Genomic DNA, 57,864 nt, shown 5'->3' with positions numbered 1-57,864 from the left:
CCCCCCCTGTGTCTCTGAGACCTCCCCTTTGTCTCTGGGACCGTCCCCCCCTGCGCTCCCCCGGTCCCGCTCGCAGCGCCGCTATCCGGTCCCCGTCGTTCCCGGTGGAGAAACGGGATAAAAACATCTATTACAGCTGCTCACCCCGCTCCCGGCGTGTCCCGGGACCCCTCCGTCTTCCGGCAGCGCGTCCGAGAACAGCACCCCTAGGGACACCGGGACGCCCGGGGACACCGGGACCGGCTGCCGTCCCGAATCCCCCGGGCGGAGGCGGCGGTGGTGCGGGAGGGGACGCGGGGGCCACGGTCCCGGGAGGGGGAAGGGAACGACACGTCCCCTGGCGCTGCCCTCCCCCCCGCCGCCCCCCCGGTTCTCCTACCTCCCGGGGCTCTGGCTCGTTTCGATTTCGTTTCCCGGAAGGATCCTCGCCGCAGCGGCCGCAGCACCGGGACCCGCCCGCACCGGGGCAGCGCGGAGCCCTGCGGGCCGGGGGGCAGCGCCGAGCACCGCTGCGGGGACCCGCCGTCACCGGGGATGCAGGTAAGAACCCCCCCAGCCCGGTCCCGTTTCCCCCCTTTCCCGGTTCTCCCTCCCTTTCTCAATTAACGGCTGGAAGTTGATGCCCCGGGAGGGGGTGACCCCTCCGTCCGCATCACGGCCCGGAGCAGCCGGGGGGCTCTGTCCGTCCTTCCCCCCCGGTTTGGGATGAGCCAAAAGCTGCTCTCGCACCTCTGAGGGTCCCTTTTCACCCCTTTTTTCTCACTTTCCCACTCAAACCCCTTCAAGGACAATATTTCCCCTTGAAGGAAGGGAACGGCGCCTCGGAAACGAGTGAAAGCAGCTTAAACGGGGGGAAAAACAGCAAGAATATAAAATTGGTACAAAGTAATAAAAATTAAGAATGCGCCTGCGCCGTAGGAATCTTCAGGAGCAAGAAAAATAGCAAACATTTGGCCTGTTTTTGGTGTAAATCTCATCATGAAAGAGTCACCCCGATGGGAGAGAACTAAAGCGCCTTTTAGAGGAGTTCTAGACAAAAGCCACCCCATAATTTCTTTCACTTTTATTTTTCCAGTAGCTGGTTTCTTAGAACAAATCCAAAAGGGTTTGTGTTGCTCTCAGGCCTGGCCAGAGTTTATACTGGAGTTTCTCTGGTTTCCCTCACACAATATCCTGCAGCTTCTTGCTCTGCTAAAACCAACACCCCTGAGACACCCAGCGATCGTTACCCCACCCGCAAATTAACACTCATCCTTCTGCTGAAGAAAACCCCTCACCCATCACCAAACCACCACCTTCTCCCCCTGGAACTTCCCCAAATCCCAGGGAAGCATTTTTCTGGGGAGGGATGGAGCGTTTTTGCCCCCTGCTCCCAGTTTTGGGGACACCAGGAATAAGATGTGCCCAACCACCATCTGCTCTGGGGATTTTTTTGTCACCCCTGATTTTTTGGGGGGGGGCTCGGCTCCTGGACCCCCCACACACAGTTGAGAAGCTCTGGCTGCTCAAACCACCTCTGAAAACCTGCCTGAGGGTGTATTGAAGTGCCCAGAGTTGGCAACTGCTTCAGAAAACACTATTTGTAGGCAAAATTGTTAATTTTCCAGAGAATGAAGTTGAGAAATTGCTGGGGTTTACGGTAATAGGTTTTTAAGGGGAAACATTATCTGCTTGGCTGCCTGTAATATTTCAAGATCGAGATGGGGCTGACGGCAGGATCTGGGCTCCCTCCTGCCACACGTGCTCTGGATGAGAGCCCTGGGCCAGAGTTGGGGTGATGGTGACCCCTCCCAAGCCCACATGAGTTTCTGGGGCTGCCTCTCCTCCCAGCACTGACCATCTCACCCATTTGATGGGGCTGGAGGGGATCCTTAACGAGCAACCAAGAGGGAGGAGTAATTCTTGAGGGGCTGGAACTTCATGGCAGGAGAGTGAGATGAGTGGACATCTCCCTAAACTTGGGGATGGCCATTTCTATTGATGTCCCAATGATCTGTAAGGGAAAAGTTAGAGACATCTCTTCCTACCAAGTTTTTAAAGACAAAATCTAGGCAGCTGTATTTTCACAACTCTAAAGAACTGTCCTAAAACTCTGGACATCCAACGAGCAGCTGAGGATCTGGAGGAAGCAAGAGCCAGCAATGGGGACACTGCAGGCTCTGCCAGCCATGGCTCCATCTTCTGCTTCCCTGCGGCCGTGGGGCGGTGGGGATGGATAACCCACATCTGGAGCCTCCACTAAAGAGAAGAACTGGAGAAAGAGAGGGGGAATCTGGCTTGTGATACTGTCTTGGGCAACCAGATTCATCCTGGGGCTGGCAGAGGATCTAGAGCCAGTGTGGACAGCACGTCTGAGAAACCAGTTAGAAACTATCTGTGGAGGCATCTCCAAAGCAAAGGCAGGTCTGGAGTTGGGAATTTTCCCCACCCTGATGTGTTTGACCTCTTTTCCCCAGGGAAAAGTGACAATCAGCTCTTCCAGCCCCATTGTCACAGCTTCGTTACCGGCCCCGTCCCAGGCCAGACACACACCCATCAGCGAGAGGGAGATCTTCAAGCTTCCCGGCAGGCTGAGTGAGTAGATGTTGAGCAAGTCAACACTGCTTAAAAAAAATAATAAAAGGAGCTCCCACAGGGTGGGACATGGTGGGTACAGCCGTGGTGTCCCACCCAGGGACCATTCCCTGCCATCAAGGGGCACAAGATGGACCACTCATCAGGGTTCATTTTCTCTCTTTGGGGTTTTGGCTTGTGAGTACTTAACATAGAGAGAAAGTTTGGTGATGGAGAGGACCAGTGTCCCCCCTGCCCCTCAGCAGTTTTGAAGATGAAGATGGAGACAGTTGTTTCAGAGGCTGCTCCTGGTTTCAGGAATCCAGCCCTCACTGTGGAGCAAGGACGACGTGATCCACTGGCTCAGATGGGCTGAGAGAGAGTATTCCCTTCGGCAAACGGATGAAAGCAAGTTTGAAATGAACGGCAAAGCCCTGTGCATCCTCACCAAGGATGACTTCAGATACCGAGCTCCCAGCTCAGGTTAGACCGAGTGCAAGGGTGTTCGAGGACCATCCAAGCACAGCACAAGCTGTGCTCTGCTGAGAGGGGCTGGATGGGTCCCAGCAGACCACGCTTCAGCCTTCCCTGGCCAACTGGGTGCTGGAGACAAGGGCAAGCCTCTTCCTTCAGTCCACCTGGACTGTAAATGCTTTGAGATGGGGAATGACCTCTTACTCTGTAGCACAGAAAGATGAGCAGCAACGTCAACAGAGAATCTCTGCTATAACACAAAATCATCTGAGCAGACTTTCCTTCCCTGCAGGGGATGTCCTGTACGAAGTCCTTCAGTACATTAAGACTCAAAGAAGAGCTCTGGTGTGCAGCCCTCTGCTGAGCTCCCCCTTCGGGGAGGCCAGGAGCACAGAGGAAGGTATGGTGGAGAATGGTAGCCCTCAGCTACGCTGGGTCACACACATCTAGGGCTTGAAGCTCAGCCAGCTAAACCCATCCCACGGTACCTCAGCAAGGTAGGCAGGACAGTCCTGGAGATGGCAGCCAGGTCCAACAAAGTCCATGTCATCAAGGAAGCTTGTGGTGATGAAGCAGGTCTAGTCAGAATCAAGTCTAGGGATCTCCAGGTGGGCCCGTCAGAATCAAGTCTAGGGATCTCCAGGTGGCCCATGGTGACCAATCAAGACTATGGCTACTCTAGGAAGTCTTTCTGCAAGTTGAGATCTGGATGGGGGTTGTGGTCAATAGCCATGACCATAGCTGGAGGGAAGTTTTCCTGCAGCATGGATGAGAAAGAACTAAGGGGCCAGGGCTGGGTTTAAATAGAGCTTCTGAGCCAATGGGTGGGGTGGGGAGAGGTCCCAGGTGAGGCTGCTCAGAGCCAGTGAGGCTTCTTAGTGTTCTTGGGGTGAAAGGGAGGACCCTAGGTAGGAGTTGGAGTGGGGATGGGTTGGTGTTGGTGGCTGGTTTTGCAGCGTGGTGATTCTGGGAGTGCTTTCCTGAGCCCTTCTGCTGGCTCAGGTGGGTGAAAGGGAGGACCCTAGGTAGGAGTTGGAGTGGGGATGGGTTGGTGTTGGTGGCTGGTTTTGCAGCGTGGTGATTCTGGGAGTGCTTTCCTGAGCCCTTCTGCTGGCTCAGGTGTAGGGTGATGAACATCTTAAGCTTCTACTCCAATTTACAAGGGAGTGCTTGGGCTCTGGACTATTACTCCTATTCCAATTTTTCTTCTGTGTCTGACTCTCATCCTACTTGGTGTCTCCTCTAAACTCCCCGCATCTTCTACTTCTCTTACCTTAAAAAAATCCTGAGCTTTCTTCAGCGCCTGCCTCCTCTGGCTGGGCTGGTATTGGGCTGACAACCAACCTGGGCTGTCCCTCCCCACGTGTTTCAGGGCTTTAGACCTCCTGGGACCTGCCGTAACACACCTCAGGGTGGTTTTTGTTTCCCCAGGGACAGAGTGTAGAGCTGAGGCTGCCCCGGTTGTTGTTTCCTCCTGCCTGGGTGGTGTGGAACAGCCTGTGTCCTACAGCCACACAGGGCCACTGAACCTCTCCCACCACATCTCGGAGGCCGGCTGCAGGGCAGAGGCCATCAGTTCTCTTCCTGCAACCCCGTCAGCCCCAGTGGATGGGAAAATTGCAGGTAAATCAGAATTTATAGCCTGGTTCCTTGGGGAAATGAGATGGTGCTTTGTCCTGCCTGCCCATCTGTCTCCTGTTTACTCCGTGCATCAGTGGGGGCTTCTCTGCCTCAGTTTCCCCACTTGAAAAATGGTAGTTCCTGCTCGTGTTCTGAGATCTAGCAATAAAAGTGCTGTGTGTGAGCTCTGGGCTCTTCTTGCCTTTATTATCACTGCTGATGTGCCCAGTTCTGTTGCTGATGGACCCTCACTGGAGCGTAGGGGCCTTAGTGGGAGCTCTGTGACCATGTGTTCTCCACCGATGCCCAGACTGCAGGTTGCTGTGGGATTACGTGTACCAGCTCCTCTCCGACAGCCGCTACGAGCCTTACATCAAGTGGGAAGACAAGGAAGCCAAGGTCTTCCGGGTCGTTAACCCAAATGGACTTGCCCAGCTCTGGGGGAACCACAAGGTAAATGCAGTTGAGAAGAAATTCGTCATTCCTGGGCTTCTGCGTGTCGCCTTCATGACGTGTTCTCCAGAGCTGGTGGCACAGGGACTGGGAAGGGTGATGGAGTGGGCACAGCGCTGCTGAGAGGTACCAACCTCCTGGTGGTTAAAGAGGGAGGATTTCTCATCTTCTGGAAGGCCAAAAGTGATGGACCCAGAAGTGTGTCTGGGTTAGAGACCCACACCACAGCCTGCAATGCCCAAGACCCACCTCGAACGTCCCACACATGGTCCTCCTGCAGACAGCCCCAAACCAGGTGTTGGCGTTTGCTTTTACTCAGTCCCCTCCCAATTCTTTTCTTCTTCCAGAACCGGATGAACATGACATACGAGAAGATGTCGCGAGCGCTCAGACACTACTACAAACTCAACATCATCAAAAAGGAGCCGGGGCAGAAGCTGCTCTTCAGGTGAGATGGAGCAGATCAGAGAAATGGTCTGTTTCAGTGGGGATGGGGCACAGGAAGGTGGTGGCCTCCAGATGTTGGCAGCTGCTTCGTCTTGCTGGATCCTCCATGGTCCAGACTGAGCTGAGGCTGCAGCATCTTCGCTGTGTGTTGGGGTTATGTATGGGGATGTGGTCTGTCTTCTGGGTTTGTGGTGCTGCAAGGGTCCCAGCCTGGCCCAGTGACTGAGGTGTCCCCACAGCGTCTGTGCGTGTCTCGGAGCCGGAACCAGCTTCACGTTGAGGTAGAAAAGCCTGGGCTGGTTTCAGTTTTGCAAAACCCCAAAAGTGGTTGCTTTTTGGCTTGGTTCTTCTTATCCTTCCCTACAAATGTAACGCTCCGCTGGGTTAATGTCCAGGCTTTCTCCTGTGACAGTCAGGAGCTGGGACACCTGGGCTCTGGGTCCCACCAGGGCTGTGGGCCAGCAGCCTGCCCCAGGGCCACCATCCGGCCACTCTCCTGCCTGGGGTCCTGCAATGTCCCCAAACCCACTTGTGCTGGAGACTTCCCTCCTCTTCCCCAGTGACACCGGGTCTGAAGTCCACCTCCAGACAGAAGAAGAGGTGGAAAGAAGTTGGGAACCTCCTGTTTTCAGTGCTGGCTGCTTCCCTGGGACTAGTTTGGACTTAAAGCCCCAACTCTGGGCTGATGAGTGCTGAGCTTTGTCACCCAGGGAGCCCAGGGATCACAGACACCCCCTGGGAAGCTCCAGAGCTCAGCTGCTGAGGGCAAGGGCTCCAGCGTGGACAGACTGGTTTGGGGCTGGGCTTGGACATGCCCTTTAAAGCACTTAAAAATAATTGCAGGTTTTTGAAGACTCCTGGGGAGATCATCCATGAGAAGTCCAGCAAGCTGGAGCAGCTGGAGAATGAGGACCATGAGGATTTGAAAGAAGACCCAGAAGATCCACTTGAGGTTTCACCATAGGAAATCTTGGAAAGCTGCCTTTGCAGGGCATCGCAGACAGATTTGTGCTCTGCTGGGAAGTGCTGGCATCTCCTGCATCTCTTGGACAGAAGAGCTGGTCCTGCATTTCAAAACCTGCCCTGAGCCAAAGCTGGGACATCTCCGGGGCTTCATTAGCAAAACACAGCCAGAAAACGTCCCCCCCAGCCTCGAAAGTGCAGGTGAACATGAGGGCTGGCCTTCTGCTCACTTCTCTTCTGTCCTTGGGGAGGGAGCTGGGTATTTTTGCTCTGTAAATTTGGATGCTTGTCTTTAAGGTTCCAATTTGCTGGTGAAGGCTGCTCTGTTCTCGCAGCAGGACGTGAGGAGCAGAGAGCACTGGAGCCCGTGCTCCTGGTCAAACATCTCCCAAAGGGCTTCCGCAGCGAGCGGTGGCCCGAAGCGTGGACACGCTGCTCTGAATCTGAGCCATTTCCTCAATCTGAGGATGGATTTACCCTGCAGATGTGCCATATGGTGTCATCTCACCATCTCCTTTGGGGTTGTTGAAATATCCACCCGGATCTGGCCTGGCTGGAGCTCCAGGCTGCACAGAACCCCTAAGCTGGGTCTCGTTTCAACTCCTTTTCCCTCCATCTAATGCTGTTTGTAATTAGCTGACTCAATAATGTGAAAAGAAACGAAGCCAGTAATGAGTATGAGCTCGCTCGTCGTCAGACACGTGGTTCTTTGCTTTGAGTTGGAAGCAGGAGTTCCTGCAGCCCCAGGCCCTGTTAGTGACCTGGAAGGAACAGAGAGAGAGTGTGTGTGTGTGTGTTTTTAAATCCAAAAATATCCACTAATATTTTCAGATTGCTTTTCATTGAGGAAATAAAATCCCGTGACCGTGTACAGTTGAAATCCCACTTCTTTCTGGCTGAAGGTCTGAAACTGAGGAATCTGAGCCTTCCTCATTTAGAACCAGCTCCTGTGGGCACCCAAATCTTGTCCCCAAGCTCAGCAGCCCCCAAACCAGAGGGCAACAGCTGGAGCTGCTCACAGGTGGGTGAACACAGTGTTTTGTGGTTACGTGGACAAGCACAGATACAGGTCGTGAAGCAACATCTTGTTTCATGGCTGATAGGACAAGGTGAGTTCCTTCCAACCTTGGTTTTGCACCACTGCAGAACTTCTCCTGCTGCCTGGTATCGTTGCTCTGGACCCTTTCCTAAGCTGCCATCTCAGAGCTACATCGGCTTTTGAGGCAGCAATTCTGGGTCTGGGAAATATCAGCTTTGTGGAGAACTTTGGCAAGGGCTGGTGACTGAGGTTTCCACCACAACTGGTTGTTGCCAACCTGAAAGCACAGTCCCTTTCGCTGTACCTAATGTTGCTCCTCTAAAACTACTTCGTGCCCATCAACTGGAGCCTGAAAGTACTGGTGGGCAGTACCCAGCAAGAGATGGTGGTGGGACACGTGGTGGCTGGTTGGCAAAACATCAACAGTACAACGTTGCCGGAAATGGTGGCTGAGAAGTTTCACTTCCAGAAAGAATCACCAGTTCTTTAGCAAAAGGCAAGTGTCTGCCAAGTCAAGCGATGGAGGAGAAGGAAATGAGAAGCTCTAGTGGGGTAAATGAGCAAATGTCACAGCCTTTGGGAGGCCCTAGATAAGAAAGGAGGCCAAAATCTCTGCTGGGAGAGGGGCTGGAGGTTACCCAGCACCCAACCAAGCCACAGTCTGGGGATGTGCTGTACCAAAGGTGCATTGAAGCACCCAGACCTCATCCATCCTTCCACCAAAGGTTCTATTTGCCCCAGAGAAGACTAAAGCCAGGTGGTTTTGGGGGTGAAATCCAGCAGAGTCAGAGTAAGTCCTGCCCAACCCTGAGGGACAGCTTTGGTGGGAAAACAGACCTTCTTCCTTGGCAACTCTCCCATCCTGGCCCTGCCAGTGTGTCACTCTTGGGACACACACCCATGGGTGCATTTTTCCTGACCTTCTCCTAACGAGACATCCCCCTTTCTTGGGGGCTTTCTTGCCGTGGAAACAGCCCTGATGGCTCCTGAGCATCCCACCACTTCTCCAGCCTGCACTGATTGTTTTGTTGGAGTGGTGACAGTTGGTGACCCTGGAGCTTGTGCCCTGCTCGCAGGGAGCACCCGAGATGCCCTTTCTTCACCCCGTTTTCCAGCGATGACTAAGGATCCCGTTGGACTTGGCCGGGGATTTCCTCTCCTGGTTGTGAAGCTGCCAGAAGCACCCAACCCTCCTTGTGCCGCGGCGGCTCCGGGAGGGATCCTGGAGGGTAAAAATCAAAGAGGACCTTTGCACGGATGAGCTGGGATGACAAACTCTTTCCATGCTCCCAGGACGCCCTCCTGTCCTCCCCGGGGCCATGTGGTTCTTTTCCCTGCGGTAAACTGAGGCAGGAGGGCTGGAAACCTGCTTCTATCCGGGAACGGGGACCCATCCCTTTCGGTAAACAGCTGAGGAACCGCCGCTCTGCCGGGCTGTTTGGCGTGGGTGTGTGGGGAGGGAGAGCAGAGCAGCCGGTGACTTTTGCCGTGGTTGAAGTCCAGGGGCGGTGGCACGATGGCAGGTGCCCCACGTGGGCCTTCCCGAAGGTGCTTCTTTCCCTGGAGGGCATCATCCACGCTTCGGCAGCCCCAGGTCTGGTGGTTTTTGGGGCAGGGTGGTGCACGGCAGCAAACACCTGGGCATGCCCACTGCTCATCTGCCAAGGGAAGCAGCTAAAATCAGCCCTGGGGATGGAGGAAAAGAAGGGTTTTCTTTGGGGGCTGGTGTCTACAACCTTCTTGGATCAAAGGCACCACACAATGGGCTGAGAGGTTTCCATTGAGGCCACACGGGTCCCATATGTTGGCTGAACCATCTGTCCAAAGTGTGGGGAGCGGTGGCTGCCCTCAACCCACCCATCCTGGTTCAGATCTGAAACGGCAGATGTTTTCTCCCTGAGTGGCTGGTGTTGGGTCAAAGGGACCTTTGTGGTTCACTTAAAACACAACTGCCTCCAGCACCCAGGTGGATTAGCTGTGGCTTTGGCTGGCCACTTTGTGAAGACCTCCTAGGATGATGATCCCCCACCATCTGGACATCCGTTTGAGGTTGTCCCACCCTCCTGCAGAGGAGGCTTTTCCTGATGTCCAACCTCAGCCTCCCAAGCTGTGGCCTGTCTGTCTTGTTCCCAAGAAATTCAGGTGTGTTGACTCCTGCCTTCTCCTGAGCCCACTGTAACCCTCTGCACCTCACAACTCCAGGGGAGGAAAACCTCTCCTTCATTTTTTTTCCACCTTCTGGAGCAAGTTCCCATAACCAGGCCAGTTCCTGCTGCTGTGTCGTCATGATTTTAATTCTGCCTTTTCTTCCAACGTCACTGACCTGAAGATACCAACCTCAGCGTTGTGTGCTCCCTCCACGTGACTGTGTTTCCAGCCAGCTTCCTCGTTCTCTGTTGGTGTTGATAAGAAAAGCAGACAAATTGGGATCTAGATCTCTTCCCCCACCTCTGGAAATGGGCTTTTGGTTTGTCTTGGGTCTCTTGCAAACATCTTTTCCATATGCTTCTTTTCCATTAGGTTAAAGAGTGTCCCAAATCCCAGAAGGGACCCAAACTTGGATAAAGGTTTGGATCCAGAATCACAACTTGGGGTGAAGGTTTGGGTCAATCTGGGTATCCCAGCTTCAGGCTGTGTCCAGAAATGCTCCTACACAGGAGAAAAGCCAGCAAGAGGCTGTAAGTCCATGCTGATTCCCAGTGTAATCACGAGAAGTCTTCCATGAACAGGGATGGTTGGACTAGATGATCTTAAAGGTCCCTTCCAACCTAGACAATTCTTTGACTCTATGAGCAGGGATGATGTTTGGACTCAGCCTTGGATGATCTCCAGGAGCAAGATCCCCAAACCAGAGATGGCCAAACGGTGCCCTGCGGCCAGATTGGATGTGGGTTTTTTGTTATATGGATGTTGCAGAGGAAAAAAAAAACCCAACCAACCAACCAAAACCGAGCGCGAAACTCCTCACCCACTGGAATCGACCTGCTTACAAAAGGACCTGGTCATACGCTAGTTAGCAGCAGGGAGCTCCTGATGGATGGTTTAATTATTTATCAGAAGGAGATGGAGAGGCTGAAAAACAAAGCTGGGTAATTCCTAATCAATACCAGGCGCTGATTCATCGGTGGAGGCTCCGGAGAAACAGAAGAAAACAGACTGGATCTCTCCTAATTGTAGGAAATCATAGTACTGAAAGTTTGTAGAAACAGAAAGAAAACAATCCCCGGGCTGTTTTTATTGCAAACTGACCCCGTTATCAGGAAAAGAGCGTTTTTATGAGGGAGGGACCTGGGCAGCACCTCATCCCAGCTGCAAAGTGGAAGAAATGCGGCGCTGCTCAGGTGGAAATCTTGCCAAGGGGTTTTCCAGCACCCGACACCGTCCCTGCAAGATGCAGTGCGAGATGTTGCCATCAGATGGCAAAATAGTGATGAGGATGGAGGAGAGCAGCCAGGAGCAGGGGAGCAAGGGGGTGGCTGTGGGGCCAAGCGTGTCCCCGGTGTAAGAGAAAAGGCTGAGGGTTTGTGTCACCCAGGGGCTGGTTGCAGATTTTGGGATGCGCAGATGGGTGTTGGGTGGGCTCAGCCCTGGGAGATGCTCAGCCCCCGGGCAAGGCTGGGTGGGACAACTCCCTGAAAGGAGGGTGTAGAGAGGTGGGGGTTGGTCTCTTTTCTCAAGTCACAGGCGACAGGACAAGAGGAAATGGCCTCAAGTTGCACCAGGGGAGGTTCAGGCTGGATATTAGGAAACATTTTTTCACTGAAAGGGTTCTCAGCCATTGGACTGGGCTGCCCAGGGAGGTGGTTGAGGCCCCATCCCTGGAGGTGTTCAAAAGCCGGGTTGATGAAGTGCTGGGAGGTCTGGTTTAGTGATGATGCTCCTTGTTTGTTGTGTGGGTGTCTATTTTTGTCAGTGAGGTTGACGGTTGGACAAGATGATCTTTAAGGTCCCTTCCAACCTAGAAGATTCTGTGATTCTGTGAAAGGATTTGGGGGATGAAGCTGGTGCTGTGTCATATTTCACATATTTGGGTGTGTGGGCTCTCTGAAGGACCCCAGGGTGGGTTTCCAAGGTGCTGCAGCCCAACCACGCTCGGGGTTAAGGAACAACCTGGTAGCACCGTGCCCAGAGCATCTGCGGTCCCACAACAGCCCCCAACACCCACATCCCTGGAAGCTCCTGAGATATGAGCGGGGTGATCTGCTTGCTGCATTAAAACTCATTTATCTGACAAAGTTATGACTTCTCCTTACAAAAACAACCCAGAAAATCCCATATATGGCATCACACTTATTAAAAAAAACCCACAACTGCACAACAACAACAAACCAGAACCACATGCCGAAGAGCTGGCTTAGATAGCTGGTTTCAAAGGCCGGTGTTTACACCAGGTGACAGGTGATTTTTATGCTGTTTTGCTGGTGTTTGTCATAAGGAAATTGCTTTCTCCTCCAGTGAAACTCACGCCCGCAGGTTTTCCGCCACGAGGAAGGTGATAGCGGGGATCCCAGGCGGAAGCGTTGGCCGCTCTCTTACCTGAATGGCTGATAAAAATAGGACTTAACTCAGCCAGTCCCCACCCTTGGGGATACAAAAGGCACCTCACAGGAGAGTCTGACAACCCTTCGCGCCTGTGGCCGAGGACCTTGTCTTGACATATGTCCAGAAGAGCAGAAATACTGATGGAAAGGTAAATACCCAAACGAGCAAATAAAGGAGGATGCGGCCAACGCACCGGAATCAATCGAAGCAGGACGGGGGCTGTCGCTTTGCTGTGATTTATCAACAGAGTGATTTATTATCAGGTGGTCGGGTGGCTTCGGGGTTGGCTTGGATGAAGGAAACTTGCCTTCTTGATCCTAAAAAAAAAGACCATGTTGGGGTGGGTGGGTGTCCTTTGTGCGTTGTGATGATGCTCATCAACCGGCTCCGGGGCGGTTTGCGCAGCCGAGCGTGCCGGGTTTCGGTGTTGGCTTCTCCTGTGCTGCTCAGGGTTTGGGTCTGGTTTTATGAAGGGTGAAATTGGTTTTGGAAGCAGAGCCAGCACGAGGCACGGGCACGGCTCCCTGGTTTTTCAACAGCAGCATCTCCTGTTTAATTTTGTTCAAAAAAAACAGAGGAAAAGGGTGGTGGGAAAGGCAGGGACTGTGTGTTCCACGCTGTGGTCACAGCCCTACACCGGTCACAGCTCATGCAGGTTCTTGGCCAATATTGGCAGTGATTGAGGATATTTGCAAGAGCCCACCTTGCCCTTGGCTTCTCCAAGGGCTGGAAGCCCCCAGCCCTGTTGGAGAATATCATTTTGGTTCTTTTAGCAGCTGACACTTCAAGGGGAGATAAAAAAAAATCCGTGTTGTGTGATGCACCGGGGGGGATGGTGCTCCTGGCGTGTAGTTTTTCACCGTAGCATGGGAATACATGGCAACAGGAAGATGCAGCACCAGGGTGTCTGGATGACACCTTTGTGGGATCTGACCCTCTGGATGATAACCAGGCTCTGCCCCTCAGACCTGCCCAGCTCGTCTCCCCCTTCCCCGCGGTTTCGGTCCCTTTATCAGCGGTGTTTATTGCCCTTCATAAACCCCCGTGTGTGCAGCCTGCGTAACGGGCACTCAGATAACACCCATAAAAAGGGCTTGATCATTTACTGGGAGCACAAACAGTCTTGGACACCCAAAGCACCCTTGGGCTCCAGCCTTGGTCCAAAATGGGGGAGATTTCCATGGTGCCCAACCTGACAGTGCAGCATCCCGGGGAAAGCGAAAACCGGGCTGAAAATGTTGGTTTTTTCCACAGCAACATGCAGGATCTGGCTGTGGAGAAACCTCAGTGGGATGTGGGGAGTCAGCCCTCGGGGAAGATCCTCTCCCTGGACAGGCAAGGGGCCAAGAAAGTGCTGGAGATCTACGTCCAGCGCTCGCTGAGCTGCTGCGAGAAGTCTGCTGTGAAGAAATTCCAGGAGGGATCCAGAAGGAAAGGGAGGAAGGGAGAAGGGCTGCAAAGATCGAAAAGCGACTTCTGCAAGTATTCCTGTGCCAAACTCAGCCCCAGGAAGGACCAAGAGGAGGGACCCAAAGCATCGGACCTGGATGAGGCTCTGGATGATGAGAGCAAAGCTCCCGGGGAGGTCCCTAAAGAGGAGCCGGAGCCCAAGAGGAAAAGCACAAAAAACTCTTCCCAGGGCAAAACCCAACGCACCTGGTTCAAAAGTCTCTTAAATTTGCTCTTCAAGAAGAGCCCTGAGGATCAGAAGGAAAACACAGGGCAAAAAGCAAAGGAGAAAGATGCCAAAGCTCCTCACAGCTCCAAACCAGAAGGGGCTAAAAGACCCGGAGTGGAACTGGGAACAACAACAAACCAGAACCACATGCCGAAGAGCTGGCTTAGATAGCTGGTTTCAAAGGCCGGTGTTTACACCAGGTGACAGGTGATTTTTATGCTGTTTTGCTGGTGTTTGTCATAAGGAAATTGCTTTCTCCTCCAGTGAAACTCACGCCCGCAGGTTTTCCGCCACGAGGAAGGTGATAGCGGGGATCCCAGGCGGAAGCGTTGGCCGCTCTCTTACCTGAATGGCTGATAAAAATAGGACTTAACTCAGCCAGTCCCCACCCTTGGGGATACAAAAGGCACCTCACAGGAGAGTCTGACAACCCTTCGCGCCTGTGGCCGAGGACCTTGTCTTGACATATGTCCAGAAGAGCAGAAATACTGATGGAAAGGTAAATACCCAAACGAGCAAATAAAGGAGGATGCGGCCAACGCACCGGAATCAATCGAAGCAGGACGGGGGCTGTCGCTTTGCTGTGATTTATCAACAGAGTGATTTATTATCAGGTGGTCGGGTGGCTTCGGGGTTGGCTTGGATGAAGGAAACTTGCCTTCTTGATCCTAAAAAAAAAGACCATGTTGGGGTGGGTGGGTGTCCTTGTGCGTTGTGATGATGCTCATCAACCGGCTCCGGGGCGGTTTGCACAGCCGAGCGTGCCGGGTTTCGGTGTTGGTTTCTCCTGTGCTGCTCAGGGTTTGGGTCTGGTTTTATGAAGGGTGAAATTGGTTTTGGAAGCAGAGCCAGCACGAGGCACGGGCACGGCTCCCTGGTTTTTCAACAGCAGCATCTCCTGTTTAATTTTTTTCCAAAACACAGAGGAAAAGGGTGCTGGGAAAGGCAGGGACTGTGTGTTCCACGCTGTGGTCACAGCCCTACACCGGTCACAGCTCATGCAGGTTCTTGGCCAATATTGGCAGTGATTGAGGATATTTGCAAGAGCCCACCTTGCCCTTGGCTTCTCCAAGGGCTGGAAGCCCCCAGCCCTGTTGGAGAATATCATTTTGGTTCTTTTAGCAGCTGACACTTCAAGGGGAGATAAAAAAATATCCGTGTTGTGCGATGCACCGGGGGGATGGTGCTCCTGGCGTGTAGTTTTTCACCGTAGCATGGGAATACATGGCAACAGGAAGATGCAGCACCAGGGTGTCTGGATGACACCTTTGTGGGATCTGACCCTCTGGATGATAACCAGGCTCTGCCCCTCAGACCTGCCCAGCTCGTCTCCCCCTTCCCCGCGGTTTCGCTCCCTTTATCAGCGGTGTTTATTGCCCTTCATAAACCCCCGTGTGTGCAGCCTGCGTAATGGGCACTCAGATAACACCCATAAAAAGGGCTTGATCATTTACTGGGAGCACAAACAGTCTTGGACACCCAAAGCACCCTTGGGCTCCAGCGTTGGTCCAAAATGGGGGAGATTTCCATGGTGCCCAACCTGACAGTGCAGCATCCCGGGGAAAGCGAAAACCGGGCTGAAAATGTTGGTTTTTTCCACAGCAACATGCAGGATCTGGCTGTGGAGAAACCTCAGTGGGATGTGGGGAGTCAGCCCTCGGGGAAGATCCTCTCCCTGGACAGGCAAGGGGCCAAGAAAGTGCTGGAGATCTACGTCCAGCGCTCGCTGAGCTGCTGCGAGAAGTCCGCTGCGAAGAAATTCCAGGAGGGATCCAGAAGGAGAGGGAAGAAGGGAGATGGGCTGCAAAGATCGAAAAGCGACTTCTGCAAGTATTCCTGTGCCAAACTCAGCCCCAGGAAGGACCAAGAGGAGGGACCCAAAGCATCGGAGCTGGATGAGGCTCTGGATGATGAGAGCAAAGCTCCCGGGGAGGTCCCTAAAGAGGAGCCGGAGCCCAAGAGGAAAAGCACAAAAAACTCTTCCCAGGGCAAAACCCAACGCACCTGGTTCAAAAGTCTCTTAAATTTGCTCTTCAAGAAGAGCCCTGAGGATCAGAAGGAAAACACAGGGCAAAAAGCAAAGGAGAAAGATGCCAAAGCTCCTCACAGCTCCAAACCAGAAGGGGCTAAAAGACCCGGAGTGGAACTGGGCACATCCCCACCGCTGGGCAGAGCCCTGAAGAAGAGACCCAGCCTCAAGAAGGTTTTCTCCTTCAAGAAGCACTCGGAGGAGGAGAAGGGAGAAACCGCAGCTGGGGCAAGGGCCAAGAGACCCAGCTGCCTTCCCCTGAGGCACATCCAGGCACCAGCCACCCCAGGTGGGACCCCCACCACCCCTAACCTGACCCTAAACCAACCCTATGGCCAACGGGACCTCCGCTGGCCTTCCTTTGGGAAAGCAGGAGGGTTCAGTGCCGGTTTCTAGCCCTAAGCATCACCCTCCTGGTGATTTCTGGGGGTTGGGATGGGTTTTGGAGACTCTGATCTCAACCTGCTGCCCCATGAAAGGGTCCATCTGCCCATGCTTTGAGCACACGTCGTTGCTCTGACTCATGAGCCCAGCAAATTACCCCAAGCACCAGCCAGGCAAAGGTTTTCCCCTCTCTAGCAAGCAAGGGACGTGGTGGTTTAGTTTAAACTGCATTCAAGGCCTGAGATTAAATCTTAAGCCACTTTAGGGCCATCATTCAGCTGATTTCAGGTTGGTGTAGGGAAGGGTGCAGGCAGCCAGCCGTGGTGGCACGGTGGCAGAGTCTGTGGGACGCTCCTGTCCCCATCCCAGCCCTTCTCCTGCTGAAAAGCCATTGAGAGGGGTTCTGCAAAGCTTTGGCAGATTCAGGGCAAGGTGTAGCCACACAGTTGTGGCTCAGAGAGTGGGATGCACTGATCTGGGCTGGGCACAAGCATCACATGGATGCAGTCACCTCTGCGGCTGCTTCGCCCTTTCAACCAATGGCCAAGGAGAAAATAACCCTCATTTCTGAATTCCTGCTTTTCTCTCCGCAGAAGCAGACCAGCCTGACGGTTACTACACACGAGTCTCAGAAGAGATCGGGCTGATCGTGCAGGGCAGTGAGAGCCAAGGCAGCAGAGGACGTGGACGTGGGGAGCCACCACAGCCGGGCAGTGCCGACGCCATCGGTGAGTGTTGCCCTGGCACGTGCTTCATCACTGGCACGTGTAGAAAACCCGTGCACAAGACCTGTCCCCAGACCCAAACCCTGCTCCAATCCTCACCCAGGGGCTTATGAAGACATTGAGGGACATTTTCAGCATCAGGGCTTGATCTGGGGGGAGAGAAACTCCAAGGCAGGAGGGGTTTTCTTGCTGGCTGAGGGTACCAAGGCGCTTGGCAACAGCCTGAAATGGGGTGTGGAGGGATGGAGGTGGATGCAGGCTGCTCAGGGGATTTTTTCAGGGGGAGTTAAACAGGCAGTGGTGTCCCCTCAGAGCATCTGGGGCTCAAAGAATGGGCTGGAGGTAACGTGGGGTCTCTCTCTGCAGATGAAGCCATCAAGAGAATTGTTGCCCTGCTCCAGAGTGCGGGAGATGAGCTGGACAGGCAGGTAAGCGGAGAGTTGGGGTGGGATGAAGGAAATTTGGGCCAAACTCTGTACTGCTGTAAAATAGAGCGACACCATCGATTCTCCGGGGCAGGGAAACGCTCAGTAAAATCAAGGAAATGGCACCTTTTAATTCCCCGACTGGGTGTGCCGGTGGCTGACTGTCTGTCTGTCTGTCTGTCTGTCCTCCCTGCAATCCTCGCGTGGAGTGAAGGTGTCAACACAAGTGTGACACACCGAGGTATTCGCTCGTAACCTCTGTGTTCACCTGCTTCTTCACCAGGTGAGGGAGGACGTGCGGCTACGGAAGTTCTTCAGAGACATGTCCTACAGCTCCTTCAAGAACCTGGCTGATGCCTACGTCCGCAGGGAGATGACGGCCAGCAGACCCGACGTCAACCCCCAGGAGATCCAGTTCGCCTTCGCCGTCCACCTCACGGCCAAGGTGGCCGGTATCTGCAACCAGGCCGTCAACAGGATCATGGGCTTCGGCACCCGCTACCTGGAAGACTCCTTTGCACCCTTGTCCTACAGCAAAATTCTCCAGGTAGGGAGGAGAACCAGGTCTGGGGCTGAGCTTCCAGCAGCAAGTTAAGGCAAATGGTGTAATTTCAGGGTGATGGATAGACCTGGGTGGGTAGCGGTGATGCTGGTTCATACTGGGGGGGAGTGATGGGGTGCTGGGTCTTGCCCTGTTTAGGCTGCTTCTGTCTTTCTCCAACATGGTCCATGCACACACAAGGAGCAGGACTTGCTTTGCCTGCGGAGATGCAGCTGGGGGATGCCCTGCAGCTTTCCCTGGGGAGAATGTCCTCCTTGAGCCACCTAGAAGACCAATAGCACCAGGTCTGTTTGGGAAGAGACCTCACAGATGTTTCCTTCTGTCTCAGCAGGACAGAGAGAAGTTCAGCACAGACAACTGCCAGAGCCCAGACTGACGTCGGCTGCTCCCAAGGGAAGCCAAGGATGGAGATTTACTGGTGGGGTGGACAGTCCCTGATGGTGACCTGGATGGATGGAGGGTGGTTTTTTGAGCTGTGGATTTACCACCTTCTGAGGAAACCCACAGTGACAGCCACAGCAACACGAACTGCTTAAAAACCAGCTGGCTGGGGGCAAGGAAGTGTGAAAAATCAAACAAAGCCCGAATTTCACCCTGTATTTGCATTTTAGCTCTCACCACGGGCGTGTGTTGAACCTCGTGGTTTGTGCTTGTGTATTTATTTACCTGCTTTTCTATACGTATCTGTGAATGTAAAATATAGGTTTTGTAGCTTCTGCTGTCATCCCAATGTCTAGTTGAGGGGAAAAAACCCTAAAACTCGAATAAATTGGTTTGTAAATGACGTTCAGCCTTGTCCAATGGATGATGTGTAACGGGTGTTATACCTGGAATAACGTTTGCTTTGCTGTTGGGAGCTGCTCCTTCCCAGCCAGACGTGAAGCGACACAAAGGGAGCCTTAGAGCAGACACACAGCGTGGTCCTGCTCCTTTTTTACTATTTATAGCCATTCCCTTTCCAGCAGCAGGAGATTTATGAGCCAAAGCAGCTTGATCTGACACCAAGAACTGGGTAAAGCTTCTCCCAAGTGTCGCAGGAGCTGCCCTGCCTCCAGGCCCGGGGGGATTTACGGCTGCTGGGGTCTCACCTACGAGGCATAAGAAGATGTGAAATGTCAAAGCGATTAAACCCTAATCTCTGGGAATGTTCCCAGCTAATCTTTGCCCAGACCCCTAAGTAGGACCATGGATTAAGGGAGCTTGGGGCTGGGGGGGGGGTTTGGCGGCGCTCAGCGTGGTGGCACCAGAAGGAGCATCCCCCTCGCCAGGGTCGGACCCAGCCTGGGGGTGAAGGGGACAAAGTTTTGGGGCTTGCAGCGTGCAAGAGGTGGGATGATCCAACGGGATGAAGGTGATGGTGGATCAAATGATGATGGATGGTCTGATGGCACACAAACCCGTGGGGTCTGGATCAGTGCTGTGTGTGGGGTGACAGTCCCCCGTGGGCCACCTGTGACAGCCCGTGTCTGCCCAGCAGCCCTTTTCCTGGAGGATCTGGTCTTTTCCATCCTCTTAAAACCCCGAGTAAAACAAAATGGGGAAGCAGACCCCTTGGAGGAGGGCAGCAGCCCTTCCCTGCACAGACCAACATCCCCCTGGTCGTGAAGCCCTTTAAGGAAACGTTTGATAGATCCACAGAGGGTTCAATCACCGGCTGCTGAAAAGCCCCAAGGAGAAGGGGGGGACAGCTTGCAGGGTCTCTGTCTAATTTAGCTCAGGGTAATTAGGACTGTGAAAAACATCACATCCCACTCCTGGCTCCTGCCTGGTGACGTCAGCCCCAAGCACCAACACCAGCACCAGCACCGTGTTTCCTTTTTGGCCAGGAACCAAGCCAGGAGAGTTTTATTGCAGGAGAAACCGAAACTGCTCTTGCCTTTTTACAGCCCTCACGATGTCCCTGTCCCTTCCCGGAGCACGAGGGACTCTGCTGGGGCTGGGGACAGGGTGAGCTGGTGTCGGGGACACAGTGAGGGACACGGTGGGAGGATGACGTGATGGCCCTGCTTGTTTTGCATCTGAGCTCCCGCGACGCCGGCTGTGGGCTGGGATTTGCATGGAGCAGAAGAGGGTTTTGTCTCCTCTCCGGCTTCCCAGAGGACATGGTTGTCCCTGGGCACGTGGGATGCGCTCTGCCAGGCCCAACAGAGAGAAAAACAACTCGTCTCTCCCATCCTCTTCCTCCTGAGCTTTTCCTGATACCACGGCTCCATCAAATATCCTCTTTCTGTGGTTGCTGCACCTTTTCCCACCCATCGGGGCTGGTGCTGGGGAAACAAGGAGCAAAACCTGTGCAGCCCCTTGCACAGGGGGCTCCTGCTCCCAAAAAACCCAACCCACAGCAGGGATGATGCTCCAACCCAGCGCGGTGGGATGAGGATGGGACCAGGCACCAGCGCAGCACCCCGGGGCTGATGGCTCTGGGAGCCCAGGTCCCTTCTCCCGAGCGACTCCAGCCCCTTGAATTAATCTTTTGGTTATAAATTTGAGACCCCGATTGCCCGCGGCCACTGTGAAGATTATTAAGAAGGTATTAAAGAAGAGCAAGTTATTAGCCCCAGGGGTTTTGATCGGTTTCCAGCTCTGGGTATTACCTTCATCCTTCCCTGAACGCCCTGTCGTGGCTTCAACCAGCTCAGGCGATTGCCTCCGCCCGAAAATCCCTGGGATCACGGACACGGGCCATCTGGGCACTGATCCTGGCTGGGCACAAAGCAGCCCCACACCCCACACAGCCCCCTGCCCGCCCAGGGCTCCCTGCGAGCCACGGGGGTCTCCTCTGGAAAGTATCTCCAGCTGCTTCTGGGATCTTGGTCTCCAAAGTCGTTAGACCCCGCTAATCCTGCTTTGGTGGCCGCCAGGTTGGGGGGGGGAGGGAGAGGCTTAGAAAATCAGCCCAGCACTTAAATGAGCCAATTAATGCAAAATTTGTTGTCACTAAGAGGATGATGATGAGGTTTCATCTCACGGGAGCGCGGCAGTGGGCCAGGGAGGGTGCTCTCCCCTGGGATGCTCTCCTGGGGCCACCGTGTTTGGAGAGGGACGGGGTGTGGGCAGATTTTGCATCCTCCTCAACTCCCCCCCGCCAGGCCTTGAGAAGCCCCCCCCCTAATTCATCACAGGATGGGGCGTGTGGGTGTGCACCCCCTCGGCTGGCAGAGCCCCCAGGTCTGTCCCCAAAGCCCGGCTCCTCCTGGGCTTTGAGGATCCCCAGGGCAGCCCGGGGTATCTGAGGGGGCTGTGAAGACCTTGAGGTTCTGAGCTGCCAACCTTTGGGGTGCTGCCCCCCTCCCCTCTTGCCAGGTCAAACATCTCCTGTCCTTCCCTGTGTATGGACACTTGTCCTCTTGTCCGTCCTGCCTTGGTCCCTGTCCTTGTCCAGGGGCTGGCCCTTCCTTGGCTTGGGGCTGTGCCATCTGATGGGCTTCCTCCTTCCTAGGGTCCTTCTCCCATTCATCGTGCCACCTCCCCATGGAGCTACTCCCTTCTCTTCTTGCAGGGATAACGGCTTCTTCGTGGAGGAAGGACCACACCATCCTTCATCATCTGGCTCTGGGAATGGAAAATCCCATTTAACATGTTATTTCATGGAAGCTGCAAGGGAAGAAACTGTTAGGAGAAGCCCAAAGGAGCACCTGAGGTGTGAACATCTCCTGGGCTCAGCTCGGTTGGGGTTTGCACTCACGAGATGCTCCTGGAGCACCACATTTTGTAGCGAGTCCAGCTCCTACAAGGAGAACATCCTCGTTCTCTGGAGAATGGATGGAGGAGCATGTTCCTGCAGATCCCCTGGGATCATTTCCCGCTTTCCTGAAGCTTGGCAGCCGGGGCTGGGCTCTGCCGAGGAGCTCCAAGTGTTGAGTGAAGCAGGAGCATCCCACGCCTCTTCCGTGCAGAGCCTGCTGAATTCCCTGGGGGTCTGGGGCCTGTAATTGTCGGAGTTAATTCAGAGAGAACACGGAAACACTCACACACTTCCGATGGGTTTGCGTGTTGGGCTCAGTCCCAGCAGGAGATGATGGGTTTGTGCCCTTGTTCTACCTGCAGATGTTTGCCAGCGCTGGAAGAAAGTCCTTTAAATGAAAGAATTTGTTTTGCCAAGGCCTGGAGGAGACGGTGGCATGAATCATGCAGATCCAAGCTGAGATACCACCCCAAGGCTGGTAGAAAGGCTGGGACGTGTGGGAGACTCACCCAGCCAGGGGATGGTGTCAAAACAACATCAAACACTGGAAAGACAAGAAACCAGAAGACCAAACCCAGTAAGACCGTGTCTCCACAGTAGGGGGTGGGCACATGGAGGTGCCCTCACCCCCGGGGTAGTAGAGACCCCGTTGAAGGACGTCTACACACTGAGAACTTGCTCCTGCTTGTGCTGTTGTCCAGGCAGAGCTGCTGAGGACAGACCTGGCCATGCCCAGTGACGTCCATCTGGGGGGGTCTGCAGGCAGATGGGAAGCCACCAGTGAAACCTCAACCCAGGGACACCCTGCCCATTGAGGTGGGGGGCTTTGCCCCTCTCATCGGGGGGACCTCGGGATGGCTGGAGAGGCAGAAAACGCATGAAAATTTGGGGTGAAACAGCACCGTCAAAGGTTGTATCAGGATGATGGGACCATCCCGTTTTCTTGTCCTCTCCTGGCCAGGCTGGGGCACCAACATGGGGAATGGATGCTCTTTCCTCCTGCCTGTTACTGTGCACACACCTGTGTTATGTGTGTATATACAACCCTGAATTAATATATGTAATATTTATTATAGAGAGTGCACACTGTAGGGGTTTGGACAACATAAGCAACACGGTATTTGCTAATATTTAATAAATACATCTGTTTAAAATGGCAATTTTTATTCTGCATGTTGGCAGCAGCATTGGGTTATTAAGGTGGAAAAGACTCCAGAAATCTACATTTTTTTTTTTAACTATCACCCAGCCAACGAAGACAGCCCCATTTTGGTTCAATAACCCCAGATTTTGGGGACCGTGGTGGTGCTGCTGCGGGCATCCTGCTGGGGCCTTATAGAGCACGGTGCTGGGGGTGGGAGGAGAAAAGCAAATCCAGCTCTTTGTTTTATCCCCTCCAAGGATACCCAAGAGCCAGGGAAAGCCAAACCCCTTCCAACTGGGAGCGAATCTAAGCAATATTTCCAAACCTCACCCCGCGTAACGCCCTGAACCACCCCTTGTGTAACACCCTCTGGCTTTAAGTGTCTTATACAAGCCTTTACTCACCCAGCACCGAGCTGTGCCTTAAGCTGGGATTGATGGAGAATCCAATTTAGGAAAACACCCTCGGATGAAGAAAGCACGAAGCAAAGAGGAAATTTCGTGTGGACGTTTCCGAGCGTGACGGCACCACCATCCTCAGGACCATCTCCAGGAGGGCTCCTGGGGTAGGTCAGATCCTTGGGTATAAAAGAGGAGCCTGGATTCAGCCCTGAGCATCCGAGCTGGCCGTGGTGGAGGATTACAAGAGCTGGTTTTGATCAGGGGAAAAATTCTGTTTTTAGCACAGGCTGCAATTAAAATAGCTCGTGAATCGAAACGCCTCGGGGAGCTGTCATAAAAGGAGGAGGAAAATCCATCTTCTGGCCTCCTCCGGAGCTGGAGATGAGCCTGGAGAAAGCAGAGGAGAAAGCTTGAGGTTCACCTGGTGAAGAAGGACCAACCCCAGACGTCGAGCGGGATAACATTGATTTGAGATGGCCGAGGAGGATCTCCGGGGTTCCAGCACCCCGTTCTCCCTCTCCTTTTCGGGCAGTGGTTTTCTGGCCCTCTACCAGGTCGGGGTGGTGCAGTCCCTCCTGGAGCTGGCTCCTGAACTCCTCAAATCTGCCTGCAAGGTCTACGGCTCCTCCGCCGGCTCCCTCATCGCCGCCGCCGTGGTCTGCGGCATCGGCCTGGGTAAGACACTTATTGCCTTCAGGTCCTGACGGTGGGGATGGGGCTGGGGGGTGTTATTTCAAAATAGAAATAAGAGAAGGGAACACCTGGAAGCCCCGGTGGGGATGCCATAGTGGTGAAACTCATGGAACTCCCAAGAAACCTGCAGATGTTGCCACTTTCGGCAGCCGCCGTGGAGCAATTTTGGGTGGGTGTAAGCTGAAAAAGCCGGTTTTCACTGTCTGAATGTTATCTCAGATGGTTGGGTAGATACCGCCTGGGTAAATCTGGATGTACCTGTAATTTATTGGCCCGTTTTCCTGCTCCTGCAGCAGGAGCAAATGTCCTTCTCTCCTGCTACCAGGTCTAACAAGTGCTGAGATGTGTCCCCAGGCGGGTCTATGTGGCCATGGTGGGCAGATGCCCACGTAAAGCCCCCTTGTCCCCTAGGGATCAGGCCCCCTGGCACCCTTAGCTGCGAAGGGACACGAGTGGCAGTGCCACATGGGTTCCTATACAGGTTGCTCGGGGTTGTCCCACTCACCCTTCCCAGCACAAGGGAAGACGTGGCACGATTCCCATCTCCAGATTGAGGAGCACCTTCTCCCTCGGCAAAAGCCCGAGGGCTCATCTGTTGGATGTGCCCTGGGCTGGGGTTTCTCTCACAAAAGAGGTTTCCCTCTGAACTTTTTTAGACAACGTGGAAGCAGCCCCCCTCCCCAGCCCCCAGCAAAGCTCACCTATGTGTAGAATTAATTCAGAGCAGTTAATCCACTTTTAATAATCACATCCTCCCATATTTCCAATTAGCGTCCACGTGTAAACAAGGGTACACAAGATTTAAGCCCTCAAAGGCTGATCCAAGCCCAGCTTCAAGCAACGGGGACATTTTGGAGGAGTTAGGGTTTTAGGACACAAATAATGATGGAGGAGGCAGGGAGAAAACACGCCGTTCCTAAAACCTCTAGTTGATGCTAGAACCACTCTGCTGGAGCTAAAAATAACTCAAAACTTTGGCAAATACATATTTAGATGAAGCAGAATGGGACCTTTCTGCCCATGTGGGAACAAACTCCTCTATGAATCAGTGAGGGCCCCAAAACTCTCCTCTCTGACTCCTCACGTTGGTGTGATTGGATGGAGCTGGGGCTGCCCAGGAGGTATAAATCAGTTTGGTAACTGGGCACCAGTGCTGAAATAGGGGTCTGCGTCACCGGGGGTGGGGGGCACCACGCACTTGAAGGTGCTGAGATGGTCTTGTGTCCAAACCATCTTCCCCAGAGAAGAGACCTTTTGGGTAGTGGTGGCTCCGGTTGGGTTTCGAATATGGAAAATGAATGTGGCAGAAACTCTGTCAAATTCAAACTGGGGAGAACTGGGGCAAAAGGAGGGTGAAGGGTGTCTCCTTGGCTGCTGCTGGGTGTCCCGTGGGGTGGCTGTGGTCGTGTGCCCTGGCTCTGAGCTCCCTGAGCCAGGCTGTCCCCTGCCACCCCACAGGTGACCTGCTAGACACGTGCTTGTCCCCAGCAAGTGGGTGCAGATGGGGACAGTCATGGTGTTCCACACCAGGGTCATCCCTCGCTCACCCAGAGACAAGGCCTCCTCCAGAGCTCAAGCCCCCAAAGCTGGGGTGGGCTCTCACCTCCTCCCTGCCAACCTGTGGGCAGTTTTTCCAGGTTTTCCCCCATTTCCAGGACACGGGGCAGCCAGACGGTGCCCGGCGGGTGCATGACCCACCTGGGGTACCCTGGGGACCCCACGTGAACCCGGGGAGTGATAATCATCACACCACATGGCCTGAACATCCGCTCAAACATTTATAACCCCTCTTAATGCCTGTGGTGCTCCAGTTGCCTTCGGGACACTCCATCTAATCCCTCTGTCTGTCGGGGCTTTTAAAGCCACCTCACGAGACGGCTCAGGAACCCCTGTCCCTACAAAGCCACCCTGCTAAGGAGAACCCACGGCTTTGTGCCAGTGCAAGGTCCCAGGGAAACCCCCTTGGGCACAAGGATGGCTCTTTGCAGCACGGAGGAGACAGATAAACTTCATGCTTCAAGAGTTTAACTGCTCAAGGTGGGGTATTCACAGCATCATGAAATCACAGAATCACAGAATCACAGAATCTTCTAGGTTGGAAGGGACCTTAAAGATCATCTTGTCCAACCGTCAACCTAACTGACAAAAATAGACACCCACACAACAAACAAGGAGCATCATCACTAAACCAGACCTCCCAGCACTACATCAACCCGTCTTTTGAACACCTAAAACATAGAACCATAGAATGGTTTGGGTTGGAAGGACCTTAAAACTCCCCCAGTGCCACCCCCTGCCCTGGGCAGGGACACCTCCCACCAGCCCAGGTTGCTCCAAGCCCCCTCCAACCTGCCCTTGAACCCCTCCAGGGATGGGGCAGCCACAGCTTCTCGGGGCAACCTGGGCCAGGCTCTCACCACCCTCACACCAAACAAGTTCTTCCCCACATCTCATCTCCATCTCCCCTCTTTCAGGGTCAAACCCTTCCCCCTCCTCCTAGGGCTCCCCTCCCTGATCCAAAGTCCCTCCCCAGCTTTCCTGGAGCCCCTTGAGGGACTGGAAGGGGCTCCAAGGTCTCCCTGGAGCCTTCTCTTCTCCAGGCTGAACCCCCCAACTCTCTCAGCCCCATTCCCAGCAGAGGGGCTCCAGCCCTCCCAGCATCTGATATGCCCCCAAGTGAGGTCCCCATTTCAGCAAAAGGATCAAGCTCTCTCCCCGGTGTCAGGTTGACCGCAGGGTTTGCTGCTTCCCTCTTGCCCCCATCACTGAGCAGCCCTTAAAACCCAGTGTTTCCTGAACCCTCAGCCAGGGCTCTGCATTTCTACTCCTTTAATCCAGCACCATCCCTGGAGGTGTTCAAAAGACGGGTTGATGTAGTGCTGGGAGGTCTGGTTTAGTGATGATGCTTCTTGTTTGTTGTGTGGGTGTCTATTTTTGTCAGTCAGGTTGACGGTTGGACAAGATGATCTTTAAGGTCCCTTCCAACCTAGAAGATTCTGTGATTCTGTGATTCTGGGACATGCAGACCCATGTAATGACTATTAACACCGGCTGGGAGGTCACCGAGGAAGCTCGGATGAGTGGGGAGTCCCAGCACGGTGCAGCTGGGGTTCCTGGCTTGCAGGAAAGCCCTAAGTGGAGGAGGTGGACGTCTGTCCCTTCTCATCACCTTTGAGCCATCCAAGTTCCCCCAGGAAGCCTGGGGCTGCCCATGTGCAAAATCAGAGGTGGAAGGAAGACAGGAACATGTCCTGCAAGTCACATTGGCATCGATAACTCGCTATTTGCACCTGAGTCCCCCTTCCTGGGGCTTCTTGGAGCCTCTCCCTAATCCCCAGCCAGGCACGTCCTGAGCACCCATCTCCAGTGCTGCTGGGGATTTCACCACACTCAGCAATACATTGTCCTTTGAGGACATCTTGGGGATGATGCCCCTCTTTCTGCACCCCATTATAGCAGTGGGATCAGCCTGGGGTCATGCACAGAGCTGCAAGAGGCTTTATTTATGGGGAGTGTTAAAAATAAGATTAAAAATACAACTTTTAGGGCAGCAGGAATATTGATTTTCTCTCTCTTTTTTCCCCCTTCTTCTCCGTGTCAGATGACCTAAAGGAATTTTTCTTTGCCATGGCAACGGAGGTCAGGAAAACCATCCTGGGCCCTCTCTCTCCCAAGTGCAGCTTGCTGGCCAACATCAAGACCGTTCTGCAGCGGATGCTGCCAGAGGACTCCTACCAGCTGGCGTCGGGGCGGCTGCACATCTCGCTCACGCGGGTGATGGACGGCCAGAACGTCATGGCCTCCGAGTTCAGCTCCAAGGAAGAGCTCATTCAGGTAAAGTCACCTTCCTCTGATGCTGGAGGAAGATCTCCACCTGCTTGGGGCGGTGGGATCCAAGCGTCAATGTTTTCTACCCAAGATGGGGTTAGTGTCAGGAAGCTCCCAAGCTCTGGTCCCACCACAGTGAGCTCCACCAGGCTTGGAGGGAAGGAGGAAGATGCTGTTAGGTCCAGAGCCATGAGGGAATAAATCATGCTAAATTATCCAGCCTCAAAAAGCTGATGCTGGCATGTTGGCCAGCTCTAATAAGTGCTAATGACTCTTTGCAAAGAGCTGTTACTGCTACCGTGACCTCCCAGCTTTCTGGACAGGTCTCTTCTCAACCAAGTCCCATTGGCAGTAATTGTCCTTGTTGCCTCAGCGCTTTCCTGGGAGGGAAGAGCTGGATGAAGCATCTGTGCTGCCAAGCAACAAGCAGCTGATTAACCAGTAAATTAGCTGCTGGGGAAAGAATCCCAGAGTAGAACCTTAACGAGGCTGACCATGAGGTGGTGGGCTTGGGAGATGATAGAGGACAGCAAGTCCATGGAGACGCCGGAGTTGACCCCATGGTACCTGCCTTAGGTCAACCCAGGAGCCCGGGATGCTCATTCCCAGCTGATGAGATCGGTGAGAAATGGATGCAAACAGCCCTGCAGTGGCTTTGCCACTGACAAATCCCAGCAGAATGAAAATGCATTTTGTGAGGATGTTTTGGTTTTGTCCAAAACCCCACAAATATGAAAAACGACCCCAAAGTTTCCCCTTGCCACCGTCAAAGGGCAGTGTTTGGACAGTGATATATAGATAGACAACTCTAACATTGCTGGCAGCTGTAACAATAAAAAATGAAGTGCTACGCCCTTCTCAAGAGAAGTGTTTCAACTTTCTGGGAATGAGATGTTTTCCCCTTCTTGAAAGCTTTCTTCTTGACACAGTCAAGAGCAAAGTCCAGGTGGTACCAACAGCCTGGCTCCAGACCATTTGTCAAGCCTGAATTTGCAGGCACCCGGTTGACAGCTTTTCTCCAGGAGAACTGTGACAGGAACATTTACTTCTGCAATCCCTCTCCTCCCCCAGGCTCTCCTCTGCAGCTGCTTTCTCCCCATCTACTGTGGATTCATCCCTCCGTCCTACCGAGGTGTGGTGAGTGATGTTTCCAATAAAACACATGCTCCCGGCGGTACGTTCTTGGGTTTAAGCTTTACATGGCCTTGAGCAGGGAGGGATATACATGTCTGGGCTTCTTTAGTTAATGGAGGATGATAAAGCCTTTCAGCTTGTTCTTCATCCCCTCCTAAGACCGTAGCCAGGTGGAAGTGCCATCTGGAGAGCCTTCTCCTGCGTTGCCTGTGGACGGGGCCCAGATGACTAGATCTTGCCTTGCAGATCTCCAAAGGGAGATGAGAGGACACCCACGCTTGGGGACTTTGCCACCCAACCCAGATCCAGCCCCAATCCTGGGCAGGATCTGTCTGTCGTGCAGATGTCTCCATCTCAGCTCAGGTGCAGACTTGCACGGCTGAAATACCGAAAGTTGGTGGGAGGATCCTCCCCCAGCCACGTGCATATTCATAGAATAGAATCATAGAATCATAGAATCATAGAATGGTTTGGGTTGGAAGGGACCTCAAAGATCATTGAGTTCCAACCCCCCTGCCATGGGCAGGGACACCTCCCACCAGACCAGGTTGCTCAAATAGCCATCCAGCCTGGCCTTGAACACCTCCAGTGATGGGGCATCCACGACCTCCCTGGGCAACCTGTTCCAGTGCCTCACCACCCTCACTGTAAAGAATTTCTTCCTAGTATCTAACCTAAATCTCCCCTCCACCAGCTTAAAACCATTGCCCCTTGTCCTGTTGCTACTCGTCTTTGTAAAGGGTCCCTCTCCAGCTCTTCTGTAGGCTCCTTTCAGGTACTGAAAGGCCGTTATAAGGTCTCCCCGGAGCCTTCTCTTCTCCAGGCTGAACAACCCCAGCTCTCTCAGCCTGTCTTCATAGGAGAGGTGCTCCATCCCTCTGATCATCCAGCGAACCCATTGGGGCTGGCTTTGTTGGTAACCCTTGGTGAAGGAGGAGCACTGAGGTGGTGGTGAAGCACCTGCAGATGGACCATGGAGTGCCCAATGCACCGTCACCCATGGGGTGTTAAAGCCAACACGGCTGTGACACCAGATTTATTTGCAGCTGGGATAAAGCCAGGATCTTTCCTTGACTCTTCTTGGTCTGCACTGATTGAGTGCTCAAATGTTCCTACTTGGCTACCAGGTCAGGTCTCCAGCTTGCCCCAGGACCTAGAGCCTGGTGGCTTTGCTCCACGAGGCTCCCCTGCACTGTTATTATTTCACGAGCATTTAATTCAATCAGCTGCAGTCCTTGCAACATCAAATTCCACCCTGGTGGGTGGCAAATTTCAGATTCCTTCTGGAATACGATAAATGACATTTTCCTTGCCCAGTGAGTAATCCCCCGGGGATTTGCAGGCGATTATTAAATGCGGGAGCCCAACTGCTTGGCTCAGGCCTTGAAATTTATACAACACTGTCAATTCCGTGATGTTTGGATTGGCTAATGACTGCCAAAACGACTTCACAAAGCTCGGTGAATGAAAATAATTATATTTCTATTTTAATAACGGCTGTGGATTACAGCCCCTGGTTGAGGAGCAGGTAGGGCAGCAGAAGGAGCTGGAAAAAGCCAGGATAAAGAGCAAGGGGTGGGAAGAGATGCTGTTGCAAGTAGGAAGGGAGGACGTGCTGGGACTGGCTCGTGGCAGGAGAGGTCACCTATGCAGCTTCTTGCTCCCTGCTCGGTGACGCTGCCCTCATCCAGGCTGTGGCAACCCTCAGAGCAAACCCTCTCCCTTGCTCTCCCCCCTCAGCGATACGTGGACGGAGGATTCACTGGGCTGCAGCCCGTTTCCAGCCTGGAGGAAGCCGTGATCACCGTGTCCCCATTCACAGGAGAGCTTGATATCTGCCCGCGGGACTGTCCCGCTATCTTCTTCTGCTTCCAGATCTTCAACGGCAGCATCCAGATCTCCATCGAGAACCTCTGCAGGATCAGCTATGCTCTCTTTCCCCCTAGCACCATGGTAGGCCACCGGGTCTTCTTCTCAGCTTTGCTTCAGTTAAAACAAACGTTTTGAGGTTCAGCTTAATCTCTATAGTTAATTACTCAGATTTCAAGGGTAGCACATTTTTTTGGTGGACACTGCTGATGGGTGGCCAACCTGGGATGGGGTCTTGGTTTGACAACCTGCAAAGGACCAGTGCTTTGGTGGGTGGAAACCAGCCTGGGCTTGCTGCCCTCCCAAACAGGCCATCCCAAACTCCCCCCAGTCAAGCAGCCTTCAATAGAGCCTGATGGTGCCTGGATGGAGGGCTCTTTAGTGACCTCAAGTGTTTCTCCTTGCAGGTCTTGAATGATATTTTCTCCCAAGGGTACCAGGACACAGCCCTTTTCCTGTACAGGAACAGTAAGTGTCACCCCAAGACCCAAAGGGCAGCCTGGAAGTGTGACCCACTGCCCACTGGCACCGGAAGGCTCTTTAGTGACCTCAAGTGTTTCTCCTTGCAGGTCTTGAATGATATTTTCTCCCAAGGGTACCAGGACACGGCCCTTTTCCTCTACAGGAATAGTAAGTGTCACCCCAATACCCTTTGGGGGGTGTGACCCACTGCCCACTGGCACCGCGTGGCCAATAAAACTGGCTAAAAATCAGCCTTTTTGTGTCTCACAGATGCCTTTGGCTTTAACTACTTCGATGGCAATTTCCGCTTCGCCACCATGTGTGGGAAGAACGACTCCACACAATCCAAAGGGACCTTCACCGGCCTCTGCAAAAGGGTTCCCCAGCGTCTGGCCCCCTGCTTCCTGCCAGGTAGAAGATCTGGGGGACTGGTCTGGGGTTTTTGGGGGTGGAGGGGGCCACTAAGGGCCGCTGCAATCTTTGAGAGGAGAAGTATTATATTTAAGACAGTATTTATTGTTGTAAGTATTTGTGTATCTGCAGTAGCTGTTTGCAAAGAGGCTTTGAAAGAGCAACTCAAGCTGGATCCTGGCCTGGGCTTCAGTATCTACAGTCTGAGCTGCTGGACAACTGCATTTATTGGGTGATTTCTAATTATTGGTATTGATTTACTTCTCTGTTATCATTCACGGGCACAGGCTTGGCTCTGTGGAAGAAGGAACAGGTGACAGGACTCCAGGATCCACTGTCAAAGCTCCTGCTGCAGCCATACCGCCTGCCAGCTTACGCCAGGAAGGGGTAAGAACATCCCGAAAGAGGCATCGAAGCTGAGAGCGACGCAGAAACCAGTGGCTGCACCTCCAGCAGCAGCAAAATCAGCTGAAGGGACGTGGTGCAATATCAGCCAGAGGTCCCCAGGCATCTCCACAAGCCCAGCAGTGGGGTGGGCAATGGGCTGTGGCATCCTTCAGATGGCAGATCCAGGGGGAACACACGGGGCTGGCAACAAGTCGCTCCTTTTCTATGGACCAGGGTGAACTGATGCACATCTACTGCAGAAATATCCCCTTCCTCTGTGGAAGGATTCAGTCCCTGTACTCGGCACTGGTGAGGCCTCACCTCGAGTACTGTGTCCAGTTTTGGGCCCCCTACCATAAAAAAAGACATCGAGGTGCTGGAGCGGGTCCAGAGAAGGGCAACAAAGATGGTGAGGGGTCTGGAGAATAAGTCTGATGAGGAGAGGCTGAGGGAGCTGGGGGTGTTCAGCCTGGAGAAGAGGAGGCTGAGGGGAGACCTTATTGTTCTCTACAACTCCCTGAAAGGAGGGTGTAGAGAGGTGGGGGTCGGTCTCTTTTCTCAAGTCACAGGCGACAGGACAAGAGGAAATGGCCTCAAGTTGCGCCAGGGGAGGTTCAGGCTGGATATTAGGAAACATTTTTTCACTGAAAGGGTTCTCAGCCATTGGACTGGGCTGCCCAGGGAGGTGGTTGAGGCCCCATCCCTGGAGGTGTTCAAAAGCCAGGTTGATGTAGTGCTGGGAGGTCTGGTTTAGTGATGATGCTCCTTGTTTGTTGTGTGGGTGTCTATTTTTGTCAGTCAGGTTGACGGTTGGACAAGATGATCTCTAAGGTCCCTTCCAACCTAGAAGATTCTGTGATTCTGTATTCCCTGAAGGCAAGCTCTTGGGGAGAGTGGCCATGGCTAGTGGGAAGACCATAGGATCGCCTGGTTATTAAAAAAAAAAAGTATTACATTTACTGTTAACACCCTCCCCCTTTCGTTGCATTTACTGGTGATTAAAATCTGCCTGTTTACTAAAAAAAGAAAAAAAAAAGAGTATTACATTTACTGTTAACATCCTCCCCCTTTCGCTGCATTTACTGGTGATTAAAATCTGCCTTCTTATTTTGGTTTCAGGCTGAAGAAGCTGTGGGGACTGCTGGAAGGTATCAGCTCCATGGTAAAATGGTGTCAGAAGGTCCTCCAAACCATGGTGCCTGGTTTGCCTACGAGAGCCGTGGCCAGGAGGTGAGGAGTCGGGAGATGCAAACCCTCAGCAGAGGGAGGACAAGGCGTAGAGCACCCCTGGGAACCTCCCCCATGGGTCACTGCTGCTGAACATGGCTAAAAATCCCAAATCTGGGGTCCCCCACATTAAAACTAGCTAATTTTTGTGCCTGTGGTATTATTTATTTTGTGACATCTGAAAGAAGCTATGAATTAGCTGCTTCCCTACAGCAACACATTCTTGTTCCAGAGCATTTATCTGCTGGGCTCTGTCCCAGCAGGACGTCAGGCACTTCCACCAAGATCCTGAGAGGTGTTTTGGCACTAAACTCTCAAGGATTCAGGGCATTTAACTTTTTCCACACAGGTAGCTTTTAAGCCCCAAACCTGCTTGCAAGTTACTTCATGTGCAGCTGGCAGAGAGACTTGCAGGGAATGATTTCATACCGTAGGCAGCTCCACAATTCCTCAGCCATAAAAAAGCCCTTTGGTATCAAACATCCCTGGGGCTACTTGTCCCCATTGGATCACTGGCCCTGACTCCACTAACCACCAGTTTGTCCCCTTAGGTAACCATCCTGGATGGGCCCTGGTGGTCTCTGACACCACACCATCCTGCTGCCCCAGAAGTGGTGGGTGACACCGTGGCTCATTTCACACACAGCGACATGGCTGTTGGGTTTTATGGAATATTTTGGGGGTGGGTTTTCTTTTCCCCCCCCTGGGGAAACAGGTTGCTTTTGTCCCCAGCTCTGCTGATGCCACAGTCTCCCTGCCCAGGCCTGACCTGCTTTACCATGACGGCCGAACCGCAGCCTGCACAGGGGAGACTGGGCATCTTTACTTGCCCAGCCACGGGTTTCCCTAGCCACTCTGCTTGCTGATCACCAGCAGCATCCCTCCCCTGCTTTCATGCAGATCACAGGGCAGGCATTTGCCAGGAAATGTCACATTTTAAGTGTTTTCCTCCCACTCGAAAACTTTCAGAGATTCATCAAACAGAAATCAGAGAGGGAAAAGCCTTAGGGAGCATCCCACTGGGCAGGAACTCATTTTTATCCAGTTTCTTGAAGTTATTTTACCTATTCTTGAGCTTCACACACCCTCGGAGACCTGCTTCTCCTGCCAGTGGAGGTAGGTGCACGTTTGGATCCCTCTGAGTTTGCAGCTGTGGAGAAGGACAGAGAAACCTAAAGATTAACCTTCCCTTAATTCAAAGTCCACAATCTTGCACAGATTGCATCTCCTCTTCACTGAATTTCACTGAATTTTAGAGTTGGAAGGGACCATAGAGATCATCTAGTCCAACTCCCCTGCTGAAGCAGGATTGCCTAGAGCTAGAGCATGTTACTCAGGAGCATCCAGGTGGGGCTTGAAAATCTCCAAGGAAGGGGACTCCACACCCTCCCTGGGCAGCCTGTTCCAGGGCTCTGGCACCCTCACCGTGAAGAAGTTTCTCCTCATATTTGAGTGGAACCTCTTCTGGTCCAACTTGTGCCCGTTGCCCCTCGTCCTCTCACTGGGAACCACAGAGAAGAGTCTGGCTCCCTCCTCCTTCAACCCTCCCCTCTTGCACGGGGAGAGCTGACATTTCACAAACACATTAGTTCTTTCCACGCACTTTGCTGTAATTCACTGCTATAAACAGTGTATGGTTCAGGCAAACACAGCTCGTGTTGCTGGTCTGACCATGGAATGAGCTGGCACTCACCACCCCAAATACATTTTGCACATCAGAGGCTGCTGGGTTGGCTGAACCCCAACAGTCTCCCCCGGTTGTTGGTTCCCCACGGGCAACAAATGGATCACAACAGCACAAGCTGTTTATTGGAATAAACAGCTTGTTTAACTGCAAAAAGGGAAATGGTACAGAGGGAAGCTTCATCCCCAGTGCCCTAGAGAAATGTGAGGCATAGCTGAAGGCTGCGTGGATGTAAACAGATGCAAAGTTAACTGTGAATGCTCAGTGGAAAATTAATATAACATGCTCTGCTTTCTCTGGTTGAAATCAATGACCTGGGAACATTTTCTCTGCAATGAGCTTACTAAAAGAAACCCGGATGCTTCTTTACATTGGATCCATCAGAACCTGTCTCTCCTTCCATCCTGGATGGATTGACATCTCTTGACCCCTGCAGCCAAAGCTGGGCTGCTCAAAACCAGCTCGTGAACCGTGACTGTTCCTGCCACCGATGGAAGTGGGGAGGGGGTAGAGACACCCACTGCTCCCCGGGCAGGAGAGGGAACCATCACCCCGTGATCTACTTTTGCTTGTGCTGCACTTAGAATCACAGAATCATAGAATTGCCCAGGCCGGAAGGGACCTCCAAAGGCCATCTAGTCCCACCCCCCCGCAGTCAGCAGGGACACCCCCAACTAGACCAGGTTGCCCAGGGCCTTGTCGGGCCTCTCCTTGAATATCTCCAGGGAAGGGGCCTCAACCACCTCCCTGGGCAACCTGTTCCAGTGCTCCACCACCCTCACAGTGAAGAACCCTCTCCTCATCTCCAGTCTAAATCTGTTCCCCTCCAGCTTGAAGCCATTGCCCCTCGTCCTGTCACTGCAGGCCTTTCTAAACAGGCTCTCCCCAGCCTTCCTGTAGGCCCCTTCAGGTACTGGAAGGCTGCTATTAGGTCTCCCCGGAGCCTCCTCTTCTCCAGGCTGAACAACCCCAGCTCCCTCAGCCTGTCCTCGTAGCAGAGGTGCTCCATCCCCCTGATCATCCTTGTGGCCCTCCTCTGGACCCTCTCCATCAGGTCCATGTCCTTCTTATATTGAGGGCTCCAGACCTGCACACAATACTCCAGGTGAGGTCTCACCAGAGCAGAGTAAAGTGGCAGAATCCCCTCTCTGGACCTGCTGGCAACGCAGCTTTTGATGCAGCCCAGGATGGGATTGGCCTTCTGGGCTGCAGCTGCACACTGCCTGCTCACTTCTGCTTTCCCTCCAGGACACACAGCCCCTCTTCTGCAATAGCTCTTCTACCAGGTTCCTGGTCTTCACAGCAAGCACCACCTCAGGACAGAAATATTTCAGTCAGCCTCAGGCAGCTACACTATCCTTATTCAAATGGGAATTAAAATCCCCCAAGAGAAAACTCTCACATAGGAACTGGACACCCAAATCCACTAATATTTGTCTGCAGATCTCAGCCACAGGAGACAGGAGCATGGTTGGAACTCCCCACCTGCCCTTAATGGCACCTAATATTTGTCTGCAGATCTCAGCCACAGGCAGGAGCATGGTTTGAACTCCCCACCTGCCCTTAATGGCATGGTGCTTGGTCATCAAATGTTAGTAAAACTTTGAGAACTGTAACAAAAAAACAGCCTACAAGGAACACCCAAAATAATGGTCACAGCACAGAACCCTCCTGCTCCAAACTGGCAGAGAAGTGCTAGGATACAAATATTTAATGCCTCTTAATTGAAATTAGCTGAATTTTGCTTTATTAATCTCCCGTCTTTTCAAGCAAACACACTGGGTGCTGTCTCCTCTGCACGAGTGTGGAGCTAAAGGCAAAAGGAGGCTTTGCCAGAGGCAATAGATAGAGGCAAAGTTGGGAATCTCTCCTGAGAGCCCAGGGCCTGACTAAGCTCCGAAGAAACCTGGTTCCTACCATGTTGCTCTCAAAAGCTCCACATAGTTCAGAGTGATGAAGCCTTTAAAAAAGCAAAAGCACAGAAACAAACTGCACAGCCTAACACAGTGTCCTGCATTTCTACAGTGGGGCTCTCCCCATAGAGTTGTTTTGTTTTCAATGGAAACGTCTCCCTGGCTTTTATTTTATCTTTTCCAAGCTTTTATTTTTACATCTGGAATGGCAATGGCCCTGCTCTTTCCCCTTCCTATTCCTCATTTGGTGTGGTTCTCGTAGATCCAGCAGAACAATATTCAGGTCGTTTTTTCACTACTTCTTTAATTGATGTGGCAACATTTTAAACCATTATCATGTTTCCTAAGCTGACAAATTCTGAAATGTTGAAAGACTCAGAAAGAAAATAAATAATAATGTTAAAAGAAATGTTGCACTCCAGCACATACTTCTTTGCATTCTGCTAGTAACAATAAGACAAAGTGGAGTCCGAAATGCTGAAGGTTCACCAGATTTCCATGTCCAAACTGAAATGGGAAAGGACATTATTTTTATTTCTGCAGAAAACTACTAGTTTGGATTTAAATCTGCCTTACATTGCTTAAAAATGATACAGATAGAGGTTTACCTGTAGCTCTAATAAGCTTTTTTTGCACGGAGGTATTTGCACGTGGCTGCACACCAGAGGAACTTCGTAGCAATTTTGATTTGACTGGCACAGCAAACCCTGCTCTAACCACTGAGACTCTGCTCCTTCCCTCATTCTTAATGAGCTGATTAATTACCTTTCAAGGCTTTTCTTTATAAAAGAGCTCCTACTCCAAAGAGCCCTTCTGACCTGGCCATGAACTAAGTACTCAAACCTCACTCAAAACAAGCTCAGCATGAGGCTTCACTAACAACCACCGACCCAAAAGGGGACTCTCATTCCTGATGTTCTCACCACCTGGAGCCTGCAAAAACCCAGATGTCCTCTTTTGGCAGCAAGAACCCTGGGGAAGTGTCACTGAGCTAATGAAAACTGATGGAAGGTGCTGGTCCTCTACCTTTCTGATGGTGGAGAAGGTGGCGTGGGGCTTCCTCTTCTGCTTCATCTGCTGCCTGGATGGTCCCTGGCTTCTCTTGGGTGACATCCTCAGGGTCTGTGGCTCTGTAGTGGAGCACTCTCGTTTCTGGCTTCCAGTGCAGGGTCTCTTCACCTTTCTGACGTGATGATTCATTGGCCAATGAAAACATAAAGTCCTCATCAAGGTAATTTATACCAAATTCACCTGGTGAGAAGAGAATCCAGCTCTCACTGCTTTTTGCCCCACTCACAGGTTTCCAGCAATGTGAGGCCTGAGCAGGGTTGAGTGGGAAACATGGGGACACTGGGAAACACACTGCATGGCTAATCTGAGGTGGAGTTTTGGGTCAGGGATCACCAAATTTTGCTGCTTTGTGCATCAGTGGGAAATCAGTCCAACACCACGCTGGACACCCAAGCCTACACTTCTCCTCTCTAGGTTCTGGGGACCTGTGTTCCCTGGAAAGCTCTAGGATTTCACTGAATTTTTTCACTGAATTTTAGAGTTGGAAGGGACCATAGAGATCATCTAGTCCAACTCCCCTGCTGAAGCAGGATTGCCTAGAGCTAGAGCATGTTACTCAGGAGCATCCAGGCGGGTCTTGACAACCTCCACGGAAGGGGACTCCACACCCTCCCTGGGCAGCCTGTTCCAGGGCTCTGCCACCCTCACCGTGAAGAAGTTTCTCCTCATATTTGAGTGGAACCTCTTCTGTTCCAACTTGTGCCCGTTGCCCCTCGTCCTCTCACTGGGAACCACTGAAAAGAGTCTGGCTCCCTCCTCCTTCACCCCTCCCTTGAGATACTTGTAGGCATTGATAAGGATGCCCAGCAAGGTGGAGGAGAAGGGACCTAACACCATCAGAGGGGAAGGGGTGACCAGGGAGCTTCAGGAGAGGCCACAGAGAGGATGGGACACAAGTAATTCTGGCAATATCAAGGATGTAGGGATATCCCTGCCCCCATTACTCTCCAGGCACTGGCACCATCTCTTACCTTCTGTCAGCAAACCAGTGGCGTAAGAGAAACACCCAACCTACCTGCTCCTCACTCCCAATCACTTACTCAGTCTTTTAAAGAAGGAGACTGTGTCCTGGTAGCCATGGATAAAAGTCTGGTCCAGAACCTGCAGGGGGGAGGTGGCAGTCAGGGCAGATGGGCCAACTAGAGGAGCCTCACGGCTCTGGGTACCTCTAGAAGGAGCTCACTTGATGTGTGGGGAGCTGAAAAATATACTGCATGCGGCAAATGTTTCTTTTGGATATCTGCAGAATGCAGTCCGAGAGCTGGAAGGTGAAGAAGGCAGCTGGGCAGTCTTTGGGACAGATGTCGTATTCACCAGCGAAAGCTGACACGGTGATGGTGGTGCGGGTCACGAAATCAGCCCGCCACATGCCGAGCTCCCCATCGACGTAACGCTGGAAGAGAAAACAAGGAACCCTGACATTTGCTTTTCAGAGAGAATATGAGTTTTTTTGGGGGGTTTCTTCCCCACACAGTCCCAAACTAAGCTGAGGTACTGGGGCTACAGAGGTTCCCCTCCAGGGAGCAGCCCTGACTACTGTCCTCCGTGCTCCAGGTCTACACACCCACCACCTCCTCCTCCCCAGCTGAAAAAACACTCTTTAATGAAATTTGGGGAAAATGCAGCAGTAAGAAGTTGAGTTAACCCCATGAACAGGCTGAGGGTGGACGCTTTTGGGAGAGGAGCAGTTCTGTTCTGCAGTAAGGTCAAATTGTGGAGCACCTGGGTTCAGTTTTTCCCTCTGCAGACACTGTGTGACATCACCAAGCAATTTTGGTGGCAAACATGGGTATAAACATGCTTCATGCCACCACCAGAGAAAGCACATGGGCTAGATGGGCCCTGGGCCTGAGCCGGGATGGAGTCTCCAGCCCATGAGGTTACTCACCACTCCACGGTACTTAGGAAGTGAAAGCCCAAAATACAGAGGGATAAAGCAGCTGCATGTTATGGCCTGGAGGGGAGAGATGAAAAACACAGAGGTGAGCAAAGAGCCACAAAAACCTGTTGCCTTTGGGAATGGTGGCCCACAAATGCCAAAATGGGGACCCAGGGCTGGATTGTTGGGCATCACCGACTATCATGGGCTAGACCATGACTGATATCCACAGCCAGGGTTGGAGAAGTAGGAAGATAACTTGTGAAATGCCTCATTTTGCTCCCTGCATACTCAGGCCCTGTAGATCGAATGATAGAATTGTCTCCAATGGAAGGGATCTTTAAGATCATCAAGTCCAACCATCAACCCAACACTGACAAAACCTACCACTAACCCATGTCCCTCAGCACAGAATCACAGAATCTTCTAGGTTGGAAGGGACCCCAAAGATCATCTTGTCCAACCGTCAACCCAACTGACAAAAATAGACACCCACAAAAAAATAGACACCCACAAGCACCACAACTGCCTGGCTTTTAAATACCTCCACACCTCCACCACTTCTCTGGGCAGCCTGTTCCAACGATTGATAACTCTTCCAGTGTAAAAATATTTCCTAACATCCACCCTAAACCTTCCCTGGTGCAATTTGAGGTCATTTTCTCATCTTAAAGATAATTCAGCCAGCAATAAAAAGGGCTGATTTTCTATTATTATTATTATCAGCTTGTGGCCCTGTCTGGCTTCAGAGGGTGGCAAGGACAGAAATCCCAGCATGGAATACTGCCAGGACCCAGATTTGCCCCACGGATGCTGTGGGGCACGGGTAGGCAGTAGATGTCACGCAGCTTGTCCTCTCACAGGGTGGCAGTGCCTGCTCTCACCTGAATGAGGTCCTCCCTGGAGGCAAACTCTGAAATCACCACGCTCCTCCAGTCGCGCACACGGGTGACGATAACGTTCAGCTTCCCAGAGACCAGCTGGTGGGCGTCTGGAGGCAGATGTTTGTTCAAGAAATCTCTTAAGACTCTAAGGACTTTTCCTCCAGGAAGACGTATCCAGAAATTGCTCATCAGACCATCAAGGAACGACTGCTTGATCAAATCTAAAGCAAATCAAAGCAATTATGCGACATCCCGTATATTTATGGACTTTCTCAGCTGTGCTTCCACCTGGTAAAGGGGCATTTTACCAACCTTGTAAAGAGCCACTATTTTTATTAGGGCTGAACATCTCATGAGTGGACCTAGATTTTCTAAGGATCTTCAATATTGCAGGAAGTGGAAGTATTTTGTATTCTTTTCCCATTTCTCTCCATTTCCTCCACAAGACATCTTAAACATTTTTGGAGATATGGGATAAAATTGACAGGAAGCCTTTGTGTAGTATTTCCTCCTGTTGGCTCTGTATCTATATCCCCTGATGTATTTCTCAGCTCTGTGACTATAATTTTCTTTTTATTTCATGCAAGAGCAATACTGATCCTCTCTATATTCAATATTTTCTTTCCTCTCTGTTTTGGGAATCTACCAACAACCTCATATTAGTGAGGGCACTCCTGTTTATTTTCTTAGATATGCTTACCATTCATCCAAATTAATAAGATGCAATGACTTATTAAATAACTATTTAGTCTATTTTCTCTTTGCTTGTTAATTTACACACATTATTACACTATTATTCCACTATTAAAGACAACAATAAATTAAATTCTGGGAAATTAACCACTGATTAAGACTAATAGTAAAAAAACCCCTATCTTTTGCAGCTCCAAATTTTCCAGACGTTCAATCTCTTTAGACACAGAATAAATAGAAGCTCAGATCTCTTACCTATATCAGTCCCACACAATGCAAGTGTGGCTACAACTGATCCTGAAGATGCCCCATAGACCCTGGATGCAGATCTCAGTATGTCAGGTGACAAGTCCCGCAAAGCAGTCACCACTCCGGCTTCGTAGAACACCAAGAAACTGCAGCCTCTAAAGAGTATAGAGAAAGGTTTTCTCTCATTTCCATTTATCTTCATCACCTCTTCTACCACCAAGCACTCAAGCCACAAGAAAGCAGCTGCCCAGGACAGCTTCAGAGTTTTTTTTTTCCCCTACACCCAGCCAATATTCAATTGTGGCTGTTCCCGACCTGCTGCTGTTTCTGACAACATCCTGGCTGTCTTATATCTCTAAGTCTCAAAGCCAAACGTTCAGTGAAGCATTAGCAGTGGGCAGGAGTGGATGACGTGATGTCTTAATACCTAAGGCCACTCATTAAAATAAAATTACTACATTGCAATAGGTTTCTAAGGTGTGCACTTCGCTGCTGGGTGAAAGCCCCAGGCCATGTAGAGGGCTGTATGTCACGACCAGGGTGGGGGTCAGCAGCACCTCAGAACTGAGCCTCCCCAAAGCTGGTGGACTGCTTTAGTGACACTCTGAGGTCCCACTCTAAGTTTGTAGCTTCTTGGGAGGTAGGAATCAGCAATTATTCCTTGATACGTGACAGTCTTGCAAGATGGTGCTCAAAGCTGCCTTGCCCCACTTGTAACAGGTTACCAAACCTCATCCCAGGGAGTGGGATTATTAAAGAAATCACAAGCCACGTTGTTCTCCTGATTTCACAATTGCAGGGTTTGGGGTTTGCTTACAAAAGGGTAAAAATACAGAGTCCAGGTAACAACTCGCAGCTTCATCTGCCTCCTAAATGGCTGAGGTTTCAATAGAGAGGTCAGTAAAGAAGTAGAGGGGGGGAAAAAAAGTCTGACAAACACAGTGATCTATTGATTATCCATCCAGAAATGCAAAGCCTTCTTAACTTTGCAGTTAAGAGACACTGGGAAACTGCTACAGGGAAAAAATATATTGTAAGCCAGGCAAGAACAGAAACAGCTGTCCAAGACAAACAGTAAGAACCTGGACATATTTCTCGGAGATATATGGAAATCTACCCCATGCCTTCAGGTAAAAAGGCTTCCAAAAACCATCTAGGAGATGCTTTTCTCTCTCTTGCTGGCTGTTAAGGCAGTGCTGGGCGAGTTTTGTGGCTGGATGCAGCTCTGATTTATGCAAGGGGGCTGCAAAGCAACCCTGAGGCTCACGTAGCAGCTGTGCTGGACGTGCTGGTGCTTACAGGGTTGTGGGCCCCGTTAAACCCCAAGCTCTTGCTTGAGCCCCATCAGCACAGCGTTAATCCAGCTGCAATTCCACACAGGAGCTGTCTGTGTCACCACCCAGGCTCCAAGCCACTAAGCTGCTTGCACACACCTTGCATGAACGTTGCAGATCCCCCTGCTGAACCTTAAAGGACAAAGAGCAAGGAAAAACTGAAGGCTCAGGAAGAGAGGAATAAATATGTTCCACACCTAGTCAAGAGAATAAATGCACTGGAAATAATTTTCCACCTACTCTTCAGTGTAATGAACCCCTAAGAATTAACTTCACTGAGAAGAGTCAGTTCCAGAAGCTGCTCTGTGCTGTTCATCAGGTGCAAGAGGGAATTAAAACCCACTGGTGAGCCACGCAAAGGCGATGGGACAAGAGGAAACGGCCTCAAGTTGCGCCAGGGGAGGTTCAGATTGGATATTAGGAACAATTTTTAAACTGAAAGGGTTATTAAGCTGCTCAGGGAAGTGGTGGAGGCACCATCCCTGGAGAGATTTAAAAGATGGGTTGACACAGTGCTTAGAGACATGATTTAGTAATAGTTTTTATCAGGGGTAGGTTGATGGTTGGACTCGATGATCTTAAAGGTCCCTTCCAACCCAGACAATTCTATGATTCAGGAAAACTTCGATGCCCAACTCCAGGACAAGGGCAAAAAATAAATAAAAATAGAGCCAGCCTCGCAAAAGCAACAACATTCCTGCTGGTTCAAGCCCTCCTCCCCTAAGTCAACAGCATGGGCAGGGATCTACAAATGTGACATGTTATTGCACTGCTTTCCAAACACAGCTGGACAAGGGTATTACTCAAAAGGCAAACCAAACCCACGGATCAGGCCACGTTTTACGCTTAATCGTATCTCTGTATTATTGAGGTAGTTTGTAAATCAATTTGTTTTAGCTTCTTACCCAATCTTGCAGTACCAAGAAGTAAAGATCTCAACAGCGGGGCTTGGAATGTAGAAGAAATCCAGGGGATCTGGAAAGGAGTGACCCAGATGGCGTAAAGAACAATTGAGAAATCCTGCTGTGGAAATGCAGAAGCTGATTCTTGGCCCCTCTCTGCCCTGCACAAGGCTGGGACACAAACCACGTGCTTCCCTGTGTGATGCCCTGAGTTTTAGGTCTGTTGTTTCACCAGGCCAAATGCCCTCATGCTCTTTGGCATGTGTTGTGTCTCCATCACCAGGTCAGAAACAGCCCCAGGCAGAGGGACCCTACTCATTTGTCTCTCGTTTTCCCATCCCAGCACTGGGGACAAAGCCAAGCTTGGCCTCATGTGAACTGGGCAGGGTGGGCCACTTTGAAGCCCCACTTCAGGTAGCCAAATGAGACAAAGGAATCCATGTGCATTCATTGGACTGACAATACAGGGCAATGCCCAAAATAGGATTTTCCTCCTATGGCATTAAAACAAAGCAGAAGCCAACACAGCAGCGCAGTCAGGACACAGCAGGGAAGGGGCTGACAGATGCCAGGAGGTTACCTTGGCTCCCCAAGGTGGCATATTTTAGCCTTGAGCTGAGGCTAGGCCAAAAATGTTTCTTTCCCCAGATCTTCTGCAATGACAAAGCTGTGACCCCGGGGCTGCAGTGTTCTGAAAATCCAGTGGGGTTCCTAACCCACACCGGGTGTCTGATGTGCAAGTCGTTTCAAGAGAAAGACTTTGAGGAATTAATTTCTGTGGGACAATGAATCACCTCAACGCTTTAAATGAGATGTGCAGTTTGTCAGACTTCAAGCACTAGCGTGTCCCTCGACAAAGGCATCAAACGTGCAGGGGATGAGCTGGTCCTGCTGTGCCTTGTGGGATTTAACTCGCTGTGAGCTGCAGGTGCATTGCTTCCCACACAGACCACTCAATGTCCAGAAATATCAGCTCCTGCGACTGAGAAAAAAGGAAAAGCCTCATCCTGAACGTATTTTTCACTCAGCCATGTATAAAAATTCATTCCCCTTAGCAGTGTCTGGCTACTTGACATGCGTCACCCTGGATGAGGAAGCTTTTAGCATATTCAGGGCCAAAGGCAGAGGTCAGGGAGGGCTGAGCTCACCCGAGCTCTGTGCTGAGTCACCTCCCAAAATTTCCTAATCCACCTTTACTCATAGCAGTGCCCAACACGGATCTAGAAGCCCCACAATGGCTGGAAGATCCCTGGCAGGGACAAACCCTGTGTAGCACCAGGAAGAATTTTGAACCCTGAAGCTGCTGATGCCAAAGGCACTTGAGAAAAAGAAAAAAAGATACTGACTGGAAGATGCTGAGCTGGAGAGGGCTTGTGGCTCACCAGAAGAGCAATCTCCTGCGAGATTTCCAGAACATGGACAGACTGCCCCTGTTGCTTCCTCTCTCCTGGGGTTGGTGGGAATTAGCCTGGGCTGTATCCTCTGTCACATGTGCTGGAACAAAAGCGTGCAAGTTCTGGCTTTGGCTTCACATTTAGATTAGCAAAACTGTCACAACAGCGAAGGATTCCTCAGCCTTGTCTACAGCCCGTGTCCTCCTTCCCCACACACAAGCCCAGCCTCATGGCCCTGCTGCTTCTGTGAGTGACCAGGAGTAACATGTGATGCCACAGGGTCCAAACGAGGCATTCCCTACAGCAGGAGAAAAAAAGTAAAGGATTGAGGGAGAGAAAGGAATCGCTGTAGAAATTAAAGATAACAGTTTTATTTTGGATTGAAATCTTCTCATGTAAGAGTCTAATCTTAGCAAAAAATCAGTTTGTCCCTCTTTTCACCTTCATGGGAGCTGAGCATTTTTTATTTGTGTCTAAACAGACTGTAAAGTGATTAATCAAGGAGTTTCCTTGGCACCTCCCCAGCTTAGTGCACTGAAACATGAGTGTGAACAAAGGTGTGGCTCTGGCAGTGGCCTGAACTTGCCCACGCCGGGGGAAATGCTGTTTCTCCCAGCTTGGCAACGCGTGCCGTGCTCCCCCCGTGCACTCGCCTGCCTCTCACTGAGCTCAAGTGTTATATCAGCACATCACACTGACCTGGAAACAAATCACTTGCCACCTCCTCACCAGGAAAGGCTGACACTGGTCCCAGAGACTCAGCTCCCATCTGCCTGCTCTCCTTCCAAAACACCAATTTTAACAGAGTTGGTAACGTGATCAACGATTTTGCAACTGACTTCACCAACGACCTTTATTATAAGTAGGAAAGAAAAGATAAGAGATTAATGATCCAACCTAGTCCTTGCTGTATGAATTAGTATTTCTGTGACTCCCAGAATGTGCCCCAACACACTGATTTGTTTTTTTTTTTTAACAGGAATGTGACACAGAAACCTCCAGCCTATACTGTGTTTACCATTAGTTATAGAAACCCTTCCCCTGCTCACGTGACAATTACCTCATCCAGGCACATGACATGATGTCAGTGTCTACAGCAACCAGATGAACTGTGCTGATGGTGATGAAAACTCCTGACTTCACAGGTGTCCTAAGGCTGCAGGCAAAGGCCATGCCATATGGTGCTTGCAGACAGACAGACAACTGCTGTGAGACCAGGGCTCTCTGCTATAGGTGCTTTCCTGCTGATAGTTGCCCATGCTTGGGGCTTGGAGGACGAAGAAATGTTGGAAGCAGATCACCTCCAGTCTGAAGGTTAGGGCAGGCTCTATTTCACATCAGCCTAGCTGAGGCTCTCTAGCCTTAGCAGACCTGTAAGATCACCCAGATAGATTAATAAAACAGCTTATAGCTGTAGATGTTACATGGTATCAGAGTAAAGTTGCATCATCCCCTTTTTTTAGGTAGGGCAGAAGAAGAAATCCTTCCCCATCAAAAGGCAGCCAACGACACCCAGCCTTTCTGAGTGTTTACCATCTGCACTTACAGAGCTTTTCCACTAAGGAGCTTTCCTGTGCTCTTGCCTGCAGGGTTGCTGCTGCCACCCAGGACACCACATAACACATTCTGGCAAGAGAAGAGCCCAAGGAAAAGACAGACTTTACCCCTTAAAAGTTTCAAGGCCCTCAGCAGTGCAAGGATGTAGTAACCCACAGACCCAAGCAAGAATCTGAACACCTTGCATAGACAGCTTAACAAAAAGGGCTCCCTCATGCCCTGAAGAGAAAAACCTCAACTTGCAGAACACCCTCCTTATCTTTATGGGGGCATTTAGAGTTTTTTAACAATAATGCAACTACTACAATTAATATAAGCCAGGACACCCAAACTTCTCCATGATTTGGGAGCACCAAATCATGGTGGACATAACAACAGGCCTTTTACCTTAACATCCACCTCAGACACAGCCCTTATCTTTATGGGGGCATTTAGAGTTTTTTTAACAATAATGCAGCTACTACAATTAGCACAAGCCAGGACACCCAAACTTCTCCATTATTTGGGAGCACCAAGTCACAGTGGACATAACAACAGGCGTTTTACTTTAACATCCACCTCAGACACAGCATAGGAAGGGGCTGGCACCCACTGCACCTCAGAGCTGCCTGACTGTGGGGTCAGTTAAAGCCCTAAGAAGGGCTGAGGAAGCTGAGGGGGTGCTCAGGGGGAGCCCAGCAGCAGAACCCGAGGGAGATTTGAAGGCCCCACCTCAGCACCACTAACGGGGAGGGCCCCAATATCAGGCCAGGCCTGGCCTTTGTAGGAGCCAAGCTGCCCCATAGCCTTAGCAGGGAGAGGCCAGGCCAGGACCTCCCTGCCTCACACACCACCCACCCAGCTCCACTCCTGCCACCCTAACACCACACACCCCTTTTTCCTTTCCCTCTTTCTTCCAGCCCCACACCACCCTACGGAGAGAAACAAATACACCAGCAAAATAACCCACTCGCAGCCGAAAGGTTTCAAGGCCCGCTCTCTCCTCGCATTTTTAAAGGCTCCCGGGTGCGCATGCGCGGGGCAGAGCTTGCCGGGGCCGCCATGTTGGAGAAGGGCAGGGGTGAGGGCAGGAGGCCCCGCCCCCTCGCGCGGGTATAAAAGGCGGGCGGGGGCAGCCCCGCCTCACTGAGCTGGGTTGTGTGAGGGGATAGGCTTGTGTGTCGTAGCCTTGGGCCGTTTATTTTCTTCTTTTTATTTTTGTTTATTCAATTCTACTCTTAGGCTGCTCTGTGTGTGTTGTAGGTGGGCAGAAATCTAAGTCTAAAGCAGCCTGGGTGTAAAGGCCAAGGGTGATCACTAGATTTTGGAGGGTCCCCAGGGACACCAAGAGGCCTGAGCGGACAAAGGGAGCTTTCCCTGAGATATCTCTGTGTAGCTGCTGTCTCTGTATTGCCACTGCCTTCCTTGAAGGCAAAGGAGCTAAATGCACTTGTAGGTCTGAAACAGCTTCTTAGGTTTTTTGCAATTTAGACTTTGAAATAATAAGAAAAACTTGAGCTGAGAGGTCTTGGAGGAAGGTTGTGTAGCCCAGCTCTCCTGGTCAGAGCAGCACAAGCCAGGAGATCAAACCAGAGGGCTGGAGATGTGGTTTAGGTGTGCAGGAGTGCCAGGCTTCAAAAAGAAAGGCCTCCTTGTTTGCAGGAGGAGTTAATAAGCCTGAGTAGATGGGCCCATGTGTCTGAGGGCTCCCCCCAACACTTGGCAATAGTCACAGCCTCATGAAATGCAGCTGCTTGTGATGAAAGGCACCAGCTGCTTTGCGCTGGGAAGAGATGGAAACTGTAGGCAGAATTCAAAATATTTTAGCAATAAGGGCTTCAGCAACTTAAATAGTAAAAAAAAAAAGCAACAAACCCTCAGTCGTCTTCCTGTTCTGGGCATACAGTCAGGGTTGGCTCTGCCTGGTGGCACAAATGCTTCACTGAGGGAGCATCAGGTTGATGAGGACAATGGTCCTGATGCTCCTTGTAGGTGTTGGGTGCTCTCCTGTTCCTGTCCTGGCCCTTCAGCTTGAGCACCCAAAGCGACTGCAAGCTCCTGGAGACTTGGAAGAAGCAAGATTAAAGCAATTATTGGAAAGTCTTAAGATCAGGTTTCCAGTCTTTAAATGCTTTGTACTGAAGTATGGCACCGAGCTCTCAGCAAACAGATGGTTTGACCTTCCTCCTGCCTGGCGTGTCGGAGTGGCTTGGGCTGCGAGTCGGTGAGTGTCTGTCTGGGAGCGGAGCGGGGCGGCCGTGCCATCTGGTGCCTGGCTCCGGACACCCTGGATCACGCTGATTGTTGGCTTTTTGGGATGTATCCGACGTCGATGGGAGCAGCTCCCTGGCAGCACCTGCCTGGTTCAGAGCCCGAGTGTTGAAAAGCGGCTCTTGGAAGGGAACAGGCTTGGTGTGGTGATGGTGTGCAGTGGGGTGCGATCATGCAATCCAGAATAAAACCCTCCATTTGAAGGAACAGTTCACAGAATGGCTTTGACAAATGACTGGAGGAGACCAACTGGAATTTGTTGTCCTTATGTCCATGGCATTTAAAAGCCAGCAGGCTGTGCAGCGTGTGCTTTGTGTTGCGTCATCATGCCAAAATCAAGTAATTGATGGGACCAGTAACTATCTATATGAGAGCAGTAAATGCCTCAGGAAGGTGGAGGAGACCCCAGGGAGCCTTTGGCATCTGTCACTGACACTTCTGGGCATGAGGAGAATGCCAGTTGCTGGGCAGAGATTAACCTGGAGTGGCTTTTGTAGCCAGGATGTGTGAGTGAACCCTCTGGTGTCTAACAGGGCTACGTGTTTCCAAGTCAGCCCTTTTTGTGCCTCAGTTTCTCTGTTGTAAAGGAGGGGACGTGGTAGGTTGTAGGCACAGGGGTTGGTGTGGATATGGATCTATGGAGGGACCTGTCTGGGTGGGTTAGTGTGAGATGTACTGTTTTGTGTGAACAAGAGCATGACTTGTTGATCAGATGGCGGGGCGGTGGTGATTTGGGTGGAGGGGAGGGGGGATGCTCAGAGGGCAGCGAGCACAGCAAGGCAGCAGCACTCCCCATCTGTCCCTCGTCTGTCTCCCTTTCTGAATGAGTCATGTCCCTTCTGTCCCTACAGGAGAGATATGGGATTGACGTGGAAATTTGGGCTGTGCTGGTACTGCCCACACTGGCACCAAATGTGGATTAGAGCCAAAGGTTCCTTCTCCTTCTGGACACATAACTTTTGGCTTTAGCAGGTGGGAACATGCTGAGTCCCGGGCCACCTGCTGTATCCCTGCCCTTTCCCAGCCATATCCCATAGGATAAGCCACCAAATCCTGGTGTCCCATGGAGGCAATACAAAAAATAAGGTTATTGAAAGGAAAGGAAGGGATGAACCCTGTAACATGCTGGCTGGTGCACCTGGTAGGAAGACACACAGACATACTCAGGCTTTTTATAGTCAGTGGATTGATCACCTTTAATCCCACAGGATCCCGGGGAAACCCTGGGCTTGGCAGGATGGAGAGGGCAAGAGCTTTGTCTCAGCAGTGGAAGGGGGAGTCACCTGGCTCAGGGCTTTAAAAAGCGATCGATTGTAGGATAAAATAGGATTGAGCCCAGTGCAGGCTGTTGCAGCACTGGTAGGACTGCAGAACTGGTAGCAATGCTCTTTTTTGGGAGAGGTGATGGTCCTTAAAGCCCTTTGTTCACCTGCAGGAAATCTTCAGTGCTGTACGTTGGGGACAGTCATGGTCTCTTCATGTCCCTGCACGGGGGGAGCCCGGGTTTGCAGAGCTCTAGTGGTGGATTTCTGCAGAGCTTCACAAGAGGGCAGAAAACTGCTGCAGAAACGCACGCAGCTCCGGCAGCCTGACAGTGAGTTTCTGATGGAAAATTCTTAGGGACACTCTGGTCTGCTGGGAGGCAGGAGCAGGTTGTGGGTTTGCTGGTGTAAACATGTAGGAGAGAGCAAAACCAAGAGAAGCCTCCCTGCCATGAGCACCCTGTGGGATCAGTTGTGCATTTCGTATGAGCAGAGTCTCCCCTACCCTTGTCCCTCTGTCTCCTGGGGAGGGCTAAAGGGGATTTATTCTGGATACAAGCATGGGGAAAATGGGGAGGAGAAATGAAGTTATGGAAGGGTGTTCACTCAAGGTTGTGGGATGTTGGAGAAGGGATGGTTGGATGTGGTTGTGTGGTTAACTGTTCCCTCGTGGGGCTTAAAGTTCAGCCCCTGTTGTCCCAAATACACTGCTTCTCCTGTTCCCAAACAGGAATTGTGTTTACACCTTTGCATTGAGCTGGAAATTGGTATGATGGAAGGAGATGTATGTTCTCCCTGGTGCATTCAACCCGCCAGCCATCAGCAGATGTGGGCAGTGGAGTGTCCAGGGAGACCCATCGCCTGGAGTGTGCCAGCAGCTCTCAGGGCACCTGCACTTTGCTTTGCTTAGGTCTGGCCAAGGGAGAACCCTGCCCTGGCCAGGTCAAAGCCTCGGCCCTGGGGAGCTCCACGTTTGCCAGCAATGTGAAGGCATAAGAGGAATTTGTATGTGGAGAACTAAAGTCATCACCCATGCGAGCAGGTGCCTAACCCCTGTTTCTCCAGCTCCTGTCAGACGGGGTGCCCAGGATGTTTTGAGACCTCCTTCCAACAAGCCTTGCTGGTGAAACGAGGCACAGAGCAATGCTGTGGTCTTCCTCTGGCACCCCAAGGAGGAGCAGTCCCAGCTTGTCCTTTCCTCAAGGCCATGACCAAGCCTCAGGCATCTCTTTTCTCTGCACTGGGGTCAAATGAGTGTCTTTGAACCCTGAGAAGAAAGCTGGAAGTGCTGATTTTCCACTCCTCTTTTTCTAACAAGTTCATTGCACCTTGGGCTCTAACTTGTTGGTAACATGTTGCTCTGGGGCTGGGACGGGTTTTTTGTGTTGTTTTCCTTTTTTCCCCCATTTTGAAGCGGAGGAGACCCACCTCAGGCTCTGGATGTTCTTGCTCCCCTCTTGATTTGTCTATAGGAGCAGAGCCCAGGAGTCCTGACTCGTGTCCTCCCTGATGCCCGTAACCCCGAGACAGCACCCACCCACCCACTCACCATGGGAGCAGATGGTGAACCCTGTGGAGCAGACGGTGGCCCCAAATGAGCTTATAGTGTAACCCCACATGGCAGCCCCTGGGCGGGGAGCGCTCCGGGTTGCAACCTGGCACCTGGGAGTGAACTAAACATCCTGCAAAGCACAGTCTTATCTCTTCAGCCCTCATCTGGGAGGTGGGATTTGCCAGAGATGTCCCAGAGAAGCGCGAAGCTGCATCCAGTGCTGGTGGCACCTGGGCCACCAGTTTTCCCTGGTGATGGAAGGTGGGACGTGCTCACGTGGATCTTCTTCAGGAAATCAGTGCCAAAGTGTTTAAAATAATTTACAGGCCAGTTTCGCTTTTTGTGTTTTTTTTTTTTAAAAGGTCCTAAAAATAAATCTTTAGTTGTAAAGCAAAATAAAAACACTGCCATCTTTCATTCCAGTTATTATACAGTAGCTGGCATTCTTTAGACAAAGCTTAAAATAACCGTGAACGTACCAGTGAAAATAAATGGGTGAGTCATGTTTGTTAATGCAGGATTAGAAGTATTGCTCTTGGCTCTCCTGCCGTGTAACATCGCCTGCTCTCTCAAGCAGATACGAGGTTTTGGCACGAAAATTTGGGATCCAGCAATCCCAGGTCCTCCTGAATGGGACCTGTGTAAGGAGGTTATGAACCCTGGACTGTTTTTTGTTTGTTTGTATGGTCTCCATCGCTGTGGTGGTGTGGTGTGGGCCATGTGGTGTGAAGTGTCAGTAGGAATTAGACTTACGCCTTGGTCTTTGGCTGCACAAGCCTGGGTTTGAGGGGTTTAATGGGGAAACTCACTCAAATGCTCCTTTCCAAAGCAGCTGTGGACTGGTCTGTCTCCTGTGCTCCTCTCTGCTCCTCCTTTGCTGATCTTCTCCCTGGGGCAGGAGGTGGGAGAGGAGGAGGAGGAGGATGGTGCCAGCATGGTGTTTTCAGAAGTTAACTCATGGGCTTGAGGCCACATGGGGTCCTTCAGCTGCTCTTTTGCTACAAAGACCCCAAATTTCTCCTTAGGATGGAAGGGTCTCAGGATTGCTGGTGTTTGCTGCTCTGCCTCCTGCCTGCAGTTGGATGCAGAGCGGGGCAGGATTAAAATCACATTTCTCCACTGGTTTTGGGGGTTCTGGAGAGGGAGGACAGAAGAGCTATGGAGTGGAGAGCTGTGACCTGTGGTGATGTGCTGTTGGACATGGCTTACCAGCTTGATGCCTGTCAGAATGTCTTTGCTGCTAAAGCAATGGGAATTTGTGACCAGTAGGACAGATGCTAGAGTTTTCCCTGCAGGTTGCTCACATTGAGGTTTCAGGGTGTTTTAAGGAGAAATCCATGAACCTGTGTGTGGAGAAGCTGTGATCTCCAGCGCTTAAAGGCTTTGACAGCCCAGCTCTGCTGAACCTTTCTGATGCTCTGGAAGGAGCTACCTTCCCATCTGCCTGGAGGTGACTGTCCCTGCAGGAGGGACAGCTTAGTGCTCACACGCGTGTGCGTCCTGCCACGGCTCACAGCCTGCCCTGTCAGCACATGCTGCAAGTGACAGTGATTGAAGTCAGGCGGTGACATAAGGCAGCGAGGGAGGTGAGAGACGGCGGTGTCAGCCTTGTGTGGTGGGGGCAGAGAGCTGCTGGGGGCACAAACACAGTGTTCTGGCCTTTGCATAGAATCAGAGAATGATTTGGGTGGGAAGGGACCTTTAAAGCCCACCCAGTCCCACTCCCTGCCCTGGGCAGGGACACCTCCCACCACACCAGGTTGCTCCAAGCCCCCTCCAACCTGCCCTTGAACCCCTCCAGGGATGGGGCAGCCACAGCTTCTCTGGGCAACCTGGGCCAGGCTCTCACCACCCTCCCACCAAACAAGTTCTTCCCCACATCTCACCTCAATCTCATCTCTTTCAGTATCAAACCCTTCCCCTCCTCCTAGGGCTCCCCTCCCTGATCAAGAGTCCTTTCCTTTTTGTGAAAGAACAGATGCAGGCAATCAGAAGGGGCTCTGGGAGAGATGATGTAGCTGATGTGGAAGATGCAGGGCAAGGATTCAGGCAAGCAACTGGTCAAGGACCTTTCTGAAGATCCTCAGCAGAGTCTCAGCTGAACCAAAATCCATCTGCATTCGGGTACCTGCCTGCAACTGCATGTCCTGAACCCCCTCTGTGAGGGTCTCGAGTGGTGTGAGGTGGAGCTCAGCGCTGCCTGGAGGTGGTTGATGCTGTGTCTGGGTATGGACCTCAGCACCATCACCTCAGCATGATGCTGTGTCTGGGTATGGACCTCAGCACCATCATCCACCTGGGGGGCTGGCAAAATGGGAAACACAGGGTACATCTTACCCCCAGCCATCATCTTTTCTGATACTGGCCTCTCCCTTTAGGGGGATTTCTCTTTCTTCCTCTTTCCACGTCTTTAAATATCCCAGTCCAGGGAGAGGGATTGCTTATACTTCTAATTATGAAAAAAAAAAACCCAACCCACCAGGGATGGGGAGAAATGCCTGGTGCAGTGTGACTGCCTCTGTGCTTCTAGCATAATGCTCTTTCTTACATGTTGTGGCTCTGAGTCCATAGGTTGTGCTGGTTGGGACAGACACGAGCTGAGAAACTCAGGAGGAGATTCAGGGAAAAAAAAAATAAGAAAAAAGAGACCAAAAAAAATAATCTCCTAGTGGTGCTGCATGTTGCTGACAGAAAGCATTAGTGTTCAGTTGCTGGGACAGAGCTTGGCTTCATTAGGGAAGTTAGTAGTGATGCATATTAATTGAGGAAGAACGCATTTCTGTTATTTATGAAGGCAAGTAATGCTTTTTCATATGAATATTTAATCAAGCACCCCCCTCCTCCCTGTTTTAATTTTTCCTCCTTGTTTCAGCTGAGTTCAAGTGCATTCCTGGGCAGGAGGAGCCGAACTCGCTGCTGTGCCATCTGAAAAGCCACCCTGGGTTGTGACCTTATCTCAGGGGCTTAACACTTCCCTCTGTGGCTTGGTAATTTTCTTTTATTACTGCTGATATGCAAAGGGTCAGAGCACCTGGTCTGGTGTGAGCAGTCCCCCCCATCCTCCTCCTGATGTTGTTTGTCTGTGGTGCTCAGGCCCTGTGAGAACATCCAAAATCTTTTTATTCCTGCAGAGATTGAAAAATCAGTTTGAAACCCCGTTCCCAGCCTGGATTTCTGTATCGAATGGAACAGGATCGTGGCATTAAAGCCAGCAGCAGAGTGGGTTGAGATGCCTTCTACAGGAGGTTCAGCTGGTGCTGGGTGTCCCCAGGAGAACAGGTTTGCTGTCTGCTTTTCTCATGCCAGAAGAGGTTTGAAATGAGAACTCCCAAAGTTGTTTTCAGTAGAAATACCTTGAGAAATTATTCCTCTCCTCTCACCTCCGGACTTTGTTTCTATCCCTTTGGGGTTCTGGTGGTGGGTGGAGGAAACCACAAGAAATGTCAGGACAACCCCACTTGGCTGCAGGCATTGCTGAGCCTTTTGGGATGACAAAGTGACCTTTTCTAAGGTCCCCTGGCAGGGCAGAGGTAGAGGAAAGCTCTCTGAAAGCTCCTCTTCATGCTCTAACCCCTGGCTGTGTGGCCACAGCCACCCCACATCCACTTCAGCTTGGGGATCAGGGTGCATCAAGCAGCTTTGTGTTGATGGGATCAAGCTGAACTGGACCTTTGGCCAACAGGGTGAGCGACTCCTTCCCCTTTTTCCTTTGGTTCCAAAATGAGAGGGAAGAAGCTGGAGGCTGCTCTGCAGTTGCTGTCATTAGGGCTGTTCTCCTGCTTCCTTGACAATGTGTTAATTGCTTGCCTGGCCAGTGGCTCTGCTGGGCTGCTTGCTGCAGATGACCTGGGGGCTTTTTTGGTTCTTGTTCCTCTTAGAAAGGAGAAATAAATATCTGTGAGGAGCCTTGTGCTTTCCCCCATCCCTTCTGGGTTCAGTGAGAAATGGGGTGTATCAGACTTGGGCTCCAGGTGCCCAGAGAGCATGAGTACTACTGAGCTCTTCAAACTTCTCCGTGCACGACTTCGGGGAGCAGAGGAGGCAAATTCCCTCTTTGCCAGGACTGAGGATGGACGCTGCTCCCTCCCCGGGGCTGGGCCAATTTGGATTCGTTTGCAAGATTCCCACATTCCTTCTGTCTGAACCCTTGCAAAGCAAACAGGAGCTGGCACCTCGCAATGAGCGATGCCTTGTGAAAGAGGAATTTCAACTCGGCCGAGCAGCAATCTCGTGGCAATGAGCTCCTGTGATTGCACCCCCTCGGCTGATGCAACGGCCCAGAAGCCACCGGAGCCGTCTCGCCAGCCAGCCCCGCTCCCTCCCGCCTTGGGTGACTGTCAGCACACAACAGGCAAGGTTATTACGGGTGACAGCCTTGTCACCCCACTGCTAAATCACGCAGCGGCGCGGTATCAGTTGTGCTTAAATTCACTGAAGACAATAAACGACCCGTCTCTCAATTTAGGTTTGTTTTTTTTTAAATAGAGAGAATGGTCTCGCTGTTAAAAACCCTGCCTTGGGTCTATCGGGAGCCAAGTGTTTTTGGGCAGTTTCTGCTCCCCTCAACTGGCAGCAGATTTTTTTTTTTTTTTTTTTTTTCTCCTGCCCTGGAGCTGCAGTTGAGGCTGGTGGGTGCCTGTGTGCGGCGCTGCACGGAGGTGGCAGAGCCCTGCTTTGCCCGTGGGCAGCTCTGATGAGGTTTGGCAGCCCAGAAGAGCAGCCTCCGACTCCTTGCCAAACATTTTTCTTTCTGCTTCACGTGGTTTAGCAAGATGGTAACCCCCAGAGGTGGGGGCAGACTGAGGAGGCTTTCAGAGACGGGCAGGGGCAGCCTGGGTGTCTCTTCACTCCTGTTTCTCCTTCGGGGCTGCACTTGGCTTTAATTAGTCCCACAGAGGGGAATTTCTTTCTCCTGTCCCCCTTCCCAGGAGGTGCAAATGCTTGCCATTTACTCCTGACATGGCTTTTGGGGACAGATTTCCATAAATTCCCCTCTTCTCTACACTGGGGAGGCCCCAGCTGGAGCACTGGGTCCAGTTTTGGGCCCTCCAGTTCCAGAAGGAGAGGGAACTGCTGGAGAGAGTCCAGTGGAGGCTACAAAGATGCTCAGGGGCTGGAGCATCTCTCTGCTGAGGGACCTGGGGCTATTCAGCTGGAGAAGAGCAGCCTGAGAGGGGATCTCATGGATGCTGAGCAATAGCTAAAGGGCGGGGGGCAAGAGGATGGGGCCAGAGGATGGGGCCAGACTCTTCCCAGTGGTGCCTGGCGACAGGACAAGGGGCAACGGGGACAAACTGGGACATGGGAAATTCCATCTCAACATGAGGAGGAACTTCTTTCCTTTGGGGGTGGCAGAGCCCTGGAACAGGCTGTGCAGAGAGGGTGTGGAGTCTCCTCTGGAGAGGTTCAACCCCCCCTTGGATGTGTTCCTGTGGGACCTGCTCTGTGTGTCTCTGCTTTGGCAGGGGGTTGGACTAGGTGGTCTCCAGAGGTCCCTTTCAACCCCTACACTTCTGTGAAAGTGCGGACGCCCCTGAAATCCAGCAGAAGTGGTGAAGCTGACGTGGCTGCTCTGAGCTGAGAGCTTCTGCATTGCGTTGACCTCTTTGGGGTTTGCAGACTGGGGCACTCTGTGACTCAGTCTCAGGAGGACCATGAGGTGGAAGGCTGAGATCACAGCCAAAGCCCACAAAAACCATCAGCACTTTTCCTGCAGACTCTGCAGGGCAGGCAATACTATTTTGTCCCATTTATAGCACTGTCTAACAGTGAAAACACTCCCCCAGGAAGCAGAGGTTGGACCCCAGCCCAAGGGTGTTGAAATTCATCTCTACCAAGGATGGAGAAACTTACTGGAAGGACCTCACTGAAGAGCACCCACTCAGAGCAGATGATCGTGATTTCCTGGGTAGTTCTTTCCTGCAAAGACCTACTGGCCCTATAGACTTCCACAGGGGGTGTTTGTGTAGCTGTTGCTGAAAGGTTGACGTTTATGAGTAGTAAAAAAGGATGGAACTCACCAGCTCCTAGACTTGGGTGAGTCTGGGTGCTGGACTGGCAGTTTGAGGATGGATCCTTGTCCTGGGTTGAGCAACACAGGACTAA

At 51.8% G+C, this 57,864-nt stretch overlaps 5 protein-coding genes across 7 annotated transcripts; 4 read left to right on the top strand and 1 right to left on the bottom strand.

The window, feature by feature from the left end:
* Window positions 1-2,111: 2,111 nt before the first annotated feature.
* Window positions 2,112-7,362, top strand: ETV7 (ets variant 7). The gene is made up of 7 exons (XM_014948494.1): window positions 2,112-2,574; window positions 2,872-3,036; window positions 3,320-3,427; window positions 4,459-4,650; window positions 4,958-5,100; window positions 5,448-5,548; window positions 6,391-7,362. Exons 1-7 carry the CDS (start codon window positions 2,433-2,435, stop codon window positions 6,509-6,511), a joined length of 972 nt encoding a protein of 323 aa, XP_014803980.1. The 5' UTR covers window positions 2,112-2,432; the 3' UTR covers window positions 6,512-7,362.
* A 4,790-nt stretch (window positions 7,363-12,152) lies between these two features.
* On the top strand, window positions 12,153-13,940 carry LOC106891720. Its single transcript, XM_014948435.1, has 2 exons — window positions 12,153-12,239; window positions 13,346-13,940. The coding sequence occupies exons 1-2, from the start codon at window positions 12,208-12,210 to the stop codon at window positions 13,938-13,940; spliced, it is 627 nt and encodes a 208-aa protein (XP_014803921.1). The 5' UTR covers window positions 12,153-12,207.
* Window positions 13,941-14,181: 241 nt separating this feature from the next.
* Window positions 14,182-18,557, top strand: LOC106891756 (chromosome unknown open reading frame, human C6orf222). 2 transcript variants are annotated; one of them, XM_014948485.1, is made up of 6 exons: window positions 14,182-14,268; window positions 15,372-16,087; window positions 16,776-16,910; window positions 17,274-17,335; window positions 17,616-17,879; window positions 18,226-18,557. In XM_014948485.1, exons 1-6 carry the CDS (start codon window positions 14,237-14,239, stop codon window positions 18,268-18,270), a joined length of 1,254 nt encoding a protein of 417 aa, XP_014803971.1. In that variant the 5' UTR covers window positions 14,182-14,236; the 3' UTR covers window positions 18,271-18,557. The 2 variants fall into 2 exon arrangements, with proteins under 2 accessions (XP_014803971.1, XP_014803970.1); XM_014948484.1 differs by having other exon boundaries at window positions 18,223-18,557.
* Window positions 18,558-23,071: 4,514 nt separating this feature from the next.
* PNPLA1 (patatin like phospholipase domain containing 1) lies at window positions 23,072-33,269 on the top strand. 2 transcript variants are annotated; one of them, XM_014948476.1, is made up of 8 exons: window positions 23,072-23,799; window positions 27,419-27,651; window positions 28,717-28,782; window positions 30,520-30,732; window positions 31,218-31,278; window positions 31,381-31,521; window positions 31,809-31,908; window positions 33,028-33,269. In XM_014948476.1, the coding sequence occupies exons 1-8, from the start codon at window positions 23,598-23,600 to the stop codon at window positions 33,140-33,142; spliced, it is 1,131 nt and encodes a 376-aa protein (XP_014803962.1). In that variant the 5' UTR covers window positions 23,072-23,597; the 3' UTR covers window positions 33,143-33,269. The 2 variants fall into 2 exon arrangements, with proteins under 2 accessions (XP_014803962.1, XP_014803961.1); XM_014948475.1 differs by lacking the exon at window positions 31,218-31,278 and adding an exon at window positions 31,056-31,116.
* Window positions 33,270-38,774: 5,505 nt separating this feature from the next.
* LOC106891757 (patatin-like phospholipase domain-containing protein 1) lies at window positions 38,775-43,811 on the bottom strand. Its single transcript, XM_014948486.1, has 5 exons — window positions 43,748-43,811; window positions 41,515-41,663; window positions 40,567-40,787; window positions 39,692-39,757; window positions 38,775-39,196 (listed from the first exon to the last, which is right to left on the bottom strand). Exons 3-5 carry the CDS (start codon window positions 40,753-40,755, stop codon window positions 38,972-38,974), a joined length of 480 nt encoding a protein of 159 aa, XP_014803972.1. The 5' UTR covers window positions 40,756-40,787; window positions 41,515-41,663; window positions 43,748-43,811; the 3' UTR covers window positions 38,775-38,971.
* Between the last annotated feature and the right edge of the window lie 14,053 nt (window positions 43,812-57,864).

The sequence above is a fragment of the Calidris pugnax genome, unplaced genomic scaffold (assembly GCF_001431845.1).
Source record: "Calidris pugnax isolate Ruff unplaced genomic scaffold, ASM143184v1 scaffold91, whole genome shotgun sequence".
NCBI classification, from domain to species: domain Eukaryota; kingdom Metazoa; phylum Chordata; class Aves; order Charadriiformes; family Scolopacidae; genus Calidris; species Calidris pugnax.
The sequence above is the reverse complement of the archived record's forward strand: the minus strand, read 5'-3'. Positions and strand labels throughout refer to the sequence as shown.

Coding starts and splice junctions, on each gene's coding strand:
- ETV7 (XM_014948494.1), top strand. CDS start 2,433: ATGTGTTTGACCTCTTTTCCCCAGGGAAAAGTGACAATCAGCTCTTCC. Junction 4,651..4,957: donor AGTGGATGGGAAAATTGCAG/GTAAATCAGAAT, acceptor ACCGATGCCCAG/ACTGCAGGTTGCTGTGGGAT. Junction 5,549..6,390: donor GGGCAGAAGCTGCTCTTCAG/GTGAGATGGAGC, acceptor AAATAATTGCAG/GTTTTTGAAGACTCCTGGGG.
- LOC106891720 (XM_014948435.1), top strand. CDS start 12,208: ATGTCCAGAAGAGCAGAAATACTGATGGAAAG. Junction 12,240..13,345: donor GCAGAAATACTGATGGAAAG/GTAAATACCCAA, acceptor TTTTTTCCACAG/CAACATGCAGGATCTGGCTG.
- LOC106891756 (XM_014948484.1), top strand. CDS start 14,237: ATGTCCAGAAGAGCAGAAATACTGATGGAAAG. Junction 14,269..15,371: donor GCAGAAATACTGATGGAAAG/GTAAATACCCAA, acceptor TTTTTTCCACAG/CAACATGCAGGATCTGGCTG. Junction 16,088..16,775: donor CCAGGCACCAGCCACCCCAG/GTGGGACCCCCA, acceptor TTCTCTCCGCAG/AAGCAGACCAGCCTGACGGT.
- PNPLA1 (XM_014948476.1), top strand. CDS start 23,598: ATGGCCGAGGAGGATCTCCGGGGTTCCAGCACCCCGTTCTCCCTCTCC. Junction 27,652..28,716: donor CCAAGGAAGAGCTCATTCAG/GTAAAGTCACCT, acceptor CTCCTCCCCCAG/GCTCTCCTCTGCAGCTGCTT. Junction 28,783..30,519: donor CTCCGTCCTACCGAGGTGTG/GTGAGTGATGTT, acceptor CTCCCCCCTCAG/CGATACGTGGACGGAGGATT.
- LOC106891757 (XM_014948486.1), bottom strand. CDS start 40,755: ATGAGCAATTTCTGGATACGTCTTCCTGGAGGAAAAGTCCTTAGAGTC. Junction 39,758..40,566: donor CCAGGGAGGACCTCATTCAG/GTGAGAGCAGGC, acceptor TCTCCCCTCCAG/GCCATAACATGCAGCTGCTT. Junction 39,197..39,691: donor TTCCTAAGTACCGTGGAGTG/GTGAGTAACCTC, acceptor TTTCTCTTCCAG/CGTTACGTCGATGGGGAGCT.